Here is a 57,827-nt window from a genome sequence, read left to right on the forward strand (position 1 = left end):
AGCTCCAATGCACACTGCGGTATGGTTGCCGATGAATAAAAAATGCATTTAAAACTTTTAAATATACATAGATTGCAACTGATAGAAAGATTCCAAGCTAGGCAATGATCTAAAGCACGTTCTAAGGTTTCCTTAGACTATGTCCCTGCCCAGCACGGCACGGGCACCGACGGCTACGTTAGAGATGGAGACCTGGACCCTTCTCTGCCCCCAGTGGCGCGGGGAGGGCACGCTGTGCGGCCGCCCCGGCCATCCTGCGGCGCCCCTAATGTGTCTACATCATCAAGACTTCGCTCAAGAGCGTTTGCTAGAGGTGGTGTTCAGACAGCACGCACGTCGGGCTGGGAGCTCAGTTACAACTACGTTGTTTTATTAACCCTTCTAGAGACCTGGATGTGCATTTACATTACAGCGGCCAGCCTCAGGAAGACCCCGGGCAGCGGAGCATGGAGACGTTCCTGTGGGTCTGGAAGGAAGGAATTCTCCTCCTGTCCCCAGTCACGCTCCCGGGTCCTCTCTCATCAGACACATTCCTCGGGAAGAAACCCTAACAGGCTGATGACAGAAGATCTGGGGGCAGAACACAGTTCTCAAGAACGAGGACTGCAGAGCCTGAGGACATGGCGTCTGGACCCCTGTCCCGTCCCTCTCATAGGTCTCCCCGGGGTGTGGGAACAGAGTCAACCTCATTTTCGTTGCGGGACTCACTTGTGACATGGATTTCAACTGTGCTGGCATCAGAACCTGGGGAGGAAAAGAGAAAAGACTGTGATGGTGTCGGTGTCCCTGAGTGAGGGTCTCTCACCAGCCACCAGTGCCCGACTCTGCGGCCGTCTTCAGCCCCTGCATCCCTTCTTCCAGGCCTCCACACCGGTGGCTACGTGTGGGTCTGGCCGAACCACAGGGATGCTGTCAACCGAATGGAAACCAGCTGTGGACATGGGGAGGCTTCAGAGCCCTGTGCTGTCGGAATGGGGAGCGTGAGGTCACGGGGCCCTGTGTGACCGCTGGGGCAGCAGCCACAGGGGGCGCTCCCTTCGGCAGGAGGACCCCACGGTTGCCCAGTCATCTGTACTCAAGTCCAGGAGGGCTCCAGATGGAGGGAGACCACCAGCCCCTGTCAAACGAAAACACCTTTGAACTGTCTTTTCACGGTCAATGCCCTGTGGTTTCGGGGGCGGGGGGGAGTGGGTGCCGATCAGCGGAATTACTCCTGCCAACAGCGTAGTCCTGAAGGTCTGTTCATGCCGGTAACACATGTTCCATGAGAACCTGTGCAGATCCTTTCGATCAGACGTCAGAGCTGTTCTTTCATGCCGCAAGTATCCGGGCATGCCTGCTGTGCTCCAGGTTCTGGGTTGCACGTGGGGAACACACACATGGAAGACACGAAGACCGGTGGCCTTTGCAACTGTGCATGGGGCAAGTGACTGCCCTTCGTGAGTATCTCCAAACCCCAGACTCCGTCCACCCATGGGCCTTGCTGGTCATTGGATTTCCACTCACTCACATTCTCTGTTCACTCAATGCTCAAGCACACAGGCCTCTCACACGCCGAGCTCAGTTCTGCCACAGGGCCTTTGCACATCACTTCTGCCTGTAAAGCTCTTTTCCAGATTTTTCTCACGGCTTGCTTCTACACTTCATTCAGATCTCAATTCAAATGACATTGGGTGTTCAGCGGTAGGATTCTCACCTTCCAGATCTCAGCTCAAGTGTTCCCTCATCCTCAGGGAGAAATCCAGGACACTCTAAAGCCACACTCCTCCCCTTATGGGTTTGTTTTTCTTCACAGCACCTCTTTCTACCTGGAACATTGTATAATCATTTGTCCTTGTCATTCTCTGTCTCTGCCACTGCAATGAACAATCCCACTGGACAAGAAATTTGTCTACTGTAGTCACCATGGTATCGACAGCGCCTCAAGGAACAGCAGGCACAGAGAAGGTGCTCAAGAAAGAAGTGCTGAATGGATACATTTAGCAGAGCAAGCGCCCTGACGTCAGCTGCCTGCAGCTAGCACCCGGCGCGTTAATGGAGACGGGGGCGTATAAAGAGGGGCAGGAACAAGCAGAATTTAAAAAGGGACGCAGGCAGGGCTGTGGGGAACGTGTCAGGAACGCGAGCACGTCAGTGTTCTGTGGAGAAGTGGAGACAGTAGCGTAGATGTCGGGAATGTCTAGGAAAGCCTGAGTTACAGGAAAAGACGATGATATGACCAAGAAAAACCAAGTGTGGCACCGCAGGGACCCCCACCTGCACCCCGCCACACCCACACCTGTTGGGGGAGCAGCAGAGCTTCCTCCCGGGGCTGGATGATGAGGAGTCGGGGAGAGCAGAGGTCTGAGTACGTCAGACTTGGTTTAATGAGCCCCCCAAAGACGAGAATGTAGACGGGCGGAAGCACTGATCAGGGTCCCGGCACCTACAGCCAGATCCCGAGGAGAATTTGGGTCGCCACCAAGGATGGTGGGAGAAGACTTTCTGCTGGGGCGGTGAGCCTGCTCTTACAGGAGACCAGGCACCAGCAGGGAAGACTTCTAGAAGACACTTCTAAGACCGCATTGCTGCTGGAGGGCGGCTGGCTGACCTTGATTTTTGCAGGGTCACCCGTTGTTTATGAGGACATCCTGAGCTCATGGGAACTTGTGTGCGGCTTCCGTGGTCTTTGCAAAGCCCCGGGGAAATGGGGGGGGGGGGCGATATCACATGGTGGCTTGTGACCAAGGTCTGGGCTGAGGATGCTCCCCCGTGACCTCACACTTCAGGGCAAGCTCTGGATCCTGTGGCTTTTTTAAAGTTCCTGGTTCTTTCATCCTCCCCCTGGGGCTCCACGGAGGAAATGCATTTGTGCCGCAACAGCATTCTCAGATGCCAGGGCTGCCGCGGCCAAGCCACCTGAGTCCAGCCCGGCCTGCACGGACGTCCCAGGATGCCTGCAGCCGCGGGCTTGTCGGCAGGCCTGCACGTCCCTGGGTTTTCTCTTCTGGTCTTAAAGGTCTCCACAAAGAGAGAATGTGCTGGCTGAGCAAGTCTCTGAGATGATAATCCAATGAGGCCACTGGGGGATGTGGACTAATTCTCTATTGGTGCCAATTGTGAGTTCCTGACGAGTGTCCCTGCAGGCTCTGCACATGCCAGCAAGCTCACAGTGCCCAAGGGCCAACCCCCTTCCTAGTCACTCTCTCTGGTGAGCCCTGGCAGCCCAGGAGGTTTCTTGAGAACTTCCTGGCCCCACACAGATCTAAGATTTAGGAAAGCACACTGGATGTCCCTTGCACCCTCATGGATTCCTTGAAAGCCTCAAAGCCCTAGATCAGAAAGCCCAATCCGTGGGCACCCATGAGCCACAGAGAACGTAAGACACCTGGGCCTGGATCGCCTTCAAGGTGTTGACTTTGATCTAGGGAGTGCAGCGGAGTCAGAGCCGGGAGTCTGTTCTCTTCCACACTGTCCTAGCAGCTGCCATCCACAGGGCCACCTGGTGTTACATTCAGGAGGGCAAGCGACAACAGGGAATGAAAGCTAAGATAAGAAATTGCGTGAGTGAGAGGCAATTGTGGAGAAGAGAAATGTGGAGGACACAAGGAAATATAGGAGAGAACAGAACTGTGGGAAAGAATGGGGATTCTGGAGAGAATGGGGAACTGTGGGAGAGAAATGGAATTTGGGGAGACGGACTTGTGAGGGAGCATGAAAAACTAAGGGAGAGAATCGTGGCAAAAACAGAGTACTGTGGGAAAGAACAGAGACCTATGGGGAAGAAGAGAGAACGGTAGGAGACAGGCAATTGTGAGAAGGGAGTGTGGGGAAGAGCAGGGTAGTTAAGGAGAAACAGAATTTTAGGAAAAACAAGGCATGGAGGAAAACAGCATTGTAGAAGAAAACAGATTCGAGAGACAATAGAAAACCCAGAATTGTGGGAGAAAGTGGAAAATTGTGGGAAAGAGAACTGAGAGAACTAGGCTATGGAGAATATGGGAAATCATGGGACAGGCACCGTAGGACAAAAAGGGTTATGGGAGAGAAAGAATTATGGGAGAGAAGGAATTCCACAAGAGACAGAAGATTGTGGGTGAGACAAGGGATTACGGAAAAGGAAGGAGAACTGTGGGACAGAAATGGAGTTAATGGGAACAAAGAGATTATAGAGGAGAAAAGGGAATTGTGGGAAAAGGGGGATGATGAGAAAAATAGGGCACTGTGGGAAAAACAAAAGATCATGGCAGTGAAAGGGGAATTGTGGGAATGATAGAAGATAATGAGAAGGAAAAGGAGTATTAGGGAGAACAAAGCAAATTGGGGAAAATGTATTATGGGAGAAACAGGGACTAGTGAGAAAGAACAACGGTGGGGGAGAATGAAGAATTGCGGGATAGACAGGCAGTATTTTTTTTTTTTTTGCTTGTCTCCTAATGTTTTTTATTTTATTTTTTGAAGATTTTATTTATTTGACACAAAGAGAAAGCATAAACGGGGAGCATAAGAGAGAGAGGGAGAAGCAGGCTCTCTGCTGAACAGGGAGCCCAACTTGGGGCTCGATCCCAGGACCCTAAGATCATGGCCTCAGCCGAAGGTAGACACTTAACCAACTGAGCCACTCAGGCGCCCTGCTAAGGCGCCTAAAACTTATTTTTAAGTTTTTATTCAAATTCCAGTTAACACACAGCATAATATTCATTTCAAACATGCAGTCTCGTGATTCAGCACTTCCGTACAACACCTGGTGCTTATCACCACAAGTGCCCTCTGTAACCCCATTGCTTATTTTATCCATTTCCCTCCACCTTCCCTCTGGAAACCATCAGTCTGTTCTCTATAGTTAAGAATCTGTATCTGGATTTTTCTTTTACTTTTCCCCTTTGCTCACTTGTTTTGGTTCTTAAGTTTCACACATGAGCAAAATCATACGGTATTTGTCTTCCTCTGTTTTATTTCATGTAGCATAATGCTCTCTAGCTCCATCCATGTCTTTGCAAATGGCGAGATTCATTCCTTGCTACGGCTGAGTAATATTCCATTGGAGCTTCTTTCCCCATTCATCAGTCAATGGACACTCGGGCTGTTTCTGTAGCTTGGCTATTGCAGATAATGCTGTTCTAAACATCACGGTGCAAGTATCCCTCTGAATTAGTATTTTTGTATACTCTGGGTAAATACCTAGCAGTGCAATTGCTGGATTATAGAGTAGTTCTATTTTTAACTTTTGGGAAACCGCCATACTGAGAGACACTAATTCAAAAAATACTAATTTTCAAAGATATATGCACCCCTATGTTTACCGTAACATTATTTACAACAGCTAAATTATGGAAACAACCCAACTATCCATCAGTACATGAATGGATAAAGAAGACATGGTATAGGGGCACCTGGGTGGCACAGCGGTTAAGTGTCTGCCTTCGGCTCAGGGCGTGATCCCGGCGTTATGGGATCGAGCCCCACATCAGGCTCCTCCATTGTGAGCCTGCTTCTTCCTCTCCCACTCCCCCTGCTTGTGTTCCCTCTCTCGCTGGCTGTCTCTATCTCTGTTGAATAAATAAATAAAATCTTTAAAAAAAAAAAAGGAAGACATGGTATATACATACAATGGAATATTATTCAACCACACACAAAAAATAAAGTCTTGCCATTTGCAATGACCTAGATGGATCTAGAGAGTATAATGCTAAGCTAAATGAATCCAAAAAAGACAAACACCATATGATTTCATTCATCATGGAATTTAAGAAACAAAATAAATGAACAAAGAAAAAAAAAAGACCAACAAAAACACCAGACTCTTAAATATAGGGAACAACTGGCGGTCACAAGAGGTGAGGTAGGTGGAGGGATTGGGTGAAATAGGTGAAGGGGATTAAGAGCACACTTACAAGTACTAAAGTATCAAATTGCTGAACTACTGTATTACACACCTTAAGCTAACACTGTACATTATGTTGCAATTTTAAAAAATAATAAAAGCATTAAACAAAACTGTGGGAAAGAACAATAAATTGTGGAAAGACAAAGGTTATGGGAGAGCAAGAATTGTGTGAAAAAAGGGGAGTTGCAGGTAACTAGAGAATTGTGGGAGACAGAGCTGTGGGAGAATGAGAAGAAACAGAAGGACAGAATTGTGGGATAGAAGAGAAATTGTGGGAGAGATAGGGCACCGTGGGCAAGACAGGAATTATTGAAAAAATACTTGGAAAGAAATGAAATGGGAACATGGGGTGATGGCAGAGAAAGGGGAATTTTGGGAGAGGGCATTGTGGAAAAGACGAGATCATGGCATGAAAGGGGTACTGTAAGGGACAGGAATTATGGGAGAGAGTGCATTCTGGGACAGGGTACTAATTATCTCTGTTGACAGAATATGAAGATTTGCAAGAAAAATAAAGCATCAAAAACTTTCGGACAAAATGGGTGATTACTGGAAAGAAATAATTGTAAGCAACACGGCACTAAGGAAGAACAAGTGATGACAGAAAAGACAGAAAAACTGTAAGGCAGAGAAGAAAATGGGAAAAATTATGAAAGGCATGGATACGGCGAGTTGTCAGAGAAGAAATGGATTGTCGAGAGTTGGGACTATGGGAGATATGGGGAACTAGGGGAGGAATGGATTGTAGGGAAGCAGGGAACGGTGAGAGAAGGAATGGGCTATGGGAGAGGTGTGGAATGGTGGGAGAAGGAACAGATTATGGAAGAGGCACGGGGATGTGGGGAGAGGAAATGGACTGTGTGATCGGTGGAGAATGGTGGAAGAAGAAATAGATTGCAGGAAGGACGGAGAATGGCGGGACAAGCAATGAACTGTGGGAGAGGTGGTTGACGAGAGGTGGGGGAATGCGGGAAAGGTGAGAAACAATGGATTGTGGGAGAGGAAGGGAATGGTGGGGGAAGCAATGGATTGTAGGAGACGGGCATGGTGGGAGAAGAAATGGTTTATGGGAGACATGAGGAATGATGGGATGAGGAATGGCTTATAGGACACGTGAGGAATGGTGGGAGAAGAAATGGTTTATGGGAGACATGTGGAATGGTGGGAGAAGGAATGGATTGTGGGAGAGACAAAGGATCGTGGGCGAAGTGAGGAATGATGAGAGGAGAAATGGTTTATGGGGGACGTGGGGCATGGTGGGAGAAGAAATGGTTTATGGGACATGTGGGGCACGGTGGGAAAAGAAATGGTTAACAGGTGATGCAGGGCATGGTGGAAGAAATAGTTTATGGGAAACGTGAGGAATGTCAAAAAAATGGATTGTGGGAGAGGCAGGGGATTTTAGGAAAAGGAATAGATTGTGGGAAACAGAAATGGGAGAAGCAATGGGTTGTGGGAGATGGGGCATGGTGGGAGAAGCAGGGGATTGTGGGAGGGGTGTGGAATGGTGGCAGAAGCAATGGTTTCTGGGATATATGAAGACTAGTGGGCAAAGAAATGGTTTATGGGAGATGTGCAGCATGCCAGAAGAACTGGATCGTGGGAGAGGCAGGGGGCTGTGAGAAAGGGAATGGACCGTTGGAGATACGGGGCATGGTGGGGGAAGAAACGGTTTACGGGAGATGGTATGGCAGAAAGAATGAACTGTAGGAGCTGTAAGGCATGGTGGGAGAAGAAATGGATTGCGGGAGATATGGGGCATGATGGGAAAAAAATGATTTCTGGGAGATAAGGGACACGGCTGCAGAAGGAATGGATTGTGGGAAAGGGGATGGATTGTGGGAGACGTGAGGAATGGTGGGAGAAGAAATGGTTTATGGGAAATGGACATGGCGGCTGAAGGAATGAATTGTGGGAGGTGTGGGGCATTATGGGAGACGCAGGGGTTTGTGGGAGGGTTGAGGTATGGTAGGAGAAGCAATGGCTTATGGGAGATATGGGACATGGCCTCAGAAGGAACGGATTGTGGGAGTGGCAGGGGATTGTGGGAAGGACGGGGAATGATGGCAGAAGCAGTGGTTTATGGGAGACGTTGGGGATGGTGGGAGAAGTGGGGGATTGTGGGAGATGTGGGGCATGGTGGACGAAGAAATGGTTTATGGGCGATGTGGGGTGTGGTTGGTGAAGCAATGCGCTGTGGGAGAAGCAGGGAATGGCAAAAGAGGCAGGGAATTGGGCAAAAGAGGCAGGGAATTGGGCAAAAGTGCAGAATGGTGGGAAAAGCGATGGGCTATCGGGTGGGGCATGGTGGGAGAAGCAATGGTTTGTGGGAGGCAGTGAGAATGGTGGGAGCAGCAGGGGTTTGTGTGAGGAGTGGGGAATGGTGGGAGAGGCAGGGCATTATGGGAGAATGGGGAACAGTAGGAGAGACAATGGTTTGTGGGAAAGGCAAGGGATTGTGGGAGGGGAAGATAGGATTGGAGGGAGAAGCAATGGATTATGGGAGAAGTGGGGAATGGTGCAAGAGGCAGGGGAGTGTGGGAGGGGTGGGGAATGGGAGAAGGAATGGATTGTGGGAGAAATGCAGAATGGCGAAGAGGCGGGGGAATAGCTGGAGAGGCAGGGGGTCATAGGAGGGGAGTGGTGGGAGAAGGAATGGGTTGTGGGAGAAACGGAATGTGGGAGAGAATGGCATTGTGAGCAAGATACAACTATTCCCCTCACTTAAGCCCACTATGTTCTCAAGAGGCCACGAGCCTCCTGCCTAGGGACATCTTGTGTTCTCTTCTAACCACGACCCCTTAAGTCTCCCCTCATACCCTTGCCTCAGCCCTGCCCACCAGCCACCATCCTTGTGATCGAGCTTTTGTACAGCCATCTCTCAACTTCCATGGCCACGGCCCTCTCTTTGGACACAGTCAGGAACAGCCTACACTTGCAACACCCCTCCCACCCAGAGCGCTAAGACACACCCCACATTTTATGGCCGCACCCCTCCACTTAGTGCAGGCCAGCCCTCCACCCTGATGTAGGGGTTTCACGCTCCACCACAACACTCGGCCAGAGCCCCCGCCCTGAACTCCGCTCTGGCCACGCCCCCCCAGCCCACATCACACCCTCAAAGTCGGCCCCAGCCACGCCCCTCCCACCAGGGCCGCACCCCCAGCCTCCCACCAGAAAGACACCCCTTGCCTCTCTCCCACATCATCCAGGCACCTGCTGCAGGTTGACCTCGGAGGTGTGGGGGAAGGGATCTCCTGAAAAACACACCACCTTCTCCCACCCTCCCCACCGTTAATGCCAATGATAGATTAATGTCAGACTTATGAATTTATCCCTTCTGAGAAAAGTGTCCTGGTTAAAGGACGGCCAGAAATTTGACACTAAACTTCTTAAAGCACATGGAAAGAGGAAATCATATTTTAAGTTTTTCTGGAGTTCATAAGATAAAAGCCAACCAGGTTTATGTTTGTGAGAAGTACCCTTCCTCTTGACTTTTAGTTCTGAGGGAAATTCGAATTCCTTATAAAGATGGTATTTTACATGCCATTGTCGTAAGAAATTGCATACAGATGCCCTCAGTGGAAACTTGCCACAGTCACAAAGCATCATCATCGAATCGATTCTCCCACACTGACGCACTGGGTCCTCGTCTAAGCAACTCCAGGACTCTACTTAAAAACCTTAACTGGCCTTTCATTGGCCACATATAAAATGCAAGCTCTTTAGCAGAATCTGCAAAAACCCTTCATCATCTGTTCCCAGCCTGCCTCTCTGGCTTCCGACGACCGGTCACACCATCCCATGCTGTGGCCATCCCCCAACGGTACACAGACGTCCTCCGCTGTCTCCATATAGGGTCTTTGTTACCTGCTTATCTTTCTCCTCTCCCATTCTGGTCTGCTGTGCAAGACCCAGCCTGAGCATCACCTCCTCTAGAAACTCTCGCTCTGGGATCCCCAAAACAACACAGTCCCTGCGTTGTCCACATTCCTTTAACACTTCACACCTCTTTCGAATAAAAACAGTACTGTCTTTACTTACCTGTAAGTTTCATACGTTCTACTTCTCAAAGACGCTCAGCTCCCTGACTAAAATGGTGTGGACGATACAGCAGATGCTCAAAACACATGTGCTGAAGATCAAATTCAGTTAACTTATGTTAAGTGCCTAGAAAGTGCCTGACCCCACGTCAGATACTTACTAACGGAGGTTCGAGGTGAGCCTCCCGGCCTCGGAGTGAATCCTAAAGTCACAGATGCTTCGGAACATGATGAATAAGTCAATTCACCACAACAGTACAGAAAAGCCTGTGTTAATGGCTTTGAATTGTGTCTCTGCGTCTTTTCTCCCGCATGTAACAGTATTTTCTGCATTATGGATAGCTCCCTGTTACTGAAAACGCCAACATCAAAGCAGCTGGAAAGAGGGAGGAAGACGACAGCCCAGGACCAAGCCAGAGCTCAATCCCAAGATGACCCCTCAGAAGAGGGAGCGGACACTTGCAGCAGCACATCGCGTGGGGGTCAATGAAGCCGGGTCCGCTGCGGGGGATCACTCGGCCCTGGGCTGTTTCCCTCCTTGAACCACCTCTTTAGTCCCCAGTGAACAGCCTTGATATTTCAGATGCAGCTCAGACATGGTCACTCTCCTGTTTTGCTTCTGAATTCCACTCCTCAGACGAACATTTGCCCCATTTCCCCTCAAACGATGAACACGTCAGATTATGTATTAACCACACAACGTGCAGATCTGTTCAACCTTACGAAGAATGACCATCATGAGCACACTATCAGAGGTAAACAAATACTAAGTGAGATTTGCTAGAAGGGCTTGTTGTCAGCGCACTTGGCCGAGGCTAACTGAACAGGGACGAGCCAGCTGCCACCAACCCTTCCTTGAGGTTATCGGGACAGCTCATGCATGGCAAGTCCATTCCTTATACTTAGCTCCTATGTCACTCAGCTTCTCATAACCTTAATAAATGTTGCTATTATTCAAAGACAGAGAGCTTAACCCATTACGCAAAAAAAAAAAAAAAAAAAAAAAAAAAAGTTGAAGATCCCAACTCTTCGTTCCCCTAACTTTAACTGAGATATCATTGACATAGCTCCCCAACTCTCACATTACTAAGAATTCTTTAAATCATAACTACTCTTATTTTTCTGTTTAGGCGTACAGTTAGGCATGAGCTGCCACTAATTTTCCATCAAAAATCTGTAATTTCACATTATTACAACTGACCACTGGGCACTTATCAGGTGCAAGGGATCAAGCATTAGGACAAATGCAAGGGGAAGAATGGGATGCACAGAAACACTGGCAGTGGACACACAGTGGTTAAAGGTGCTTTCAACCAATGTCAGTGTAACACAGTGGGAAGGGAGAGCCTTCACAGCTGAAATCTACCAAACGCTTACAGAAGAGTTAATAGGGGCGCCTGGGTGGCACAGCGGTGAAGCGTCTGCCTTCGGCTCAGGGCGTGATCCCGGTGTTCTGGGATCGAGCCCCACATCAGGCTCTTCCTTATGAGCCTGCTTCTTCCTCTCCCACTCCCCCTGCTTGTGTTCCCTCTCTCGCTTGGCTGTCTCTATCTCTGTCGAATAAATAAATAAAATCTTAAAAAAAAAAAAAAAAAAGAAGAGTTAATAGCTATTCTTTCCAAGGACAGCATAGAAGAAAGGAAAGTTTCCAAATTCATTCTGTGAGGCCAGCATTACCCTGATAGTAAAAACCAGATAAAGACACTACAAAAAAAAGCGAACTACAGGGCAGCATCTCTGATGAACACAGACTCGAAAATCCTCAAAAAAAACTAGCAAACAGAATCCAACAATATATGAGAAAAATCATTCCCCACAACCAAGTGGGATTTATTCCTGGGATGCAACAGTGGTTCAATATTTGCAAATCAATCAATGGGATACATCACATCAACAAGAGAAAGGATTAAAAAAACAAAACAAGGATAAAAACCATATGATCATTTCAATAGATGCAGAAAAAGCATCTGACAAAGTACAACATCCGTTCATGATAAAAGCCCCCAGAAGGGGCGCCCCGGGTGGCTCAGTCGGTTAAGCAACTGCCTTCAACACAGGTCATGATCCCGGAGTCCTGGGAGCGAGTCCTGGGAGCGAGTCCTGCATCGGGCTCCCTGCTCAGCGGGGAGCCTGCTTCTCTCTCTCCCTCTGCCTGCCACTCCCCCTACTTGTGCTCTCTATCAAATAAATAAAATCTTAAAAAAAAAAAAAAGCCCTCAACAAAGTAGGTTAAGAGGGAACAAACCTCAACATAATAAAGGCCATTTATGAAAAACGCACAGCTACCATCACACTCAATGGTGAAAAATTGAGAGCTTTCCCCCAAAGATTGGCAGCAAGGTAAGGATGTCCACTCTCACCACTTTTAGTCAACATACTACTGGAAGTCCCAGCCACAGCAATCACATAAGAAAAACAAAGAAAAGGTAAGGAAGGTGAGGTAAGGTAAGGAAGAAGTAAAACTTTCACTATGCAGATGACAGGATACTATATATAGAAAACTTGCCAGACTCCACCAAAAAACTACCAGAACTGATAAATGAATTCAGTAAGGTTGTAGGCTACAAAATCAATATACAGAAATCCATTGCATTTCTATACACTAATAATGAAGCAGCAGAAAGGGAGATTAAGAAAACAATTCCATTAACAACTGCACCAAAAATAATTAAATGTCTAAGAATAAACTTAACCAAAGAGGTGAAAGACCTGTACTCTGAAAACTATAAAACACTGATGAAAGTTACTGAAGACGACACAAACACATGGCAAGACAGTCTATGGTTATGGACTGGAAAAACAAATATCGTTAACATGTCCAACTACCCAAAACAAACTACAGCTCTAAAGCAATCACTATCAAAATACCCACAGCTTTGGGTCCCTGGGTGGCTCAGTCGGTTAAGCATCTGCTTTCAGCTCAGGTCGTGATCCCAGGGTCCGGGGATCGAGTCCCGCATCAGGCTCCCTGCTCGGCGGAGAGTCTGCTTCTCCCTCTCTTTCTACTGCTCCCCCTGCTTGTGCTCTCACTCTGTCAAATAAATAAATAAAATCTTTAAAAAAAAAATACCCACAGCTTTTTTCACAGAACTAGAACAAATAATCCTAAAATTTGTATGAAACCACACAAGACCTCAAAGAGCCAAAGCAATCTTGAAAAAGAAGAAAACTGGAGCTATCGCAATGCCAGATGCCAAAATATATTAGTAGTATCAAAACAGTAATGTACTGGCACAAAAACAGACACACAGATCAATAGAACAGAATAGAGAGCCCAGAAATAAACCCATGACTATAAGGTCAAATAATCTCTGAGAAAGGAGGAAAAATATACAGTGAGCAAGAGACAGTCTCTTCAACAAATGGTGTTGGGGAAACTGGACAGCCACATGCAGAAGAATGAAACTGGACTACTTTCTTCTACCAAATGCAAAAATAAACTCAAAACGGATTAAAGATCTAAATGTGAGAGTGAGACCTGAAACCGTAAAAATCCTACAAGAGAGCACAGGCAATAATTTCTCTGACATCAGCCATACCAACATTTTTCTAGACAGGTCTCCTGAGGCAAGGGAAACAAAAGCAAAAATAAACTATTGGGACTACATTAAAATAAAGTTTCTGCACAGTGATGGAAATAATCAACAAAGCTAATAGACGTGCTGTTGAATGAGAGAAGATACCTGCACAGGACATACCCAACAAGGGGTCAGTCTCCAAAACATATGAAGAGCTTACACAACAACGGCAAAAGCACAAATAATCCAGTGAAAAAAATGGACAGAAGACAAAAAGACATTTCTGCAAAGAAGACACCCAGATGGCCAACAGACATATGAAAAAAATGCCGCACATCACTTGGCATTAGGAAAATACAAATCAAAACCACAATGAGATCTCACCTCACACAGGTCAGAATGGCTAACCCCCACAAGACAAGAGACAGGTGTTGGCAAGGATGTGGAGGAAAAGGAACCCTCGTGCACTGCTGGTGGGAATGCAAACTGGTGCAACCACTCTGAAAATAGTATGGAGGGTCCTGAGAAATTTAGAAATAGAATCACCCATATGATCCAGTAATTCCACTACTGAGTATTGGCCCAAAGATTATGAAAACACTGACTCACAAAGACATATGCGTGCCTATGTTTACTGCAGCAGGATTTGGACCAGTCAAGTGATGGAAGCAGCACAAGAGTGCACTGACAGACGAAAGGATGAAGAAGACGTGGTGTGTATACACCCACATACACACAATCAAATGTTACTCAGCCATAAAAGAGAGTGAAATCTTGCCATTTGCAACAATACGGATGTACAAGGTATGATCCTAAGTGAAATACACTTAAAGACAAATACCACATGATTTCACTCATGTAGTGGAATTTAAGACATAAAACAAGCAAACAAACAAGAAACAAACCAAAAGGGCGCCTCGGTGGCTCAGCCGTTAAGCGTCTGCCTTCGGCTCAGGTCACGATCCCAGAGTGCTGGGATCGAACCCCAGATCGGGCTCCCTGCTCAGCGGGGAGCCTGCTTCCCAGTCTCCTGCTCCCCCTGCTTGTGCTCTATCAAGTAAATGAGTAAAATCTTTTAAGAAAAGAAAAGAGAAACAAACCACAAAATAGTCCTAATTCTAGAGAACAAACTGGTGGTGACCAGAGGGGAGGTGGGCAGGGGGATGGGAGCAACAGGTGCTGGGATCACCAGCGCACTGGCTGTGCTGAGCACCGGGTGACGTATACAAGTGTTCAATCACTACGTTGTACACCTGAAACTAACAGAACACTGTACGTTAACTGTACTGGAGTTTCAAAACATAAGAAAAGAAGCAAAGAGAGAAGACTCAGGTGTGTGTTTGCACCTGTATGGTGAAAGGTTAAAAGTAAACTCAACGTTCTGTTTCAATATAGGCACGGAAGTGTCCGGACTGAGAACTCTTGAAGAAGGTCTGGAGCTAGCTCACTGGGGACAGTCCTTGGCACTCACTGTTCAATGCACTGGACTCGTTGCTCTGAGCATGCCTATGTATACATTTAGAAAAGAGCTACAGTTCCTGTTCTGGTGTGTGTACTGGGTTTTCTCTATATCCACTCAGGTACCAACACGCAAGCTCCATCCATAAGAGAACAGCTCTGGCAAAGTCTTTCCCCTGACTTGATGCACCGCAGTGGCGTCATCTGTGCACGTAACTTACTGAGACTCAGCTGTAGTCAGTGAGGGGCCGGGTGGGTGGAGGAGGGGAGGACTGGACGGCTGAGAATGACATCCTCCAGGCGATCCTGCCGGCCGGTGCTCCACCCGTTAGCCTGTGCCCACTGTCGGGCAGGGAAGACAGACGTTCTGTGAGCTGGCGAAGCCTCTAGAAAGACTCTGTGAATGGCCCCCGAGACACACTGACCAGGGAAGAGTTAGAATCCTGAAACTGTCCCTGGAGGGCCACGGCAGTGACAGACAGCCACAGTCTCATGTGGAGATCTTTATAAACGTGAAGTGTCCTAGGCTGCAAAACACTTAAACGCTTTAATTTTTTTTTAAAGATTTTATTTATTTATTTGACAGAGAGACAGCCAGCGAGAGAGGGAACACAAGCAGGGGGAGTGGGAGAGGAAGAAGCAGGCTCATAGCAGAGGAGCCTGATGTGGGGCTCGATCCCAGGACCCTGCGATCACGCCCTGAGCCGAAGGCAGATGCTTCATGACTGAGCCACCCAGGCGCCCCTAAAATGCTTTAATTTCTGAATAAAATTCCTCTTCATTCTTTTTAGCCAAGTCCCGCACAGGATGCCTATACAAAATACGAGACTGTATCTTAAGAAAATGTTGAAAGATTCCCAGGTGAGCAGACAGAAACCGAAGGCTGTACCCGCCCCTTCCGTCGCTCCTCTAGCATACACTTTCGCCGATGTCGGTGGTTAGCTTGGCACTTACTCTGCACTTCAACATCCCTCAAAAAGCCTGACCCAAGGGGCGCCTGGGTGGCGCAGTCCTTAAGCGTCTGCCTTCGGCTCAGGGCGTGATCCTGGTGTTCTGGGATCAAGCCCCACATCGGGCTCCCTGCTCTGCTGGGAGCTTGCTTCTTCCTCTCCCATTTCCCCTGCTTGTGTTCCCTCTCTCGCTGGCTGTCTCTCTGTCACATAAATTAATAAAAAATCTTTAAAAAAAAAAAAAAAGCCTGACCCCACAGACGTTAACTAACACTACATTCCCAGGGCTCTAAATCAATAGCTCCTATTTTTACACATATCCTTTTCACAATCAAAGATACCAACTACCGCGGTGCCTGGGTAGCGCAGTCGTTAAGCATCTGCCTTCGGCTCAGGGCGTGATCCCGGTGTTTCGGGATCGAGTCCCACATAGGGCTCCTCCGCTGGGAGCCTGCTTCTTCCTCTCACACTCCCCCTGCTGTGTTCCCTCTCTCGCTGGCTGTCTCTCTGTCACATAAATAAAAATAAAATCTTTAAAAAAAAAAAAAGATACCAACTACATTCCTTGTTTTTCTCAAAAAGCGTTTCCCACATGCTTTCTTTTTCCTCTAAATTTTTCTCAAACCGGCATTTCCATTGCTTATCCTATTCCTAGCTTTTCTTCTTCTTCTTATTATTAGAGAGAGAGCATGAGCAGGGAGAGGCACAGGGAGAGGGAAACAAAGCATCCCAGGCAGGCTCCCTGCTCAGCGCGGAGCTATATGCGGGACTTGACCCACGACCCATGACCCTGAGATCACGACCTCGGCAGAAATCGAGAGTCAGGTGCTCAAACGACTGAGTCACCCAGGTGCCCCTATTCCTGGGTTTTTTATTTTGTTCAACACACTGTGAGATCCTTGGGGGCCAGGTTTGCAGCCTCTGGTCCCCTCACCCCACACAGCTCCCAGCACGAGGCCTGGTGGAGCTGTGGGAGGTCATCGGTCATTATTACCAGAACCGAGTACGACTCTATCCATATAATGGAGTATTATTCAGCCATAAAAAGCCGAAATTCTGACTCAGGCCAGACGTGGATGAACCCTGAAAACATCATGCTAAGTGAGAGAACGCAGCCACAAAAGCACAAACATTTGTCCGTTTACATGAAATGTCCAGAAGAGGCAAATCCAGAGACAGAAAGTAGATCAGCGGCTGAGGGGACGGAGGAATGGGAAGGCTGAAAACAGGAATAGGGCTTGCTTTTGGAGTAATGACAATGTTCTGGAATTAGACACCTGCACAACTCTGTAAATACACTAAAATCAACTGGCGTTGAAAGTACACTTTAAGAGGATGAATTTTATGGTATGCAAATTATATCTCCATTTTTAACAAAAGCACAGGAGGGAGGCAAAAGCAAGATGGGAGTAGGGGCAGTCTTCTCTGCAGCGAGAAGTCTGAGGCACTTCTCTAGGGAACGCCGCCATCGGTGCCTGTGTCACAGTCCAAACGCAAGATTTTTAAGACGTTTCCTTATTGCACTATTTCCCCAAATACAAACTGACTAACCAAATGGAGTTCAAATTTCAAAGACAGACTCTCCATCACGCGTGAAAGCATGGCTGTGAATTACTCCATTCCGTCAGCCTTGCTGAGGGCTCGCACTGAGGACGAGGGAAGGGAAGGAAGCTTCGAGAGAGAGCGGCCGGAAGGAACCCGTGCCCTGTTTCTATCGGCTCTGCTCACTTTCTCGAAAAGCCCCAGGTGAATACTCCCGACCTTCAGGCCCAGACCCACGCCCCAGCTTGCTGAGACATACTGACTGGTGGTGTTCCTTGGTGGTGACTGGGGCAGGGGGCACGTTGGGATGGTTTTTATTGTCATTTCTCTTGTTTTACTTGACTTCCAAAGACAGGCTCGACCGCTCTGAAACACCAGGATGGGAATCCAGCAGAACTAAACAGATCAAGATCAAATTTTTTGGCTCATTCCCAGATGGTACCAGGCTAACAGCAGCTCCCCTCGGTGGTTCCGTCATCCTTGATGAAGGATTTGCACCGGAGAGAAAGTCGATAAACACACGGTCTCCGCCTTTTCGCTTTAGCCAGAAACACTGTTTTCCTTTGAGGCTTCCAATTACAACCAGACAATACTCATCTCACAGAATCAACCTATCAGTTCATCACTATATATTTTGGCCCCGAAAATAAACCAAGCCAATCATCTGAAAACAAACCCTCCTTCAATGTAACTGAATTGAATGGAAAGAAACTCTAAAGTCATTTCCACACAGCCTTGCCGTATCTTCCCTTCTCTCAAATTTCAATATTATTTCCATACATAGAGTCCGTGTGCATTGTGTGGTGTCTACCTTTGGCTTCACACATGCGTGTGTGTCTGTGTGTGTACTTAGCTCAGAAAACAGGTTGGGGAAAGCAAATTTTTGGATCCGAGCTTTCGGACAGCCTAATGATTCTGAGATGCTTGTTCCAAACTGGGGTCGCTGTGTGTCCAGGGGATATTTGTTGATGTCTGGAAACAGTGCTGGTTGTCCCCATCGGGAATGGTGCTACTGGCCGTGAGCGGGCAGAGGCCAGGGAGGCTGCCCTGCATCCTACAGTGCCCAGGCCGGCCCTCAGGACAAAGAATCCCCCGCCCTACGTGCCAGCAGGGCTGAGAATGACACCTGCTCGGGAGACAGACACAGTAGATGGGCAAGACGTTGTCACACGAGGCTGGTGCATTTCTGCCAGCCCCAGCGTCAGCTGAGGATGGGTAAAGAAACCTCTATGTCCTGGAACACGCTCAGGAAAACCACCAGTGGGTTACCACAACATTACAGCCACCAAAGACCTTCTCCTAAGGCTCAGTCTGCTTGCAGATGACAAACGGTCAGGTCAGCTAAAGCTCGGTGAATGTCAGAGTAGCGATTTTCAAACCCCTCCTCGTCAAAAGGTACATTTTGGCTAAAAACAAAGCCTTACAAGGAACCTCAACAGGGAGAAGACTGGTCCACTAGCAAAGTCGTTCCGTAAGTTACAATTTGGACTGTACAACAAAATACTTTCATCCATTGGAATGACAGGGCTGCTTTCGTCAACACAAAACCCTGAAACCAAACACTAAGGTTTCCAAGTGAGTCTCCATCACTTGAAGCTTTTCCTGTGTTTTGATTTGATGGCATCTCATCCAGGAAATTCTGTTTCACAGGGTGAAGGAGCTAACCATGGATGGTTTTAAGGTAGCTCATCTTCCCACCTTAGGGTAGCCCTTGAACCAAGAGGGCAGGTGAATGTCACCCAGCTCCACGCACATGAGCTAACGTGATAGGACAAGTTAGTAGGCTGCCGGGCCTGGGTGGGTTAGCATTTGGTCACCAACGCATTTCAGGACACACAACTTTTCCCGCAAATTTTCGTGTATGTGTTGGAATTGAATCGATTCCTAGATGTCCAAAGGGCCTCACTCGGGTTCCCGGGAACCAGGTTTGATGACCGCGGAGCAGTCTGAAGAGCACAGCACGAGAGTCGCCAAACGAGAGGGACAGGTCCGAAACGCAGCCCTGGGGCACTGGCTTTTCACCTGCAACAGCTGCACCCAGAACCAGAGGTCAGGCACAGCACGCACGGCCCTGCAGCAAGTGAGGGGTGTGGGGCGACAACGATCTCCCGTTCATACAGCCATCCGGCCAATGCGGGGACCACTGCAAGTACAGGAGGCTACCGTGCTGAGGAACTAAGCGGCAGGTGCTGTTAAAATATTAAAAAGAGAGTTGGGTGACAAATGCCAGACCAGCATCAATGTCCGCTGCAGTCACTCTCCACTCACACCTGAAGTATGTCACAGGACTAAGTATGTCGCACCCTGAAGTATGTCACCTGTCCCACACCACATCACCTCCTTGTTTGAGACAGGACTTCCAGGCTGGCCCTGGGTTTCTGCGACGCACCTGCCTCAGCAGACAGGGCTTACCTTCAGACAACATGCTCAGCGCCTCGTCGGACGTGTGTCCGCCGGCTCGCCCCACCTTCCCGCAAGTCGGGTGCTCACGGGGCATGCAGGAGCCCTCTGGGGACAGGCAGGTCCGCTCCGTAGCAGAGGTCGCCATGGACTCCCACTGAATCTCCTTCCTCGGGGACTGAAACTCCAGGCTGCATCCCGTCCAGCCGTACAAGGCCAAGGACAAGAGGAATCCTTGGGCTGGATTCAGTATCCCCTGGGAAGCAGGAGAAAACAACACGGGTCAGTCAGCTCCGGTAGTGGAGTGAAAGCACCAACCCCACTCGCACGCCCGCCGGCCTGCCTCGTGTGCAAGTAAGCCGCTTGGCCGGGTTGGGGCAAGACAAAGACTGGCGTTAGGTGCTGCACCTTCCAGGATGGCTGAAAACAGAGGAGGTGGGGGAGGGGAGAGGGAGGGGGAAGGTGCACAACACAGGACAGCCCAACCAATCCTATTGTTGCCTGTGCCAGGGTGGCTTGGCTCTGCGACAGAGAGGTGCTTTCCATCCTGGGCTCGCGAGTCAGAATTTAATTTAACAAAGGTACCCAAGGCTACAAATGAGCCTGGAGAACATTCCTCCACTTGCACGTGGTAAACCGAAGGAACCAAGCGAAACTCCAAAGCCAAGGGGTGGAGGCAGTGAATGCTGGTCTTAGTCTAACGTCCTCATGAGTCAGATTCTCCCCGATTCGGGAGCAACATAAATACCAGTTCTGTACAGGACAACCCGTACCGCTCCACTGACAGTTTAGTTTCTCATTATGAACGCAACACAGCGGAAACACTGGGAGAACATCTTCACACCGTTCCCACCTTACGCCCATGTTGTGTATTTCTAGCCAATGTTTTCTCACACACTATTATGTAGTTGTAACTAGCATAATTTTTATGTCTTGCACTTTTCACTTAGTCCTAGAGATTTCGTAACTGTCCCATTTAACACCTGCATACCGTTCTGTCAAGATCAAAAAATGTAATTTACTTAGCCATTCCCTCGTATTTGTTTAATTTGGGTTGCCTATAATGCTTGCTAACGATGGGTCATGTTACAAGGCATACCTTCATCCCTATGGCTTTCTCACAGGCTGAAATATTTCTTCAAGCAAAATTCCCTGATATTTTGAGTCTGCCTCAAAGGTCTGGTACACTGTGCCAAACTGATTCACCAGACTTGTGCCCATTTATAATGATCCCACCAAGGACTGGGACTAGCGAGCGAGTGGATCCAAGGCAGATGGAGGTCCAGAGGAACCTGTTAAACTCATCCATCAGACTTCTGCGTGGTTCTTGTCCTTTTTGATTTTTACTTTTCAAGAAAAAACTTTAAAATCAAGGGTGACCTACCATAATGAACCACGTGGTCTTGGCCGCATTTCTGACAGGTTTCAAAGTACTTCCACTGATGTCTGGTTGCATTTCAAGATAGAATAAAAGGCTTTCATTGATGATGTTAGGCAGCCAACTGTCAGAGAGAAAATAACCCAGGGTGACTCAATTCATTTTTAAATGCTGGGAGTCAGGGAACGTGTCTTCCAAGACTGACAAGTCCTAGAGGGGGGACCACTTGAGCAGCTGGGAGGAACCAGTGTAACCAGAATTTAAGAGATGTAACTCCTTTTCTCAAGTCGAAAGCAGAGATGAACAAATCTTCCCAAGGGTAACACTCCACACCACATCAGCTGTCAGGGACCTAGCAGTCTATGAAATAACCCAAAACGCATGTTTCATTTGAAGAGTAATGTAATATTTTGACAGAGACCCCCCCAAAAATCTTGCTATCTTACATGTAAACTTTTTGATGTTATTGTTGGTAGGCCAGTGAAATTTAAAATGACAAGCTAAGTGTATTTTTAGAGGGAGATAGTTTCCATCTCTCCTAGGAGAACGTCCAAACAAACTTCCTCCTATCGGATAAATTATTAACGCCACAAAGGCACACCCTGATTTGCAAACTATTGATTCAACCTAGCAAAAGGTTTTCTGATTCCCATCTGTTTTGCATTGGTTCCAGAACCTTTTTCAAAGCATCCACCTGAAACTTGGGGCAGAATGGTGGTGGTGGGGCAAACTGAGGAGAGAAAAATTGCTCTCTACACTCCCTGACTGCAAAAAATGTACCCTTGCCCCCGTTTCTTGTTGGATACAGGAATCCTGGGGTCCAGATGGATAGAAATGGGCAAATTTTAGAAGCGCGGTCAAGTGCTTTATTTCAGGGTTAGCCCTAGCAGTGAGAGTAAACCCTGGATGCACTTTTGGGATGTTAACAAAACCAAACTCAGGATGTTTTGTTCCAAGGGCTTTATATATAATCTGAGCAGATGTATCTTTCCAGGAGTTCATACGTTGTGGACTTAACTTCCTGTCTCATGTGCATTTCCTCTAAGCGCCCCAGCACAGTGTCAAAGATTTCCTTTCCAAAGACTCTTCCCTTTGCAACTTTTGGGTCACACTTGGAAAAGTGTGCTGACTGTGTATCCTTTCCCAGTGGCAGCTTACAAAAAATATAGAAGAAAGGTTACCAAATAATGAAAACCAGCATTATTTTGAAAAATCGGATCTTGATCATGGCTCCCATCCGTCTCTCGTTCTCTGTGTAAATGCCTTGTCTTCCTTTTAGTAAAGAGGCCACTGCAAAAAACAGAGGGGAACTGCATGTAATGTACATTATTTGCATTTCCCGAGCGACGGGTAAGGGCGTCAACGAGGATGTCAGCCCATAAGCAAAGGCAGCAGAGCACGAGGCAGAGCGTGGTGCTGCCCTTCCTCCCTCCCAGCTTCCAAGCCACGGTTCCAGGACTCCACGGGATGTACAGTCTTGCAAACTTTCACTTTCTTTTTTTTCTTTTAGATTTTATTTATTTAAGAGCGAGAGCACGAGAACGACAGAGGGCGCACAAGCAGGGGAAGGCAAATGGGCAGAGGCAGAGGGAGAAGCAGACTCCCCGCTGAGCAGGGAGGCCAATGCAGGACTCGATCCCAGGACCCAGGACCTATACCTAGATTCTCAACATTGACACCTTACACACCAAGCTCACATTTGTCACAAGGAAGAGATTAGCAATGGTGCTTTACTATTAATTAAGCTCCAGATTTCATTTGGATCTTATGAGTTCAAGACTTGTATTTTTTTCAAGAACTGTATTTTTTAAAAGGTTTATATTTTCTATTTTGAAAATAGTAGAGTTGGGAAGCCTGGGTGGTTCAGTTGGTGAAGCATCTGCCTTCGGCTCAGGTCATGATCTCAGGGTCCTGGGATCGACACCCACATGGGGCTCCCTGCTCAGTAGGGAATCTGCTTCTCCCTCCCTCTCCCTCTGCTGCTCCCCCTCCTCTCAAATAAACAAAATTTTTAAAACAAAATAATGCACACTTGCTGTTTCGAACATCGAAAGATTGAAAATTTCTCCTTATAGACAAGTTGGAAAATATAACAAAGGTTAGAGGAAAATTAATGAGCCATTGTCCAACCTGAGACCAGCACTGTGACCATCTTAATGCATTTCTTTCCCATCATTTCCCTAGATGTGATTTTCATGTTTGATGTAACTGACTCAGCACTTTTATGCAATTCTGTTTAAAAAGTTGCTGTATTTAATGTACTGTTTTTAAATGTAGACATGAAAAAAAGAAAGGGATCCAAAGAGCCGCAATGATTTCCTATTCCTAATGGCAGAATCCTTTTAATGTTTTAAAGTTCTACAATCAACAGCTGATCCTCAATCAACCCTCGGTTAAGATGCACTTTTTTTTTTTTTTTTTTTTTAAGATTTTATTTGAGGGGGCGCCTGGGTGGCACAGCAGTTAAGCGTCTGCCTTCAGCTCAGGGCGCGATCCCGGCGTTGTGGGATCGAGACCCACATCAGGCTCTTCCGCTGTGAGCCTGCTTCTTCCTCTCCCACCCTCCCTGCTTGTGTTCCCTCTCTCACTGGCTGTCTGTCTCTGTCAAATAAATAAATAAATCTTTAAAAAAAAAAAAAAGATTTTGAGAGGCAGATAGCGTGCGTGCGAGAAAACACATGTGCACTGGGGGGAGGGGCAGAGGGAGAAGCAGACTCCCTGCTGAGCAGGGACCCTAATGACGCAGGGCTCAATCCCTGGAACCCAAGATGATACACGCTCAATCCCAGGATGCCTAACAGCCTGAGCCCCCCAGGGGCCCCCCACTTCTTCATTCTCATTCTGCACTTGAGAGATCCAGGGGGCTTAAGGTTGTTGGTTTGCTCCTGGTCACGCCTCCTTGAGGATGTGGTGGGGACTGGAATGCCAAGTCCCCAGCCTCAGCAGAGGCCTTTCCAGGGCTTTCTGCTGGCTCACAACACCCTTCTTATCCAGTTCTTACCATTGCATTTGACTCATTTCCTGTGTTCTACTTCCTGTTTCCTGCCCAACTGAGAAAAGACACAGGCCAAGCACATGGTGGGAGTCGCCAGGCTCACCACTCCTCAGGCCACACTCCATCCCTTCCCCCTACTCCTATCTGAGCTCCACAATTTTCTCAGGGCGCTCCTGGGGCCCACGAGGCACACCAAGGGCAGACCCACAATGAGCCCAGATGGAAATACCAAGTCCCCTGGTCCTGGCCTGGAGCTATTAACCGCCGGCCAAGAACAGATGTACCCACCACTGAAGAGGCTTGCTCACTTCATGTATTAAACCTGCTCACTTTCCCCAAGTGTCCTGTCCTTACGTCTCTGGGGAATGACAAATGGGGTCAATGTCCTGGATGACTCCAGAAGGACGACACATGCCATCATCTGAGCCCAAGGCATGGAGCCATACCCCACGGTCCTGCACCCAGAGAGCCTCCCTGTTACTCACCTGCAGCCACTGTCTTTCGGAACAGGATGGGGTTGGCCACAAAGACCAGTAGCAGCGGCAAGTATGTGGTGACATAGTGGGGAATGGCATGCTCCAGATCCCGCTCACACCTGGGGGAGGAAGACCAAGTCATTCTCCAAAACAAGGCTCTGCCGAAAATATGCACACTTATCTGGAAGCCGAGATAAGAAGAGGAGAGTGAAAAGGGAAACGCATAAATCCACTTCTCAGTCTGCCCAAAGGAAACGTGACTCACAGCTCATGTCTGCGAATAAGCAATACATCACCCAAGAAGGGAGATCAATCATGTTTCTGTTTGTCTTGTAAATGGAAGGACCTCTAAGGCATTCCACTAGGGGAGCTTTTAAAGGCCCCTGCTGGGAAAAGGAAAGATAGAGGCAGACACAGTGGAATGCGGGAGTCCCCTCCATGGGGTCTCTTCAAGGAGGAAAAGGACCAATGCAAGTGGAGACAGAGGCACTCAGCGACGTAGTGAGGTTTTCAGTACGCACTCGGCACTATGCCTGGCCAGTCCCGTGAAGGAGATCCAGTTCCTCCCCTTGAGCACCCCAAAACACCCGAGCTTCATGTTTCAAAAGAAATGTGCTCCCGTGGTTATGCATAACAATCATTTCAGGGGTGCTTTTCAGGGACAAGGACCAGAATTTCTTTTTTTTCCTTTTTTTTTTTTTTTTAAGATTTTATTTATTTTGAGCACCTGGGTGGCTCAGTCAGTTCAGCGCCTGCCTTTGGCTCAGGTCATGATCCCAGGGTCCTGGGATGGAGCCCCGCATCGGGCTCCCTGCTCAGGGGGACCCTGCTTCTCCTTCGACCTCTCCTCCCTGCTCGTGAATGCTCTCTCACACTCTAATAAATGAAAAAAAAAAAAAGATTTTATTTATTCATTCGTGACAGGGGTGGGCAGAGGCAGAAGTAGGCTCCCCGTTGCGCAGGGCGCCCAACCCAGGACTCGATCCCAGGACCCTGAGATCACGACCTGAGCTAAAGGCAGACACTTAACCCACTGAGCCACCCAGCTGTCCCAAGGACCGGCATTACTGTTGAAGGACCATGGGAATCGTAGTCACTGTATAACACAGTGGAGTGCCACGCACAGATGTGGGTTTACCAAGGTAAGAATTATCAGCTAAGAAATCAGCTAAGACAAAGAGGAAGAGACAATTGAAGGCAAAGGGGACAGAGGACAGCTCAGGATCAACCCAAGTAGGAGGTGGAAAAGCAGACGAGGGACCAGCCCCTCTGGCCACAGAAGGTGGAATGATAAAAATGCAAGCACTCGTTTTAATATGCATGGAGTGGTCAAACCAGAAGCAGAAAATGATAGAACATGCAAAAAAAGTCAGGAAAGAAAAACACAGAGCCACCTTTTCTCGCCATCAGAAGGCATGCAGTATTGCCTTACAATGCTACCTTCCTTGAAGAGAAGCTTTCATTTGCAATGTGAAGGCTCAAATGTGGTCTGAAAGGCTGGAGGGAGAAATGGGTAGAGGAAGAGATAAAAAGTGAGCAAGGAATGACAGGGTGAGGTTGGGGGCTTGACGCAGGCCCAACAGCAGCCTCCTAAGGACCACGGGGGCACCTCAGAGCTCCTCAAGAGCCCTGCAGCAATGGCCCCTCATGCTCAGATGCAACCTGCCCAGGAGGCTCCAGGAGCCCACAGGTGAAGGTCAGTGACGGTAACTCCCTTTCCAATTAAGTGCATTCCAGTATAACACCACCGTCACTGTATTTGTCCTTTTCAAGTTCCTCAGGATGGACCTACATAGAACTTTGGGGGTGTTCCCATCAACGAGGCAACACCAATTTGAAGGTGTCTAAGTGAGTAGCTGCAAGAAGTCAAAAAGGAAGGGGGGAGAAAAGATCTAACCATGAGTCAGCAAACTTTCTGTCAGGGAACATTTCCAGTATGTATTTTATGCTCCGTGGACCACACAGCCTGTCGAAACTGACACTGCAGTGTGAAAGCAGCCATAAACCACGCATAAACAAATGGGCATGACTGTGTTCCAATAAAATTTTATTTACAAAACCAAGCAGAGGGCTGGATTTCTCTGCAGGGCTGTGCTGTGTTGATCCTTGTCTACACTGCCCTAAAATCACAAAGAGACAATGTCCAACCTGTTTTTCAGTTTTCCATTGGAAGAATATACACACTTGGAGGGACCATAAGGCCTTAGAAATGGTTGCACTGATGAGATTTTTTCTAAAAGATTTTATTTACTTATCTGACAGAGAGAGAGAGTGAACACAAGCAGGGGGAGCAGCAGAGGGAGAGGGAGAAGCAGGCTCCCCACTGAGCAGGGAGCCCAACACGGGCTCGACCCCAAGACTCTAGGATCATGACCTGAGCCCAAGGCATACGTCTTACCGACTGAACCAAACCAACTGAGCCACCCAGGCGCCCCTGCGTTGACTAGATTTTAAGGCTGAAGAAGAACCTGAGACAATTTCCGCTATCTATCTCCCTGTATCTGTGTTCAGGATGGGAAGAGGGAAGAGAAGTGACAGAGTGAGGCAAGCAGAGGCTCAGAACCAGCCACTTGGAGTTCATCCTTAGGAGGGCAAACTCCCCTGGTCATGCAGATGAAGCTGGCTGGAAGAATAAAAAGTAAACAACGGATTTGCCTGAGAAAGCTCCAGCAGAATGGAGAGGGACACACCCAGAGCTGTGTGCACATTGTCACACGGAGGACACACCCCTGAAGCTCTGCGCACAGGCACCCCCTGGCACAGATGCGAAGGGCAGAGGCAGGGAAATGAGCTCAAGAGCACAAGGTATTGTAGTGTGCGTCCCCTCCCCCCAGGGTGCAGGCGGCTCTGGGAACAAGGGCCTGACCTGCAAGGGGCCCACTCTGGCTCGGGGCCCAGGCATTGTCTGCAAGAGCACGCCACAGGCGGGGGAGCTGGGAGTCCTGGCTTACCTGGACACGGAAGGATAGTAGAGCACGGCCACTCCCTCCACGCAGAGCAGCGCGGCCAGGCCCCAGGCCATGATGCGGTAGAGAAGGATGGTGCTAGGGGAGAAGCGGGACAGGGGGCCCTGCCTGAGAGGAGGGACGGAGACGTCCAGCAACAGAAAATACCAGACCCACTCCCGGGCCCCAGAACACTCAGGAAAATGTACACTGAGCAAACCCTTGGCAAAGACTTGCCTTATTATGCCTCTGAGTGTTAATTTGTTAATTGAGATGAAATTCATGACATAAAAGTAACCATTTTCAACTGAGCAACTCAGGAACATTCAGTAAATTCATCATGTTGTGCAATCATCTCCTCTATCCAGTTCGAAAACAGTCATCACCCCTGAAGGAAAGCCCAGACGCATTAGGCAGGCACCCCCAGTTCCTCCTGCTCCTGGCCCCCAGCAACCACCAGCTTCGTGTCTCTACGGTTTTCCTGATTCTGCACAATTCAGGCATATGGAGCCACACGGTATGTGGCCCTCTGCGTCTGGCTTCTTTCACAACATGAGGCTTTCAAGGTGAGAGGAACAAGGCACGGGTACCTCATCCGTCCTCCTCAGCACCCGGCTGACCCACTAAGCGAGGAGCTCCTATCCCTAAACCTTCCCAAAGGTACCCCTGTACCTAAAAGTCAAGGATCTCCGTGCTCAGTCGGAACCAAGGTCTCTGAAGAAATGTGTGCTCATTGGATGTTCCAGGACATGGGGAGCTTCCCTTCCTTGCCTTCCTCCCCCACACCCCACCACTAGCTGCATGCTTCACATTCCGGGACCATCTCGACCCTTCATCTTCCTACGCCCACACACCCCGCCCTTTCTCCCTACAGACTGAAGGCAGCCAGCCCTGCAGCTGGGGTCCCGAAGACGGACGCACAGCTCTCTGTGCCAAGGCAGCATTCAGTTTGCCTCCTCTGTGTCCCAGGACGGGGGGCCCAGTGCTCCATCAGATGACCTAGCCACAACCCAAGACTCTACCAGACTCCCGGCAAACAGTGCAACACCCAACCCATCGGGATTTTAACTCTGAAGATTAGCTGTGTAGACAAGGGAATGGTCAGGGATCCGAATGAAGGGATGCCCTTCTAGAAAGAGACAGGAGAAGAGAGACAGCACAGGGGAATGAGCTTCAGGAAGAAGCAGCACTTCCTAGCAGCTCTCTGGAAGGCCACAAGGAAAGGACTCCAGCATGTTTTTACTTCCAAGTTAGAACCGGTTCTGGAGCAGCCCTGCCCTTTCTCTCCTGATCTGGGAGCTGGTGGGGCGGGTCTTGCCCAGAAGTCAGAGGCTCCACATGAAACAAAGGAAAAAACGAGCAGCTTTCTGCAAGGGCCTGGGTGGCTGAATAGTGCAGAAGGTCTGCACTAAGACCCCCACCTAGGGCCACAGGGAGCTAGGAGTATGGAGAGGTGGGAGACAGCAGGCCAGGGGGCGAGGCCAGGCAGGTGCAGGGCTGGAGGTGGCCAGGCTAGTCAACAGCGCTCTGGCTCCAGACGGCCAAGCAAGGTGGGAGGCAGGCCCGTGCTCGGGCGGCAGCCACTTTAATAACTCATACCATCCAAAACCCACACCAGGTGGTGAGTCTGAACTCCAGTGCATCCACAGTGAGGAGCAGCAAGTGGCCGAAGACCCTTGTCCCTTTATCTGACCACTAGACAGTTTCCAGGCCTGCAACGACCCCCTTCTCTCACACTCGTGTTCACGGAGCAAGTAGTGACTCCAATGTAGGGCTTTTCCCACACTCCTAACCACCTTCTGTGACTGGTTAAAACCTGTACATCTAGCATCGGGAACCAAAACAGCAGTTAAATCTTAACTCTAAATCTGTCTTAATGACATTTCTTAGGATTAGGATTTGTAAAAAGATTCTCCTGTGCCAAAAAAAAAAAATAGCTTTGGACTGGAAGGATCTAGAAGCGAACGTGGGGTTTAATCCAGCCATCCCTGCCTTGGAACTCCTTCCGACCCATCACGGGCAGCTCGTCTCTTCACTGTCACCTGCAGAATGAAGTGCCCTCAGCCCTGGGAGCAAGCCGGCAAGCAAGGAGCTCCAACCCCCTGTGCTGGCCCCAGGCGCCCTCCCACCAGGAAGCACGGCTTCTGCCAGGGAGACAGAGGTAGGGGCGGGGTCTCTGTGGAGCCAGAGCATCGTCTTATCTCTCTGCTGTGCTCCCTACTCCTTTCTGTTTAAGGTTTATTTATTTGAGAGAGAGCCAGCGAGCACACAAGCGAGCAGTGTGGGAGAGGAGCAGAGGGAAAGGGACAGAGAGACACCCAATCAGACTCCTCACTGAGCCCAACGCAGGGCTTGATCCCATGACCCTGACTGACAGCAGGACCTGAGCTGAAACCAAGAGTCGGAGGCTTCACCGACTGAGCCACCCACGCGCCCCAGCCCTACTCCTTTCTGATGGGAGAGCCCACTTCACTCTCCAAGGTCTTCCTAGCGCTGGCCCCCATCTTGGGAACTTTGCCTCCGGCTTGATTGGCAGGTGCTCGGAAGCCATGCTCTGCCAGCATCCTCTAATCTCTGCACGCCCTCTGCATCCTGCCTATCCTTACTCTGTGCTCCAAAATGCGTTCCAAACACGCTTCTGGGCATGAGGAGGGCTTCCTGATTGCCTGCCCTGGCTTCCGAGGGCTCTGTCTTCTCCATCCAGAAAGCTCTCAGGCTGCCCCATCTGACCACAGTCGTCCATGGGTAGGGGTGAAGCAATGCACACTCTTGTGACAGCAAGAGGCATACTCTTCTTGCAGCTTCCTTTTGGTGCTCCAAGGCTCCTCTTATCTCCACAACTGGCTGTCTGTGAGACCTCTAGTGTGTCCAAAATTGAGTGAGAAAGGAATCAGAAACACACACTTGCACTGGGCTTCCAGGTCCAAGACCTCTCACTGCAGCTAGTTTTGACTACCCAAAGCCATTTTCCCTTTTTCTTTAGTAACATAATGTGATGTCATGCCAAACAGCAGTATGCTTGGCTAACAAACTATACTTCCAACCTTCCTTTAGTGGCCATGCAACTAAATTCTGGCCGATAATACAAAAGTGGAATTGTTACGTAAACTCTCCAGGGAGGGTGCTTAAAGGGAGGTGGCTCAGGAGAAAACAGACCCTTATGCATTGCCCCCTTCCTACCACCTGCTGCCTGGATGCAGATGTGATGGCTAGAGCTCCAGCAGCTATATTGGGCCATGACACCTTGAAGCTGGAAGTCACACAATGGAAAAGGGAGCAAGAAGATAGAAGGAGCTTGGGTCTCTGATGTCTAAGGGCACTGGATTGTCTACCTCTGGCCTCTTTTAGCATGGAAGAAAAATTATCTTAATAAGTCCCTAATATTTAATGAATTTTATATAGTCAAAGCTAATCCTCACTGATACACCCGGTTGGCTGCCTCTGACCCTCACCGCCTTCCCTAGAGAATTTTCAAAACCAAGAATATATAGGTTCTGTACGGATGTATAAAAATTTAGGAGCTAAATTAAAAAGGTGGAAGGAACAAGCACAAAAAAACACACTAAACTTCAGGCCAGAGAGACCAAAGTTGATGAGGACACATGAGGAATACCAATGATTTCATTATTTCATTTTTAAAGGTTTTATTTACTTGGCAGAGAGAGAGAGAGCACAAGCAGGGGGAGCAGCAGAGCGAGAGGGAGAAGCAGGCTTACCGCTGCGCAGGGAGCCCAACGCGGGACTCGTCCCCAGGACTCTGATATCGTGACCTGTACTGAAGGCAGACAATTGACTGACCCACCCAGGAATCCCCTACCAACGATGTGAGAGCAAGGAACTACTAAGGTTGCCCAGCGTATTCTATGGCCTGAATGTGATCTTTGTTTACCGATACTGGCGTTAAAAGTAAATGTATTCGGGCGGCTGGCTGGTTCAGCAGGTGGAGCACACAACTCGTGATCTCAGGGTTGTAAGTTCAAGCCCCACATTGGGTATAGAGATTACTGGAAAATAAAATCTTCAGAGGTCCCACGTCAAGCAGGGAGCCTGCTTCTCCCTCTGCCTCTGTCATTCTCCTGGCTTGTTCTCCATTTCTCTCTCTCAAATAAATAAAATCTTTTAAAAAAATAGAAATAAAATTTTTAAAAAATAATTTAAAAAGTGAATTTATTCAACAAATGGTGCTGGGACAACTGGACATTCACGTGAAAAAGAATGAACATCAACCTTTTCCTCACCTACACACAGAAATTAATTTACAATGGATCACTGGGGCACCTGTGGCTCCGTCAGTTAAGCATCCAACTCTTGGTTTGGGACCCTCGATCTAAGGGTCATGAGATGAAGCCCCGAGCTGGGCTCCATGCTCAGTACGGAGTCTGCTTGAGATTTTCTCTCTCCCTCTGCCTGTCCCCCCACCCCAACAAAATAATTAAAAAAAAATTTTTTTTTTTAAGATTTATTTATTTGACAGAGAGAGTGAGCACAATCAGGGGGAGTTGGAAAGGGAGAACCAGGGTGCCTGGGTGGCTCAGTGGTTAAGCATCTGCCTTCGGCCCAGGGCGTGATCCCAGACTACTGGGATCGAGTCTCGCATCGGGTTCCTCTGCTGGGAGCCTGCTTCTTCCTCTCCCACTCCCCCTGCTTGTGTTCCCTCTCTCGCTGGCTCTCTCTGTCAAATAAATAAATAAAATCTTTAATAAAAAAAAAAAAAAGGAAAGGGAGAAGCAGACTCCCTGCTGAGCAAGGAGCCCGATGTGGGGCTCGATCCCAGGATCCCAGGATCATGACCTGAGCTGAAGGCAGACACTTAACTGACTGAGCCACCCAGGTGCCCCATAAATAAATAAAATCTTAAAGATAAATAAAACAGATCATAGACCAGCACCTGGCGGGCTTAGTTGGTAGAGCATGTGACTCTTGATCTCAGGGTTCTGAGTTCAAGCCCCACACTGGGTGTGGAGATGAGTTAAAAAGAAAATCTTTAAAATGGATCACAGATCTAAATTAAAGTACTTTTTTTTTTTTTTTTTTTTTTTGGTTCCTAAGTTTTATTCAAGAACTCATACAAAATACTCCAGATAAATGAGTTTCAAGCCTCATCTTCCTCACCCTGGTTAACCTGGAAATAACGCAATTCACAAACTTCTTTGCCGTTAGCAACTATACGCAACCACTCACATGGATGATGATTTTTCAAATATTTTTTGGTGAGATACCGCAAAACCCTTTTGGAAAAAGGCACCTTAGGGGCACCTGGATGGCTCAGTTGGTTAAGCATCCGACTCTTGGGGCACCTGGGTGGCTCAGTCATTAAGCGTCTGCCTTCGGCTCAGGGCGTGATCCCGGCGTTGTGGGATCGAGCACCACATCAGGCTCCTCTACTGGGAGCCTGCTCCTTCCTGTACCACTCCCCCTGCTTATATCTCTCACACTGGCTGTCTCTGTGTGAAATAAATAAAATCTTTAAAAAAAAAAAAAAAGCATCCGACTCTTGGTTTCGGATCAGGTCATGATCTCATGGGTCCTGTGATCACACCCCACGTGGAGCCCCAAGGCCAACTCTGAGCCCCGTGGAGAGATTCTCTCCCTCTGCTAGCCCCCCCCCCCACTGTATTCACACCCCACGTGAAGCCCCAAGGCCAACTCTGAGCCCCATGGGGAGATTCTCTCCCTCTGCCAACCCTCCTCCCACTGTGATTACACCCCGCATGGAGCCCAAAGGCTAACTCTGAGCTCCGTGGAGAGATTCTCTCCCTTTGCTAGCACCCCACCACTGTGATCACACCCCACGTGGAGCCCCAAGGTCAACTCTGAGCCCCGTAGAGAGATGCTCTCTTTCTGCTAGGCCCCCTCCCACTGTGATCACACCCCACGTAGAGCCCCAAGGCCAACTCTGAGCCCTGTGGAGAGATTCTCTCCCTTTGCTAGCCCCCCCCACTGTGATCACACCCCACGTGGAGCCCCAAGGCCAACTCTGAGCTCCATGGAGAGATTCTCTCCCTCCGCTAGCCCCCTCCACTGTGATCACACCCCACGTGGAGCCCCAAGGCCAACTCTGAGCTCCGTGGAGAGATTCTCTCCCTCTGCTAGCCCCCCCCCACTGTGATCACACCCCACGTGGAGCCCCAAGGCCAACTCTGAGCCCCGTGGAGAGATTCTCTCCCTCCGCTAGCCCCCTCCACTGTGATCACACCCCACGTGGAGCCCCAAGGCCAACTCTGAGCCCCGTGGAGAGATTCTCTCCCTCTGCTAGCCCCCCCCCCACTTGCAAGTGCACTCTCTCAAATAAAGAAGTAAATCTTGAAAGTAAAATCTTTTAAAAAAATATATGTAAGGGGCACCTGGGTAGCTCAGTAAGTTAAGTGTCTGCTTTCGGCTCAGGTCAAAGTCCCAGAGTCCTGGGATGCAGCCCTGTGTGGGGCTCCCTGCTCAGCAGGGGGTCTGCTTCTCTTCTCGCTCTCCCTCTGCTGCTGTCAAATGATCTCTCTCTGTGTCAAATGAATAAATAAAACCTTAAAATACATATATATATATATATAGAGAGAGAGAGAGAGAGAGAGAGAGAGAAAGAGAGAGAGAGTTAAAATTTAGCACATCCGGGGGCATCTGGGTGACTCAGTTGGTCAAGCATTTAACTTGTGATTTCAGCTCAAGTCATAATCTCAGGGTCGCGAGATTGAGCCCCATATGTCAGTTCTGTGTTGAGTATGGAGTCCACTTGAGCTTCTCTCTCTCTCCCTCCCTCTCCGCCCCTCCACCGCCCCACTCCCCCGCTTACGTGCTCTCTTAAAATTAAAGAAAACAAAATGCAGTGCATCCATACAGCGGAACACTATTGAGAAGCGCACAGGCAGGAGCTGCTGATACTGCTACAACACGGGGAGCACTGGAAAACGTCCTGCTAAGTGTAAGAAGCCAGACATAAAAGGTCATGTGTTGAATGACTCCACTAACAGGCAATGCCCGGCGTAGGCAAACCTGGAGACAGAAAATAGACTGGTAGTTGCCAGGGGCCTGGGTGGTGGGCAGGAATTAATCACTGGTAAAGAGATTTGGGAGCGGGTGGTAATTAATGTCCTTAAACTAGTTGGTGTGATGGCTGCGTGATTTTGTAACTATACTAAACAATGAATTTTATATACTTAAATAGGTGAACTGTACAAAACCGTTAAAAAAAAAAAAAAAAAGAGTAAGCAAACAAGAGCTCCATTGGAAAGTGGGCGACACATGCTTCCTGGACCAGGAGTCAGGGGACACGGGCATTCACCCCACCCTGCCATGTGGCTTCCCTTGGTCACTGAGGTCCTCTGTGTTTCTGTTGCCCTAACACAGACGCACGTGCCAGCTGCAATCCCAGCGCACGGTTCCTGACAGCCTACTATGTGCCAGGCACGGTTCTCAACCATCTACACGCAGCATCACATGGACTCTCCTGGGACCTGACGAGGGGTACTATTTTACAGTCGGGACGGCAGAAGTCTAGAGGGGTTAAGCAGCTTGCTGACAGCCACACAGCTGGTGACAAATGCACGGGCCATACCCACCAGATCATTTCTCCCCGGGCAGACCCCCGCAGCTCGTGCTTGGTTCCATATTTGGCATAACATGTCAATGCACACTTCTAAGACTCTTTTCCTCAAACCTTTAAATCGTCAAAAATTGTCTATATTCATGTGAATACTTTTTTAGTATGTGTCCAAAATGCAAATATGTAATTTACAGATGACTTATCATGGTCTAAACATCATTTTGATTCTGCCTTCAGCCTTTTTTAAAAATGAGCTGCCAGAGAGGTTTCTCGGAGGGGGCCGGCCGACATTCTGACTGTGTGTGCCATACTGAAAAATACCTTGGAGCCCTCGGGGATACCCCTGACCCTTCCTCACACGACAGGATCTGGGCAGAGAGCTCTTCTTGCTCCCTGTGAATACCTGTGTCCCGCCGATCTCCGGATCACCAGATAGGCGTCCACCGCATAGCAAAACAGCCACCAGAAGCAGGCGCTGTACAACAGCTGGGTCCACATCTGTAATCAGGAAGAGCCTGGCATCAGAGCTCCTGGAAACAGGCACCAGACTGCCCCAGCCGTGAAACGAGCTGGCAGATGCCTCCTCCTTCCTCTGACATCAGGAAGCAGGACATGAAAGCCATCTGGAGACGCGTGGACGGTCTGGGAACGCAAGGGTGGGATGTGGCCCAGGACGCGGCGTCCCTTTGTGCTCCGTCTGCTGGGCGGGGCTGCACCAGCCAGCCCTGCCTTCCGCACACTCACAGGCATGGAAGAGGAAGGACTCAGACGGGAGGCCTACACCGGTGTGAGGGCTCACAGCGCCTGCCAAGGAGCCACTCTTTGCTGAGAATGAAGGAGGATGGACAGGAAAGGGCTTCCCAGAAAGGGGCAGCACGAGACTGGTGTGCCTCCTGGGGTGGGCTGAGACCGCTGGTCCACTGCCTGCCGCTGGAAAGCAATGTGGGCAGAAGGGAGAGAAGCACAGACTTCTGTGACAGTGTGGTGCATGGGGCAGGATAGATACGTCTAATTCAGTGCCCGTTTCATGAAGCAGAATACATTTCTCCTTTTTGTTTTTGGCCAGCTGGTTTTAACTGCAGCGCAATCTAAGGTAAGTGTGGTCTATGTGTGCTTAGAAGTGGGGCAGAGACAAGCCACACTACAGCAATGGTTCTCCAACCTAAGGGGGAGTCGGGAGCCCCCAGAGGGTCTGTTACATTGGAGATGGCCCCCACCCCAAGGTTCTTGATCAGTAGGCTCTGAGAATTTGCGTTCTAACAAAGGCCAGTGGGTTGAGACCACGCTTTGAGGACTTTTGAGGACCTCGGCCTGAGAGGAGGACGGGGGGAGAAGAGGTGAACACAAGGAAGGTGTACTTACCGCACTCCCCACACAGTACGCAGCAGGCCAAATGTCTGTCCCATTCACACTGGAGGGGTTTTCAACGAACTCTGGGAATCCTAGCCACACCACAGACCGGAATACGATACCTAAGAGAGAATCAGGTGGTACAGTCATCCCTTGGGCGACGCATTCCAAGACCCCCAGTGGATGTTGAAACCGCGGATTGTACTGAATCCAATATATGTTTTTTCCATTACATGCGTTCCTATGACAAAGCTTAGTTTATAAATTAGGCACAGTAAGAGATGAACAGCTAACAATAAAATAGAACAGTTATAACAACAGAGGGTCATGGAAGGTACGTGAATGTGGCTTTTCTCCAAACATCTTACTGTACTCTCCTCACTTTTCTCATGATGATGTGAGAGGATAAGGTGCTTGTGTGATGAGAGGACGTGCGGCGAAGGACGCAGGCATCGTGATGTAACGTGAGGCAACTACTAACCCTCGGCCAGCACCCGGGAAGAAGGAGCCCCTGCTTCCAGACCACAGTGCACCAGGGGGAACTAAACCCGCAGAAAGCAAAACCGAGGCTAAGCGTGAACTACCACGCTTTGTAATGGACCTAACTCACATTTAAAGCGGACTTGGGGCTCTCTAAGAACGGTAAGTAGATGGACGGATGGATAAATAGCTAGGAAGGGACAGAGAAAGAAATGACGGATGAAAGAAACACATACATGGGTGTGTGCAGAGAAAGAGAAACAAATGAGATCCAAGGAGAAATTATTTCGGTCACAAAGCAAGCCCAGGCACTTTGATCTCAACTTAAATCATCACTAGGCACAGTCCTATCCCTAATGTGTTGTTTGTTTACTCGATATGAAGAAGCAGTTATGTGAATAACAATCTGTATTTCTTGGCTGTGTTTTTAATGTCCATATTAACTATTCCTCACACACACAAAAAAAAAGATTGAGAATGCACGATTCTGAAATGTAAAAAGACTCTCGTTCTCTGAAAAAAACGCATTTAAGATTTTCATAAATTGGCTCTAGGCAATTTGCTGTTGACATTTATTATTTATAAGTTTTCTTTGCTACTAGGCTCAAATATCTAATTCTCCTCAAAACAGTATACATCCTTAAGGTATATACGACGCCCGCTTGCTAGGTAACGTGACATGCTTTGTCTAAGCATATGCTTTGTAAGACGATACTAAAGGGTAACTGTAAACAGTACAAAGTTATACAGTATGTACTCATGTACTCGAATCGTGTGTAACACACTATCAAATATACAACACATGATACACTACTAGACACCGTAATACACCACCGAACTCACACTGCATACGCTACTACCAGATACATACTGTAGAATACATCACCAAATATCGGGGCCCCTGGGTGGCTCAGTCGGTTGAGTGTCTGCCTTCAGGTCAGGTCATGATACCGGGGTCCTGGGATCGAGCCCCACATCGGGCTCCCTGCTCAGGGGAAGCCTGCTACTCCCTCTCCCTCTGCCCCTCCCCCTTGCTTATGTGCTCTCTCTCTCTCTCAAATAAATAAAATCTTATAAAAAAATATACTCTATATAGTGTGTGATATACTACAAACATACATTATGTAATATGACACCAAATTTATATTATGCAACATACCACTAAAGAGGAATTATGGACACTAAAAAACTTAAGATAGATCTTCTCTTTATCAAGCACTGCTCATAAAAATAATGCTTCCCTTCTGTAGAATGCTTTATCACTTTCAGCATCTAGCACTCCTCTGAGCTCAATAAATGCCCTACTTATTTTTGTATTGATATGAGCTGACAAAAGTCAATTCACAAGATGTGTATGTTAAGTCATTACGCTGTAGATCTTAAATTTTTACTGTGCTGTATATCAATCACATCCCAATAAAACTGAAAAAAACCTCTGCCCTATGAGGTAGGCATCTTAAGTATTATTTTTCAGTGAAGTGTCAGTCACCAGGCCTTCCCCTTAATTCTGCCTCTGCTCATTTAACACCATGCATCTCCCTTCCAAAAGAGAATATACGAATATTATTCCACTGATCCTCAAAAGATATTTGGGTGCATCTTTATTTCCAGATATCCAAGTTACAGAAACTACATTGCTATTAAGATGCTTTTCCAGGTGTGCCTCGGTGGCTCAGTCAGAAGAGCGTGCGACTCTAATCTTGGGGTTGTGGGTTCGAGCCCCATGTGGGGTATAGAGATTATGTAAATAAACTTAAAAAACAAACAAACCATGCTTTCCCAAAATGTTTTAGCAGAATCAGGAAGAAAACCAGTTTTTTTTTTTTTTAAACATTTTTATTTATTTATTTGACAGAGAGAGAGAGACAGCCAGTGAGAGAGGGAAGACAAGCAGGGGGAGTAGGAGAGTAAGAAGCAGGCTCCCACCAAGCAGGGAGCCCGATGTGGGGCTCAATCCCAGGACTCCGGGATCACGCCCTGAGCCTAAGGCAGACGCTTAACGACTGAGCCACCCAGGCGCCCCAGAAAACCAGTTTCTGATTTAATTAACCAGCACCAAGATGATTTTATCCCTAATAGAAAGGAAGTACTGCTTCCTGTCTGACTCCTGAGGTCTGAGAAAGTGACCAGAGGTTCCACAGCATTTACTGGAAGTCAAGGTCCTTAAGGGTCTCCAGTCCCAAGAGCACATGGGCTAACTGGGCCCTGAGATACGGTCACCTGTACCGTGATCTGCTCAAGGTGGGGTGTGAGCTGCTGCCATCCCCTCAGGGCCCAGCTCCAACACCATCAGCAGCCCTTGCTTCAAAAGCAAAATTACTGAAAAATACAATTCCAAAATGATTAGCACCTGTCAGCCAACTGCCAAGTGCGGGCTGTACCTGGATCCTGATTCAAACAAACCAACTGTAAAACAGCATTTATGAGACAACTGAACATACAGCAGTGACATTAAAGAACTGATTTTCAGGGCGCCTGGGTGGCTCCGTTGGTTGAGGGGCTGCTTTCGGCTCAGGTCATGATTTCAGGGTCCCGGGATCAAGCCCCCTCGGTAGGGAGTCTGCTTCCCCCTCTTCCTCTCCCCCAGCTTATGCTGTCAAATAAATAAAATCTTAAAATTGATTTTCATTATTTTAAGATGATAATACTACCAGTGTGAGATAGATATACACACACACACACACACTCTCACACCCTATCTTCTAGAGCTATATACTGAGATCTGTATGGATGAAAGTATATACATTCTGGGATTCACTTCAAATTAATCCAGTGGAGAGTTTGATAAGAGGATGGAGTATAGATAAAGTGAGGTCATGGTTCCAGGGGTTCATTATACAGGCTGTGTGATTTGTGTATGTTAGAAATTCTCCAAAATAAAACTTTAAAAAATTGGTCAGCGATACCTAGCTTAGAGGTCTCTAAAATGGGCCGGTGGGGTGGGGGTGGGGGGCAAAGTTTCTGCAGACATCCCCCTCTGCCCTTATCTCAGCAGGAGATAATGCACAAATGCAAGGCCTGGCTATGCTTCCATAAAACTGTACTGAAAGATACCGATATTTAAATTTCATGGAATATTTAATATGCCAGGAAATATTTTTCTTTTAAATAAAAAAAAAAAAACAACAACTTTTGGGCTACAGAAAGAGGCAGCAGGCAGAATTTGGCCACCTGTGGTATAAAACCCAAGCCTGACAAAACATATATTTACATATATTACGGATACATAAAATTTTCTTCCTGATTCTGCTAAACCATTTTGGAAATGATTGTGTGTGTCTACACAAAATACTGTTAGTCTCTCACTGGCAGAATAATTATGGATCCATTCGAATATCTGAGTTTTGCTTAACTGCCCTAAGTGTCCTTAGTAAGTTTGCAATAACAAACACTATAAACTGTTGTTTTTTTGTTTTTTCCTTCAACAAATGTCCCCCGGGCGTGATTTTTACTGCCTATCATGTTTTGCTAAGTCCCCTGGCCGACCCGTCCTGTCCCTAGGGAGCCGTCTCCAGTTTCGTCCTCTACGCTACGAATATGCAAACACCCGACCCAACTCCGCAGGCCATGCTCCCTCACCTTGGGACCTAGCAACGCGCGGGCGGAGAGCGCTCACCTGGGCACCGAGCAGGTCCCAACCCGCGGGCCGCGCGCGCTCACCCGGGCACCGAGCAGGTCCCAACCTTCGGGCCGAGTCCGCTCACCCGGGCACCGAGCAGGTCCCAACCCGCGGGCCGCACGCGCTCACCCGGCGACAGAGCAGCTCCCAACCCGCGGGCCCAGCGCCTTACCCAGGCAGCCAAGCAGGTCGCAGGCGGCGGCGGCGCGCAGGATGGACGGAGGCCGGGGCGCGCGCCGACGCCGGCGGGGCTGTGGAGGGGGGCCCCCAGGCCCGCGGGCCGGCGCCGGGGCAGCAGCTGCAGGAGGCCGAGCAGCAGACTGCAGGCGCCGCTGCCCAGGCACAGCGCGTGGAAAGCCCGCGGCTGGAAGCTCAGCACTAGCTGTGTGGCGGCGTCCCGCGTGGGGCAGCAGAAGGTCCCGAGGCGTGGGGAGGCCATGGGCCGTGCTCAGGGACGCGGCTCAGGTCTGCCCGGAGCCCCCGGCGGCCCGCCTGAATCAGGTGCTGGGCCGGCCGGGAGCGGGGGGATCATGTGCCAGGGGCCGCTCCCCCCACCCCGCGCGTGCGGAGAAGGCGCCGACCTCGGTTGGGGGCTGTGCGCCCTCTGCAAACACCACGAGGTCTCACGAGGGTGAGGCTGGGTTCAAAGGAGGAGGGGTGCGGGAAGGAGAAAGACCCCGTGGCCGGGCAGGTCAGCTTTCTCCACTTTCTCCAAACTGCCACCTCGCCTTAACTGATCTAACTAGAAAAACATGCCTCATTTGCCAGCTCTTCCCTATTTGGGACCCGACGACATCCCTCATGTTGGTGCGTTACAGGCACCAGAACACGTCCATCAACTCCGAGGAGACAGGTGTTGAAACAGCGCTTTTTCATGCCCCCGCGAAAACAATCTCGCAGAGGTAGGGTTTTCGTTGAAAATCAGACCTCAGACAAAGACGGGGGCACTTGGCCTAACGAGACACGTTCACACAGATACTTTGCACCTTACTGTTCAGTGTTCCGTTGCTACTCAGCTTCAATATAGGCTTTGGCATGCTAAATTAGCTTTCGAGAGTAATTATGGTTTTTAAAAGTCATTCAAGTTCATTCTGATTTAACTGTTTTTGTGTTTCATTATGCATTGAAAATCAAGCTTGCTTCTACATGCATAAAAGTTTCAAAGCTATATCATCACTGGGCGCCTGGCTGGCTCAGTTCGTGGAGCATGGGACTCTGGACCTCAGCTTGTGAGTTCCAGCCCCAGGCTGGGTGTAGAGATTACTTAAAAAAAAAAAAATTACATTAAAAAAATTACATTTAATCACTAATGACAACAGTAAGCATACTGGTGAAGTTTAGAAACAAACCCTCAAGGTTGAAAATAAACCCCCCCCCCAGGTTACGGCTTTACTAACCAAAGCTTCATTTAAAATAAACCCCCAAAACCCTATCAGATTTATCATCTAATAAATTAAAAGGCCCACTGGCAAAGCCCAAGCAGCTACCCTTTAATCTCTGCCCCCAATAAATGGGCCCCTCTCCAGGTTTTTTCCAAACAACCAAAGGGAAGGCATCCCCACTGTTCCTCCCCCTACTTATGAAAAACACTTAAATGCAAACACATGCCCTCCCACCCAGCTGCTCATCTACATTTGCACCCCCAGCTTTGCGATTTTAAGCAAGGCAAAGTTTGGGCTCAGCTCTAGGCCTTCTTCCTGGAGGACCACAGGTCTGGGCTTCCCTGTTGGAATTCACGGTAGGCAGGCAGGAGGCGGCACTGCCAGATGGGAAGCAGACACTTGAACAAAGGGCTGCAGACGCCAGCACTTCAAAAGGATCTGACCTGGCACGTCCATTAGCAGGGGCAGCTGCTCTGATAGAATTCTGGAACAGACCGACATTGTCAAAACCTTCACCGCTCTTGGGTATTACATGCTTGCTTATAAAAATAGCAGAGAACATCATAGGAGTACTCCCTACACGTCCATTTGTTAGTCCCTTAGAAAGCATGAATCCTGCTATCTATTTTGGACCATTGATCTCCTCCCTTTGCTCTTGGAAAGCAGAGACGGCTTCTGGAGGACAGTGTGCAAAATGCACTTTAAAAGATAAAAATGCCAACGGGGCATCTATGCGTTTGCCCTAATGCCCAGGGTTTGCATGGCCAATCCATACACAAGTGCTATGCGTTTCAATCTCTGCTTTGCACCCAAACTGCACAGAGCCCACCTCTCCGCTTCCCACATGCAAACATGAGGTCTCTGGATGATTCAGGGGCCAAGTATTCAAGGCTGAGGCTCCCAGGGGGGTCGGTAATAACAGGAGGGAAATTATTAAAAGTGAAGAGTCCTAGGCCACATCAGCTCAGATGATTATGCTACAGATGGGCCTCAGAGCAAACCTGAGGAAGGATAGATAGGAGACTAAACTTTTTAACTGTCAGAAAGAACTTGAAATTAGTCTAAGAAATAGGGGCGCCTTGGTGGCTCAGCGGTTAAGCGTCTGCCTTCGGCTCAGGGCGTGATAGGATCGAGACCCACATCAGGCTCCTCCGCTGTGAGCCTGCTTCTTCCTTTCCACTCCCCCTACTTGTGTTCCCTCTCTTGCTGGCTGTCTCTATCTCTGTCAAATAAATAAAATCTAAAAAAAAAAAAAAGAAAAAAAAAAGAAAAAAAAGAAATAAAACTGAGTGGATGGAACTGGAGGGTATTATGCTGAGCGAAATAAGTCAATCAGAGAAAGACAATTGTATCATCCCACTGATATGTGAAATTCAAGAAACAAAAGAGATGAACATAGGGGAAGGGAGAGAAAAGTTAGACAAGATGAAATCAGAGAGGGAGACAAACCATAAGTGGCTCTTCATCACAGGAAACAAGCTGAGGGTCGCTGGAGGGGTGGGGGGGGATGAGGTAGCTGGGTGATGGGCATTACGGAGGGCATGTGATGTGATGAGCCCTGGGTTTTATATGCAACTGATGAATCACTGAATTCTATCTCTGAAATTTATAATACACTGATTTTAATACGTTGATTTTAAATAAAACTTAAAGAAATAAAACTGAGATAACAAACTTCTCGTGCAAGAGTGCAACTACAATATGAAAAGACAGGTAAAGCACACACACGGGAGGTGGAAACATCTGGAAGTATACAGATGTGAGAAATGCAATGATACTGCCAAGCCAGTCAGCTGAGCCCAAACAGGGAGATACCTGTGTCATAATCATCAGGGCCTTTAAGTATATGATGTTCATTTGTTCCCCCACTGTTCCTCCTTTCCTCCCTCCCACCCAGTTTACCACCTGGATTGCACCTTGCATTTTCAGTCTGGGCTGCCCAGGAAATGCTCTGTTGTCTCGGCTTTCCTTTGCTCCACAATTCACAACTTGCCTGCCATTACACTCGATCCCATACACCAACTGCTGAAGAGGCTCAGGGGGTCTCTCTTACAGACAACTTTCTTTTCCCAGTGAGTCCCCTGACACCCAGAGGTCTGAACAGGAAGGACCGAGTTAACAGGAGAAACTCAGGTATGCCACAGAATGCAGCGGAGGACACAATGGGAGGCAGACGGATGGTCTGCTGAGATGTACCAATAGCAGCAGAAGTGAGGAGGGCGTGATTCACAAAAACTGATTGTCTTCATATCATGTCAGTGGGCAGGCTCCGTGCTCTGCATTTTACGCTGCCTTCTTTAATATACAGGGGCGGCCTTTCAGGTGGCTTTACCGATACTTAAAGTGAGGTGGACAGTATGTAAATTAGTAGGCATGGCTATGTTCCAATAAAACTTTATTTACAAAAACTGGTGAAGACCTAGACATTTTGGCCCCTGTAGGTCTACCCACAGAGGCTCTGGCTTACCCAGCAGCAGCCCCGAAAGGCTGGGTGCCTAAGCCCAAAATGCAGGAAGGTTAACACCTAGTGGGCAAACAGGCCAACGAGCGATAGGAAGCAAGAAGTTGCTGGTAGAGAAACTGGCCTTCCTCCCTCCCTATGGAAGTTTCTCAGGAGGGGCCGCATACGGCCCTGGGCAACCAGCTGTGTTTCTTAGGAATTTATGATCTATTCATAAATGTACCACCTTTAATGCTCTTCCTTCTTCCCTGTTTTACTGCCCCTTTTGTCTGGGGATCCCATGATGTTCCCCAGTAAAGCTTCAGTGCACAGTTTGCCTTAAGCTCTGCTTCCTAAGGAACCCAGGCTAAGAATCTGCAAAGGATTTCAGCGGCTGCAGCCACGGCCCTGCTTGGGGTCCATCTGATGACCAGTAGCATGTTGGCTTTCAATTTATTTCAACAGAAATTCACTGAGTACCATGTGCAAATTGACTGAATAGATAGACAGGCTGTGTCCCATAATTACCGAGTGTTACCAGGCCTTAATAAAGAATGAAACATAAAGGACAAAGGCATTGTCAATGCCAAATAAACTAATTAATCATAGATGCAATTGGCGGAGGGTAGAAAGAAATAGGGATTGAGTATGGTTTAAAATGAAACTGTACTTAAAAAAAAAAAGGCGTTTTAAATGCTATCACACCTGGGCATAAAACTCATCAAGCTTAATGTGCATCCCATTGCATATCTCATTGAGCAGACTCTCCCGTCCTGATTCTGCTTGTGAGGACGGCCGGGTGAGGCCCTGCATGCCATGAAACCGCATCTCGAGCAAGCTTCCACAGATGTGCACGGCGCTGGTCCATGGCTCCTACTTCGAGCAGCAAGGTCCTAGAGCGTGTATCTCAACCTAAAAATGGGAACAAGCAGGCCACATTTAAATGTGGGGAAGGCTTAGTTCAAAAGAGCAGCAAAAAACGATCCATACCCAAGGCAGCCCAAGAGGATTCTGAATGCAAATGGCGAGTCAGGGGTGGAAGTGCAGGGTTAGCAAGTGATGAACCCTCCTTCTGGTTCTGAAAGCCCCCGTGGGTGAGAAATGTTTGGGACTCATCTGGAACAGAAGTCAGGATGCTGGCGGGGAGAGGGAAGCAAATGGGAGGGGAAGACGACGGGTAAGAATGGAGAGAGACAGACAAAAGTGATTCTGTGGAGAGGAAGGGAGAACGGCCTGACAAAGGTTCTAGGTTCTCGGGTAGAAACTTAAAGACTTTCACTCTGGTCTAGATAAGAGAGGCCAGGTCTATGAAAAACTCCTACCTAAGTTCGAAGCTCCTTTTGCATAGGTGAGCGGTTCAGTGTCCTCCCGGGACCTAATTGCAAACAACCCCACCTCTTTATATACCTTTTAAAATGCTGTCTTCTCAAAGCCAACTAAGCAGCTGTTAAGCTCGAATAGAAGGAAAAACAGGATTTGCTTCACAGATATTGGATTTTTCTTTTTTTTTAATATGTTATTTATTTATTTGTCAGAGCACAGGCAGTGGGAGCAAGAGAGGGAGAAGCAGGCTCCCCATTGAGCAGGGAGCCCAACGAGGTACTCGATCCCAGGATCTCGGGATCATGACCTGAGCTGAAAGCAGACGCTTAACCAACTGAGCCACCCAGGCGCCCCGAGATTTGATTTTCCAATTCACAGCTAAATTTGCTGGAACATAGCCGTTCCACAAAGAAAAAACAACTGTTACCTAAAGTAAGAGTAGAGAAACTTGCAATTGACACTGGTGATTGAATAAAAAACTAAGGAAAAAGAAAACAAAAATATATTCGAAGCTGATTGTGATATGAGTAGCCAATGTTATTACTTTAAAATAAACATTTAGGGGCGCCTGGGTGGCACAGTGGTTGGGCGTCTGCCTTCGGCTCAGGGCGTGACTGGCGTTTTGGGATCGAGCCCCACATCAGGCTCCTCCGCTATGAGCCTGCTTCTTCCTCTCCCACTCCCCCCTGCTTCTGTTCCCACTCTCGCTGGTTATCTCCTATCTCTTAAAAAAAAAAAAAATCTTTAAAGACATTTCTCTATCATTCTTTACGATGAGGAATGCCAGCTTTTCAGTTCAATTCACCTTATTCTGTATGCTGACATTCTGACCTTTCAGCTTAAAAAGAGAAAAAGGCTTTTTTTTTTAATGAATATTTCTAATGCCCAGAAAGGAACGTAATGATTTTGAGGCCCAATGCTTAACTGTGTATTTGAATTCAAATGACAAACACTCAAGGACAATTAAAGGCAAATTCTTTTACATAAATCTGCTGTCTTTGGAGTGGCTTTCAAAGTACACACACACGTTAAATGTACACATAAGATTATCTCTTAATCTCTTAATAGAATTATAGAAGCATTATACACCCTTGATTGGGAGCCAAATTGGGACTTCAAAAAAGCTGTATATGTGCTTTTAAAATCATGAATAATGGAAATGATTTATCCTATCAAAAGCTGGTAAGTCCATTCCAAGTTGAAATCATGTCTTGACCGTACAGATGTTCTTGAATATCTTATCTCCCACTAAAGTAAAAAAAAAAAACATGGATACTGGGGCACCTGGGTGGCTCAGTAGGTTAAGTGTCTTGCCTTTGGCTCAGGTCATGATCCCAGGGGGGACCCTGGCAGTTTTTAACTCACAGACTTGTCTACACTGAGCCTCCAGCAATTTGTCAATTATAGTTCGGATTTCCCTACCCTGGCACTGATTCCTGTAGAAGTTTCTGCTATTGATTTCAGCTCCAGGAAATTGTGATTCTCTGCATCTGTCTGTCTTTTCAATTTTGGGGGTGGGGGGGGCAGCAGTTTGTCCTGTGACCTCACTTCTCTGACAGATCTAAGCAGAGTTGCCTTTTCAGCTCATTCAGCTTTTTGCTTATTAGGATGAAGCAGTGACCACTAAGCTCCTTACATGCCAGACTAGAAATCAGCAACACGCATTTATTTTCTCACAGTTTAGCTGGGTCTCCCATTTTGGGGTCTCTCAATGGCTACAATTAAGATGTTGACAAGGCTGGTCTCACCTGAAGGCTCAAGTGGGGAAACATTTGTTTCCCAGCATTTGCTTACATGTTTAATGACAAGTTTTCATTCTTCATGGGCTGCTGGTCATTTCCTTGGCACAGGAGTCTCTCCACAAGGCAGCTTCCAAGAATGCAGCTTCATTCATCAAAGTCGGCAAGAACAATCCACCAACAACAAGTGAAAGTCACAATCTTTTGTAACATAATCACAGGGCTGATATCCCATCATCTTTGCCACATCCTATTGGTTAGAAGTGGTTCATAGGTCCTGCTCACACCCAATGGAAGGAATACACAGAGTGTGAATGCCAGCAGGTGGGGTGGTGCATTGGGGAGGTCATCTTTTTTTTTTTAAGATTTTATTTATTTTTTTGACAGAGATAGAGACAGCCAGCGAGAGAGGGAACACAAGCAGGGGGAGTGGGAGAGGAAGAAACAGGCTCACAGTAGAGGAGCCTGATGTGGGGCTTGATCCCACAACGCCGGGATCACGTCCTGAGCTGAAGGCAGACGCTTAACCACTGTGCCACCCAGGCGCCCCTGGGGAGGTCATCTTAATGTCTGTCCACCACGGTGACCCCTCGGGGTTGTCTGATGGTACAAGAATGCTGGAGTACCCACTCTTGTCAACCAGGACAGGCTGCCCCTGGGGTGGGCACCTCAAAACCTAGGAACTTCTGGTTGCCCAGGCTCTCCAAGAGCATTGGTGGAGTGACATTCTGTCCCAAGGGCTCCCTTCTTCAGAGAGGTGCAAGGCTGCCTGCTGGAGCTCAAGGAACATGCTAAGGGGATGCAAGGATGACTAAGCTCTCCATCCAGAATTAAACTTGCTTGGTTTGACCCTCTAGACAGACGAAAACACTCAGGATTGGCTATAAAGCTTTAAGAGAGTAAAAAGAGCTGCTGTGCCATGCATCTTGACATTGACTCCCTTTCTCTGCCCGTGGGGAATTGAGTAGCTCTGCAAAACACCACTATGAATGGGTTTTGAACCCAGGCTTAACTCAAAGAGCCTGCTTTGTGGTTGTTGTTGGGTTGGGTATTGACCTCACCTGACAAAACGTGAGTCTTGGGTTGAAGGAAACTTGCCCTTCCCTGACAAAAACATAGAAATTCACATATTGAGAAATCGTGTCTAAGAGTCCATCTTCAGTTCTGCAACATGCAGACTATGAGTCTGTGAGCTCAATGCTCTCACCTGAGAAGAGATGAGACCAGACCATGCCACGGGAGGGAGAGAGGGGTGGAGTTTGTGTTCTGAGAAGAGGAAGAAGAGTCATCTAGCTTTAATATTACCTGACTGCCTTCCATGAGTTGGAAGCATCATTAAGTACTCAGCTTAACTCTCATCTCCACCCTTATGGCTCATTTTTTATCTTGTTTTTTATGCATAAGGCAGCAGAGGAGGCGAGGAAACGTGTCCAAGGTCATGGAGTTGGTGGAGGTGGGAATCAAACCCAGGTAGATTACACCATAAGCACTTCCTCCACAGGGAAATGAGATTTATTCCCTGAATGAACGTCTGCCACCAACAGGTACAAACTAGTCAGACCACGGAAATGCATCTTCTAACCCCACCGCTCTGAAGCAACAAGGGGTCCACTTTTGAGAAGTTGGAGGCAGGTCACAGATGGTCAAATTTGAAGTCACGTGACCATAAGTGCACTTTCAAGAAGTATGTGGGGGGGAGGAGAGAAGAAGGGGCTTAGGATGCACACGTATATATACACGTCACGTATTTTCAAACTTTGCTCGAATTGTGTGTTTCTTTTGTAGCACACTGTGCTAATATAGTGAAATGAGAGGACTATCAGGTCTGGGAGGACTACATGCTCTTCAGCTTTCAATCACACGGGACTGTCAAATTGCATATATTTAACAAAAAGGACTAAATACACTCAAACTCTGGCTAATTTTGAAATGACTGCTTCACTGGTACTCAAGAGGCCACGAGTAGGGAGTAGGAAACCCACATTAACCTCAAGGGTTTGGCTTGTGGTTAGAAGCACAGCGTGCTGGGAGATAATACAGCCTTACATCAACCTGGTTGTGCACGCCACAGAAACATCTGTCTGATGCCCAAGCTAGAGCACGCATCTCAGTATCAGAAGCGCTGAAAGACATTAACATAGAAGATGTGGTTCAGTCGGTCCGCTGAGGGGAGTCTGATAATTTAAATGCAATGGCTATCCCCCTCACCCACCCCGACCCAAATCTTTTGGGTCTCACTGAATTGCCCTTGGTTGAACATCCAAAGTAAAGCATGTGTATAACCCAAGTTTCTCAAACTTACGACATTTCTTTAGTCTATCACAGGAGTCAGAAATTTATTCTCAGGGGCCAAACAGTACATATTTTTGCCTTTGCAAGCTACGATTACTCCATTTCCCTCAATGTGCTTTAAGCTGACTTAATGGTGTGATTCAAAACATCTTAATTTGGTCTTAAGGACAGTCTGTCCAGGTGTGAACTTGGTGGCTACCATTGAATCAAAGGGATTTCCCACAGAACAGCTTTGCATTTGAAAACCCAAGTTCTTGGTTTTTTTTTTTTTTTTAAGATTCTATTTACTTATTTTTGAGAGAGAGAGAGAGAAAGAGCACAAGTGGGGTGGGGGGGAGCGAGATGCAGACTCCCCGCTGAGCAAGGAGCCCGATGGGGGACTAGATCCCAGGACCCTGGGATCACGACCTGAGCTGAAGGCAGATGTTTCACTGACTGAACCACCCAGGTGCCCAAAACCCAAGTTCTTAAGAGAAAATTCTCCTCGTAACTTGACAGTGAGAAACCTGGCAGCCATCTCCTTATCCATGTAATAAAGTACAGTCACAGGTGAAAAGCCATGCAGATATCCAGTATACCCTGATGTGGTTTGCTGAGAAGTCTAGTCATGAGAAAACATCAGACAAGCCTAAATTGGGGGACATTCTACAAAATAGCCAGCCAGTCCTCCTCAAAACTCTCACAAAAACGAAGGAGGGAGACCAAAGGGGACATGACAACTAAATGCAAAGTAGAGTCCTGGGGACAGAAAGAGGACACTTGTGTGCCAACTGGGGAAATCCAAACAAGAGGTCAGTGACTAGGAATGGACTGGGTCAAGGGCATGCAGGCACTCCCTGTATTACCTTGGCAACCTTTCTGTAAATCTAAAATTGTTCCAATAGAATTTATTTTTAAAGAAGTTAATCACACAATATTTCCTGTAGCCCTTCTACATGTGTAATTACACAAAAGGAATCATCACGACCAATTAAGTTTTTAGAAACTTCCTATGTCTGCCTGGAAGACATCTGTCCATTGTAGTAAAAATTCTACCACCCTTCAGACAGCCAGTTACTTCCTGTTATTTCTACTGCTAGTCAAAGATGTCTACATTCCTTGAAGTTCAGGTGAAAAGATTCAATTGAAACAAGTATTTTGGCCAGTGTCCAGAGAAGGAATTTCCCGCATCCGAATCAACAGTCCCTCCAACACTAAAGCAGCAGTGGCTTCCACAGGCAGGGCCCCTGCCTCCCACAGGACATCTGAATTATTTCAGCTCTAAGGAAGTATAGATGGCCCCTTTCTCTGTGCATGTGAGCTTGTGGTCGTGCTGGCCGGCCAGAGGGAGGGAACGGACATTTACTGAGTTCCGCAGTATGCCGACTCTCCTGGCTGTGTCATTTTAGTCCACGGCCCTCCAAGTGTGCTCCTGGAGGGGCAGCCTACGCCTTGTGAAGGAGCTTGTTACAAATCCAAATTCCCTGCGCCTTCTCTGAGAGCCTCGTAGAAGTAACCCTGGGTTTTTCTTCTCTTTTTCTTTTAAAGATTTTATTTATTTATCGGAGTGAGCAAGCAAGCAAGAGAGCACAAGCAGGGGGAGCAGCACAGGAAGAGGGAGAAGCAGACTCCCTGCTGAGCAAGGAGCCCGATGCAGGGCTAGACCCAGGACCCTGGGATCATGACCTGAGCTGAAGGCAGCTGCTTAACAGAATGAGCCACCCAGGCGTCCCTACTCTGGGTTTTTCTCTCTCAGAATGTGGAGTATGAAGTAAAAAGGCGTTCCCCAATCACACAAATGGTATCATAACAAAGGCGCAGAGGGTTCACGCTGTATTTGGGAAGGGCGGTACGTTCAAGGATGTCTTGGAATCTCACATACAGAATTATTTTTTGCTGCTTGGATATTGCTTGTGTTGGCTTCCGCTAGAACCACCTAGATACCTGGGACTCAGGTATCATATTTCTACCCTGTGATTTAGTTGGCAAATTACAAGCAGATCAGGTCGCAGAAGGTGTCTGAGATTTGAAGAGAATCTTCCCCAGATACAATTTTGTAAATGAAGGTAAGGTTGCCTGGCTGGTCTCCAAACTCCCATCCTCTCGGTATACGCCAGGCCCTGCACTGACTGAGCTCTGATCTCTGACTGCCAGCTCTCTGTCTCTGACCTCAGCTGAGGGTCACACAGAGGATGGACTACACAGCCCACACAGGTGGCTGCTTTTTCACCCCTCTTTTCCTCCTCTCATCAACTCCCCCTAATTCGGAGTTCTGAAACAGGCGTTAAAACTGTTGGGTCTCTGCCCTCCCAGAAACCCCTGGCTTCTACATAAAGCACAATGCCCCACCTCATCCAGGGACCCCAGGGAGAGAGAAGGAATCCTACACTTGGCTGCCCACACATTTGCATGACTAAGGGAACCACTTAGATCTCAAGAACAACAAGATTTATAGGCCCCACTACCCATTCCCTAAGTAAAACTGTTTTGTCTCTTGCAAGGAAGTCACCAGCATTCAAAATCCTTGCTTGGATCTGGCCAAATGGGATCTGCTAGCTTGAGTAGTCATCCCGGGTCAGGCCTGAGTCTTCAGTTTTAAGCTGGTCAATTTTGGGGTAACTGGATATGCAGTGACATTCTCAGGTGTACTTGGGAAGCCCACACACCGTACTGCTGAGCCCTGTCCCTCTGCCGCCTCGTGCTCATGTCTACACAAGGAGCTGGTCACCAGGCAACAGCACTTCCAGAAATGCCCCCTGAGAACGAGATGCCAATCTCTGTCCTGTAGATAGCCTGTATCTTTGAGGGATTCTCTGGGAGTAGATGTCACTTGGCTTAAGGTGGGACAAGCCTTCCCCTATGACCCCTTGGGGGTAGGCAGACAACTGGCCTCTTCAGTGGCTGCTCTCAGCACTTGGAACTCCAGCAGGAACAGTGGAGCTTTAGTCACAATGCTTCCAAACTAGGGACAAAGTCCCATTCTTTGTCCTGGAACACCCCAGTGATTTCCTCCTGAGAATCTGTTGTAAGATGACTACTGTTCCCCAAAGATGATAGGTCCTAATTCCTGGAACCTACAAATTACCTTATTTGGGGAAAGGGTCTTAGTATACACAGGATTAGATTAAGGATTCTGAGATGAAGAGAGCATTCTTGATTTTATTAAAAGTGGGCCCTAAAGGCAATCATAGTGACCTTATAAGAGGGTGATAGACGGAGGCGACAGAGGGAGATAGAACCCAGGCAGTAGAGAAGGCCAGGTGATCACAGAGGCAAAGGTTGGACTGATTCAGTCACAAACCCAGGAATGCCAGCAGCCACCAGACCCTGGGAGGGGCAGGGAATACATTCTCCTCTAGGGCCACTGAGGGGGTATGGCCCTGCTGACACCTTGACTTCAGAATTCTGGCCTCCAGGAAGGAAAAAAATGGGCCTGAAACAGCTTATGTTAATTTGTTACACTAGCCTTTGAATATTCACACAGTATCCCCCAGGCATTTCCCATTCCAACCAGCCCACAGGAACTCATTATTGCCTCCTGTCATCTGCTCTCCAGCCACAATCTCCACGTGGCAGATCCAGACTCAGTCCAGCCAGAGACCCCCAGGTTGTTGAGATCTCCCCACCCTTACCTTGCACACACTCCCTGGGATGGGGGAGTGGAGGCTTACCACCGATTCCCAAGGAGCAGGGCTGGGGCACTCCGACACTCATTAACAAGGTTTCAGCCTTCTAGTCCGACGCTTTCAACTTCCCTATAAAGAACATTCCTCTGCTCACAGGGTCCCCACCCAGCGAACTCCTGGCTCCACTTCCTCTTAGCCTCCAGGATAGCTCATTCATTCTGTCCTGGTTGTGTTTTGAAATAGTCTTGGGAAAAAAGTGGGCAGGGATGAAACAAGACTTCTACTTGTGTCCATTTGAAATTTCCACAATAAAAAAAAAAAAGAAAAATTTAGAAATTTCACCTACAGTTGTAGTTACTCCTTTTTTTTTCTTCTCTACTTTGGTTTCTCTCCTGCTGGAACTTTTGCAGTTAAAAGTCGTTTGGCACGTAATTGTGCTCTAGTTGTTTTTTTCCCCCCTATTATATTTTCTTCATTAGCTAGAGTTAATGTTTCATATTTCCTGCATCCTTTACATTCCTTAGCGACCACTCCCCAGCACCGGACAAGTTAAAAGTGCTAAAGAACTCATTGGCTACTTTATAAGAAAATACAAAGTGAAAAATAGCCAGCGGTTTTCTAAAACTGCATTTTAAAGATTTATTTGAGAGAGAGAGACAGTTCGAAGGGCTAGGGGCAGGAGAGGCGGAGGGGAAGGGAGAGAGAAAATCTCAAGCTGATTCTGCATTGAGCACAGAGCTCGACATAGGTCTTGAGCCAAAATCAAGAGTCAGATGCTTAACCAGCTGAGCCACCCAGGCACCCCTGAAACAGCATTTTAAAATATAAACACTTTTAAAATAGTAGCTAAGTACTCCCAATTTGAAAACTTAACTATTATTTTATATACATACATATATTTCTTAAAGATTAAGACCTGAGACGAGATCAAGAGTCAGCAGTTAACCTACCGAGCGACCCAGGCGCCCCTACGTATACATTAAAGGACATGTCTCCAAGGAAACAGGATTGGAACTCAACCAAGCCTAAATTAGCATTCAGTTTCATAGACAAAGTTTCCACATAGGAGGCTTCAGCCTCTTTCTTGTTTGGAGATCAAGGGAACCACAAAAGGTAGCTCAGTGTCTAACTGTGCTACGGAGGAAAGCCAACTCACCAGCTCACGGAAAGCTGCCCAGCCATAGCCAATCTGGCACTGGGCCCTACAAGGGGAAGAAGAGGAGTCCTCCTCAAGACTGGGCTCAGCAACCTCAAGCAGGCTGTTAAGCCCCTCTGGGGCTCAGTTTCTTCCTCTGTAAAATGGGGTGATGCATGCTCCAAGCAGCTTTGGACCTGAGTCCACTTACGTCATGTGCTTGGTATACAGTAGGTTTCCTGCGAATGGTGGTTACTATTTGGGTGCTACTCCTTGCTTCCTCAACTAAAGGCGCTGGGTGCTAGGATGCTAACTCCCACTGTGGAGTCCATGAACAGGAAAATGGTGCCAGTTGTTAAGTAAAGCCCCTGCAGTCTCCAGCCCATCCCTGCACAGAAACAGGAAGTCTCTCCCCCAGAGATCTGTAAGTAGCCTAACAGCAAGGGTAAACGCCTTCCCAGGTGAGAGGGAGGTGAGGGGAACGCAGCCGAGCAGCACTCCGCTTCTGTCACTGGGCCAAGATCCGCAGCTAAGTGAAATTCCGAAGTTTCTAATAATTGAACGCTTGCAGAAATCAAGATGACAATGGAGATAGTGATGAAGGGCAAAGCCACTGCGTCACTGTCTTCCTTTAGCTGTCCTCACACCTGTGGCTCTGATCTGGACTGACTCTCCACCGTCTGAATTCATAGGGACCCTAAGTCAGGTACACAGTGGCTTAAATAGAAAACGGCTAAAACTGCCTTCAAAACAATTGCCCCGGTTCTTCTGTAAAGCTCGACCATCATGAGCTACTAGTTCGAAAGCTAAAGGCAAAATTCTGGAACTCCAGCCTCCACTACTAATTTTATAATTATAAATCTCTTTTCTTGTTAGAACAAAAAACTAAGATAATTTTAGCTTTATTTCATAAAAAGGATTAGCTATTGATTAAATCTCTGAAAGCTGGTTCAATTTGCCTTTTATCCCTTGACTGATTCATTCACTATTGATAAGGTGAAAAGAACGACATGTAAGGAACCTCCACATTCAACCTGGGGCTTGAACTCATAACCCTGAGATTGAGTCACGTGCCCTATGGACTGGACCAGTCAGGCGCCTGAAAGAACTACGTTTAATTTCACCTATCTCCTCTCTAATAAAGGAAGTAAGCCTCAGCTCCGAAAAAGCGGCACACCCACGGCGACTGAATGCCTAGATTTAGATGGTCACAGGGCTGTGCTCTGCAGAGCCAGAAGAGCATACGCTCACCCTCCGGTCTTCCGAGCAATGAGGCTGAATGCTCAAGAAGCAAAAAGCTGAGACTACCCAGAAGATATCTGGCACTGGCTTCCAAAAGAAAAAGCTAGATATTGACAAATATATACTGACTTTGGGAAATCTGGCTGAGTTCTTAGAAAAGAAAGCCATCACCACTTAAAGTCCATACTGGTTCTGTCTTACTAAACTCTTTCAAAAGGGGAGCAGGGTTACTAAATTGGGGCAATGCCTTTCAGTCACAAGATACTGATATTTTCCAAGATATGTGGTAGTGTCTAATACGGATATAATGGACATGATACAGAAGTCTAGGTGTGATAATAGCTATGCTCAGCTAGGTAAACCCAAGAGTGTCAAGGAAAGAATTTAAGAAGGTCTGGGAGGAGGGCATCGATCTCAAAGCAGACCACAAAGACTTGGTCCAGTCCCTTCTGGTGTACTTATTAATGTCTATATAGATAGCAGCCTTATAAATATTCAAATAATGCTAAGCTGGGAGAGATGCCTAATGTGAAGATTAAGAAAACACTCAGCAAAATGATAATTTAGTAAGGATAAATGCAAACCTGCACCTATGTTTAAGGAATGAACAGTATAACCCTTTCAAGTAGCAGAAAGGTAATCTCATTATATAATCAACATAAAACGTAAAAGATAACTTTGGCTGTGATTTATGGAGACAATGAAATCTTTGTCTCTGCTTTAGTGAACCGAGTAGTCTGAATTTCAGCCCCAGTTAACAGCTGAGATTTCGGTTAACACCACAGGGTGGGGGCGGGGGAGCTGTGTTGAGACTAGGGAACTCCCAAAAATTCTGGGTACATCTATATGGTCCTTTATCTTTTGGTTTCTCATATCTGTCCAGTCTTCAAACTTTTTATCTGAAGAGAATCACAGATTCAATGTGGTTTTAAGAAACAATATAGGAACATCTTCTGCACCTTGCACCTCAAAGTCAGAATACTAACACTGATACAATCTACCAAGCTTATTTCGATTTCCTCGTCTTACACGCACTCCTGTGTATTTAGTTCTGTGCAATTTAATCAATTTGTGCAGATCTGCATGACCATGACAGTCAAGGTACAGTTTAGATGCCTTCTAACAGGCACACTCCTTAAGTCTCCGTTTACAAAGAAAAAAAACCACCTCGTTCCTCTAACTGGAGACATTCTGGACACTGTAGCTTGGAAGTTAGGTAGGGGGCAATAATTACTGCCCAGAGCCATGACAAGTGCCCAGTGAAGTTTGCACTCTTACTTCAACTGCCTGGATGAAACACAAAACCATCAGCCACACGATTGCAGACCATAGAACGGAAACCCCTCACGCGACCACTGAAGACACTGAGACCGGGAGACCAGAGTTGAGATTCCTTGTTCCCGCTCCACAGTGACAGGAACCCCTCACTCGTCCGGTCCAGTCGTCTCCGAGCTTTTTCTTGCGGCCTATCCCATCCTCACCTGCTGAAAGTACCTGGATGGAGCTCCTTTGAAGAAACAGGCAATCACCAGCGTCCAGCTACGTAACTACAAACGAAATAAAAAGATTTTTTTTTTTTGCAAAGCATGCAAATACCTAGCAGTACGGATATTTCTTTATGCCGAACTTTTATGTAAGTTGAAAATGGGCAGACAAAGGTGGCACACCCTTTCAGGAATTTCAGACCACCACCTCTCCTTTGTAGGCAGCGCAGACGTGGGACATTAAGACCTCGTGGCACTGCTCTACCAAAGTGAGAACAGAGTCTGAACGCAAAGAATCCCTGGACTGGAACTATAGGAAGAGCTAAAAAGAGCTAGAAGAGCCAAGAGGGAGGCTATTTATCTGGGCTGGGCGCTGCCGCAGGGAATTTGTGGGAGGATGGGCAGACCTTCATTGGAACAGGTCGGACCCCTCTCCTCTGCCCAGACTTCAAGAGCACCCTCCCAGGGCTACCGCTTTTGCCCGGGCTGCGCGGCGGAGGCGGCTCTCGGGGAGGGCCGGGGCAGTGTGGGTGCGTGGAGGGTTCCGGGGACACCCTCCCAGCCCCAAGTCCGGGCCTGGGGGCAAAGCGCGTCCGTGCGGGAACAGGCTGGCGGCACACGGACCCGCGCGGGG

General features: G+C 47.9%; 1 protein-coding gene and 1 long non-coding RNA gene across 2 annotated transcripts; both read right to left on the bottom strand.

Moving 5' to 3' along the window:
- Window positions 1-352: 352 nt before the first annotated feature.
- On the bottom strand, window positions 353-41,307 carry GPR143 (G protein-coupled receptor 143). Its single transcript, XM_034649300.1, is given in 10 exon segments — window positions 353-744; window positions 19,790-20,033; window positions 21,162-21,279; window positions 22,337-22,445; window positions 24,636-24,745; window positions 27,578-27,670; window positions 35,506-35,600; window positions 36,465-36,574; window positions 40,724-40,781; window positions 40,784-41,307. Coding segments are annotated over 10 exon segments (1,239 nt in total). The 5' UTR covers window positions 40,991-41,307; the 3' UTR covers window positions 353-649.
- Window positions 41,308-44,807: 3,500 nt separating this feature from the next.
- Window positions 44,808-57,801, bottom strand: LOC117797424. Its single transcript, XR_004622378.1, has 3 exons — window positions 57,601-57,801; window positions 57,191-57,256; window positions 44,808-45,285 (listed from the first exon to the last, which is right to left on the bottom strand). It is a non-coding gene; the product is annotated as an uncharacterized LOC117797424 (long non-coding RNA).
- Window positions 57,802-57,827: the final 26 nt, after the last annotated feature.

The sequence above is a fragment of the Ailuropoda melanoleuca genome, chromosome X, assembly GCF_002007445.2.
Source record: "Ailuropoda melanoleuca isolate Jingjing chromosome X, ASM200744v2, whole genome shotgun sequence".
Classification (NCBI taxonomy): Eukaryota; Metazoa; Chordata; class Mammalia; order Carnivora; family Ursidae; genus Ailuropoda; species Ailuropoda melanoleuca.